At 57.3% G+C, this 68,894-nt stretch overlaps 2 protein-coding genes across 17 annotated transcripts; both read left to right on the top strand.

The window, feature by feature from the left end:
* The first annotated feature begins 18,178 nt into the window (after positions 1-18,178).
* On the top strand, positions 18,179-46,107 carry GRAMD1A (GRAM domain containing 1A). Of its 15 annotated transcripts, XR_006287279.1 has the most exons (21): positions 18,201-18,315; positions 24,391-24,592; positions 26,119-26,139; positions 27,001-27,085; positions 27,716-27,819; positions 32,449-32,544; positions 33,181-33,261; positions 33,893-34,014; positions 34,437-34,590; positions 35,868-36,069; positions 36,323-36,463; positions 37,187-37,305; positions 38,094-38,236; positions 40,620-40,723; positions 42,319-42,504; positions 42,942-43,029; positions 43,597-43,608; positions 44,153-44,260; positions 44,467-44,587; positions 45,120-45,257; positions 45,304-46,107. XR_006287279.1 is itself a non-coding variant. In XM_037883035.2 (20 exons), exons 2-20 carry the CDS (start codon positions 24,494-24,496, stop codon positions 45,204-45,206), a joined length of 2,073 nt encoding a protein of 690 aa, XP_037738963.1. In that variant the 5' UTR covers positions 18,179-18,315; positions 24,396-24,493; the 3' UTR covers positions 45,207-46,107. The 15 variants fall into 15 exon arrangements, 14 of the variants coding, with proteins under 14 accessions (XP_037738963.1, XP_037738960.1, XP_037738958.1 ...); XM_037883035.2 differs by having other exon boundaries at positions 18,179-18,315; positions 24,396-24,592; positions 45,120-46,107; XM_037883032.2 differs by having other exon boundaries at positions 24,396-24,592; positions 26,119-26,132; positions 45,120-46,107.
* Positions 46,108-49,877: 3,770 nt separating this feature from the next.
* On the top strand, positions 49,878-66,616 carry SCN1B (sodium voltage-gated channel beta subunit 1). Of its 2 annotated transcripts, XR_006287278.1 has the most exons (7): positions 49,916-51,021; positions 52,196-52,362; positions 53,288-53,528; positions 54,556-54,697; positions 55,720-55,829; positions 56,305-57,654; positions 66,602-66,616. XR_006287278.1 is itself a non-coding variant. In XM_007069834.4 (6 exons), the coding sequence occupies exons 1-5, from the start codon at positions 50,979-50,981 to the stop codon at positions 55,784-55,786; spliced, it is 660 nt and encodes a 219-aa protein (XP_007069896.1). In that variant the 5' UTR covers positions 49,878-50,978; the 3' UTR covers positions 55,787-55,829; positions 56,305-57,841. The 2 variants fall into 2 exon arrangements, 1 of the variants encoding a protein (XP_007069896.1); XM_007069834.4 differs by lacking the exon at positions 66,602-66,616 and having other exon boundaries at positions 49,878-51,021; positions 56,305-57,841.
* Positions 66,617-68,894: the final 2,278 nt, after the last annotated feature.

Genomic DNA, 68,894 nt, shown 5'->3' with positions numbered 1-68,894 from the left:
GGGCACAAGTGGGGGCATCTGGGGTGGGGGCAGAGCAGGGGCAGGAAGAGGTGGAGCAAAGATGGGGCCTTGGTGGAGGGGTCAGAGTGGGTGTGGGTCCTCGGGACGGAGCGGGAGTGAAGCACCCACCAGGAAAAAAAAATTCTGTGACTGTGCTGAGGGGGATTTCCTGGGCCTGCTGTCAGTTAGGGGGCTCTGGCAGGAAGTGTGCAGTCAGTTACTCTGTGAAGAGCCAGCCTGGAACAAAGTGGGGTGAGCTCGGGCTCTCTGCCTTGGGAGCAGCCTGCTTTGTCTCATTCTGGCTTTGGGCCCGTGTTTTCGGGCTCTGGTGAGTAGCCGCAGGGGCAGGGTAAATCACACTTCCCGGACTATGCTGTACACTGGGCACGCGGCTCTTGGGGAGAGCCAGCACTGTGGGGGGGCCTAATAATCATTCCTGTCCCCACACTTTCCACAGGCGATGATCATTATGGAAGACATCTTGCTGCTGAGGGTGAGCAGGGAATCAAAGGAGGGTCTTCTCCAAGCCTGCGGCTTCTGCCCTGGCCCCTATGCGGTTTGCCTGTGTGCAGCAATGGTTCCCCCTCCACCCCTGTGATGGCAGAGTGGCTCAGGAAAGTTACCATTAATGGGGCAAGAAACAAAGCAGCTCTGCCGTGGAACCTGCGGGAGCGGATTGCCCAGTATCTCCACAAGAGTTTCCTGGAGATCTCTGAGGGAGTTTCCCGTGAAGTGAGGGAGTCTATCAACAGCCTGTTCCACCGCTCAGACTAGGCATGCAGTGGGAGACAAGCCTGCTTTCTGCAACCTTCCTGCCCCCAACAACTCGCTTTAGCAATTCCCCAAATCAGGTCCACTTACCAGGGGCCTCCTCTCCTGTTTGTGCTTCTCCAAGATCCAATTGCTGTGAATGGCTAGGCTCCTCCAGGGTAGAAAAGAGCTCCTGGCTGCATGCATCTCTGCCCTCTGAGTCATCCTCTGCCTCTGAGTCCCCATCCCGCACTTCGTCCAAGATTTCCTCCTCCTGGCTCGGTCCACTCTCGACTGGCATGCGAGCCAACGAAGTATCCACAGGGGTCTTCACAGTGGAGGTGGGGTCACCACCAAGTATCACGTCCAGCTCTTTATAGAACCAGCAGCTCCTGGGTGCAGCACCAGAGCGGCAGTTTGCCTCCTGCGCCTTGTGGTAGGCGTTCCGCACCTCCTTCACTTTTACCCTACACTGCAGTGTGTCCCAGTCATGGCCCTGGCACAGGAAGCTCGACGCCTCTCGTTGGGGTGATTTTCGTAGAGGGCTACAATGGCACAGTTTCTGCGCACTAAGTGGCTTGGCCGTGTGTGCACCTCAGGAGTTACAGCCCAGAAAGCTGCTTTACTGCTCAGAAACTTGCCCGTGTAGACGGGCCTAAGACTAAACGTTGTGTTACAGTTCTGGCTCTGCCGTGCAGCCAAGTGAAGAGTGTGGCACAGTGTATCCTCTTCATCCCTCCACCGCCTCGGAGGGTCCCTGGTGAGCAGAGGGGGCGGGGGAGGGGAACACAGAAGAGGGCTCACACAGCCAGGCTGGAGTCAGTAACCACTTTTGCCTTTGGGGGGCACAGTGAGCTCATATGTTCCTCTTCCTCCTTCACTGGCTCCCAGCCACAGACTTTCCCAAAGGACAGTCTCCTCACAGCCCCAGCCCTGAAGCCCTGGCTCCCAGTGTTGTTATTTATTCACTATGTTCCATCTTCTTTTGCACAAGGGGGTGGGCGAGAGTGGAGCAGCTGGAGAGGCAGCACCAGACGGCAGGGGCTGGAGGCGGACCTGCTGCTGAAGGATGAGCCGTGCACCTGCCAGGAGAACATTCAGCAGCTGGAAGCCAAGATACAGGAGGAGGCTACCAGGATTGGGAGCGAGGCAGCAGGAGCCATGGAGGGGAAGCTGAGAGAGGCAGGAGATGCTGGAGAAGGGCTACAGAGGGAGAGCTGACAGGACTGCAGAAGAGAGCTCCAAGCTGAGGCGGAGATAACCAAACACCCCAAGATCTGTCACAGATCCTAAGGTCTTTGGCATCATTAGCAAAACTCTAAGGCAGAGGTTCCCAAACTGTGGTTTAAGACATATCTATGTGGGGTACTCAGGAGAAATTGTGTAATCGGGGTTTTATTTATTAACTATTTTATTTATTGCATTTTCATAACAGGATACTCAGACAAAGCTTAAAAATTGTGGGAATTTGTTATATAAAATACGATAATTAATTTACTTCAAGATGTACCAGTGAGAACCCAGATACACAGAGCCTTCACCTCCAATCACCATACAGTACGGGCTCAGTTTCCCAGCAACTGTCCAGCCTAACTGAGCCCAGAACTTAGTCAGGGTTTTTTTTGTTTTTTTTTTTGGTTGTACACGTCACATTGTAACTATATCTGTACATAACAGTGAAATATGGACAGATGGCTCAAGACAAGTACTGTGAAGAACATACAAAGTATCAGTGATGAGAAGGGTGGAGTACATGGGCAGCTGGTAGATCTGGTAGGGGGTATGTGGGCAGTTGGTAGATCTGGAAGGGGGTACGCGAGTAGCTGGTAGATCTGGAAGGGGGTTTGCGAGTAGCTGGTAGAGCTGGAAGGGAGTACGCGGGTAGCTGGTAGATCTGGAAGTGGGTACACAGGTAGCTGATAGCTCTGCAAGTGGGTACGCAGGCAGCTGGTAGATCTGGAAGGGAGTCCGTGGGTAGCTGATAGATCTGGAAGGGTGTACATGAGTAGCTGGTAGATCTGAAAGGGGGTCCGTGGGTAGCTGATAGATCTGAAAGGGGGTCCGTGAGTAGCTGGTAGATCTGAAAGGGGGTCCGTGGGTAGCTGATAGATCTGGAAGGGTGTACGTGAGTAGCTGGTAGATCTGGAAGGGGGTACGCAAGTAGCTGGTAGATGTGGAAGGGGTATGCGGACAGCTGGTAGATCTGGAAGGGGGTACGCAGGTAGCTGGTAGCTCTGCAAGTGGGTACACAGGCAGCTGGTAGATCTGGAAGGGGGTACACACCCTGGGCAGCTGATAGATCTGGAAGGGGTATGTTGGCAGCTAGGGGTATGTGGGCAGCTCGTAGATCTGGTAGGGGGTACATGAGCAGCTGGTAGATCTGGAAGGGGTACGTGGGTAGCTGGTAGATCTGGAAGGGGATACGCAGTAAGAAAAGTTTAGGAACCTCTTGTGATGTTATCTGATCAAAATATGACCATGTATATCATTGTTGCTACCACTGTTATAGAATTGAAAGAAATCTTGTACAAAGTATGTCATGTGAGGTGTCGATAGAAAAGTCATGATTTGCTAAATATTATTATCCTATTTGTGTATCCCATTTATGTATCATTTTTGTATCTGAAGTCATGAATATTGACTATGTACCTGTATTTAAAATATGTTTGCTCCTGCGGTAACACCCACAAGGTAGTTTACATCCAGTGTAGCCAGCACATTGTGAATGGACTATTCAAGCTGATGGCCCATCAATGAACACAATGGCCCATGGAAGAAGCTTATCGCCACCTAATGGACTTTCATGTGGACTTACCAGCCAGAATATGGGTAATGGCCCCTACTACATAGGTGCTGGAACTAAGAGTGCAGGGGGTTGTAACGATGCTGGTTCTGGTGGGACCCAACTGAGAGTGCCAACTCAGGACAAACAGCTTAAAGCAGGGCAGTTACAGCCCAAGGCTGGGGGTTTTCCACCTCTAAGGCAAACCAAACCAGACAGACAGAGAAGACTTTGGTTTTACCCCACTGGCTAACCACAAGTCACACAAGCAATTCCCTTAGACACTCCAGTTTCCCAGTACCGCCACCAGTGCCCCTCGTTATGGGGACAAATGGTTATGAAAACCAAAACCCCAGTAAAAGAAAATAGGTTCTCTCAATCCCAAAGGACCAAGCCCCAGACCCAGGTCAATATACAAATCAGATCTGACCCACAAATCACGCTATTGCCAATCCTTTAGAATCTAAAATCTAAAGGTTTATTCATAAAAGGAAAAAGATACAGATGAGAACTAGAATCAGTTAAATGGAATCAATTACATACAGTGATGGCAAAGTTCTTGGTTCAGGCTTGCAGCAGTGATGGAATAAACTGTAGGTTCAAATCAAGTCTCTGGAGAACATCCACAGCTGGGATGGGTTTTCAGTCCTTTGTTCAAAGCTTCAGTGCAGCAAAGTCCCTCCAGAGGTATGAAGCAGGATTGAAGACCTGATGAAGGAGCTGCAGCAGCTTTTTATAGTCTCTTGCCATGTGGTCTCTGCTTTCTTTGTTCCAAAGACAAGCTGTCCATCACATGGCCTGGAAAACCTCAGAGTTCTGTCCACAGGCATGTCCCTGCATACCTTGCTGAGTCACAAGGCATGTCTGCCTTCTCTCAATGGGTCAGTTGTGTAGCTGATGGTCCTTAATGGGCCATCAAGCAGGCTAGGCAGAGCTGACACCAACTTGTCTGGGGTGTCACCCAGAAGCAAAGCATAAATTTGAAATACAGACAGTATAAAGCCAATATTCATAACTTCAACTACAAAAATGATACACATATATAGATAGTGTAATCATAACCAGCAAACCATAACCTTGTTTTAGACACCTTATTTGAGCCCCTTTATACAAGATTTGGTGCCACTACAGGACCTTGGTTGCAACAATGATCTATACGGTCCCAGTCCATGTCAATAACATCACAGGGGTGATGCAGCACCCCATGACTTGAAATGGTTTCCATTATATACAAGGTTTCAGAGTAACAGCCGTGTTAGTCTGTATTCGCAAAAAGAAAAGGAGTTCTTGTGGCACCTTAGAGACTAACCAATTTATTTGAGCATAAGCTTTCGTGAGCTACAGCTGACTTCATCGGATGCATACTGTGGAAAGTGTAGAAGATCTTATTATATACACACAAAGCATGAAAAAATACCTCCTCCCACCCCACTCTCCTGCTGGTAATAGCTTATCTAAAGTGATCACTCTCCTTACAATGTGTATGATAATCAAGTTGGGCCATTTCCAGCACAAATCCAGGTTTTCTCATCCCCCACACACACACAAACTCACTCACCTGCTGGTAATAGCTTATCCAAAGTGACCACTCTCCTTACATTGTGTATTATAATCAAGGTGGGCCATTTCCAGCACAAATCCAGGGTTTAACAAGAACGTCTGGGGGCAGGGTAGGAAAAAACAAGGGGAAATAGGCTACCTTGCATAATGACTAAGCCACTCCCAGTCTCTATTCAAGCCTAAGTTAATTGTATCCAATTTGCAAATGAATTCCAATTCAGCAGTTTCTCGCTGGAGTCTGGATTTGAAGTTTTTTTGTTGTAAAATAGCGACTTTCATGTCTGTAATCGCGTGACCAGAGAGATTGAAGTGTTCTCCAACTGGTTTATGAATGTTATAATTCTTGACATCTGATTTGTGTCCATTTACTCTTTTGCGTAGAGAAAGTATACAAGCTTACAGTACAGTTCAAAGGCTCTTATTACCCCCACTATAGAAATTGTTCCAGCACCGCTGCCCTGCTATGACTCATCGAAGCATGCAAGGGAATGTGACCAGCTCATGTGACACTGGATTCCATCTTGTGCCTGTACTTTTCCACTGACTGTACTGAGAGCAGACCCACCATATGGCAGAAAGTATAAAAGGCCCTGGAAGCATCTTCATTTTGCCTCTTTCCTGCTCTGATCTCCAGACTATGGATTGATACTAATGGGAGCATTCTAACCAATGGACAGAGGACCTTCCAATCTTTTAAAAGCAGCCAGAGATTTAACAAGCCAGTAGTTTATTTCATCCCTGCTTCAGACCTGATCCAAGAACTTTGCAATTATTGTATGTATTTGATTCTTAACCAGTTTTAACTCTCATATCTTTCTTTTCTCTCATAAATAAACCTTTAGGTATTAAATACTAAAGGATTGGCAACAGCATGATTATTGGGTAAGATCTAAGTTGTTTATTGACCTGGGTATGTGGCTGGTCCTTTGGGATCAGAAGAACCCTTTGTTTGATGAAATTGGTTTTAAATAATCATTCATCATTAAGTCTAATGTCTGGGTGTTGAATCCAGGACTGGGATTTCAAAGGGGGCTGCAGTTCTGACTTCTTGTTAGCCAGTGTGGTGGTCATTGAACCAAACTGTAAACCCTGTATATGATGGAAACCACTTCAAGCCAGGGGATGTGGCAGCATCCCTGCTTCCAGCACCTCTGGGCCTGACTGGTGGACAGAATAACAAGGGGTTGATCCACCCCCACTGCATTCGGGGGTCTGTTGAGAGGGATTGGAGGGGAGGGGCAGTTCAGGGGCTGCACAAGGCAGCAGCAGTGACACCCCATGACCACTTTGGGATCCACTGTATTGAATGCAACGCCCTTGTGTTACTGTGGGCCGGACGTCCCCTTGCTGGGAGGGACTGTGAGGGGCTGGGCAGCACACAGGATGAGCCTAGAAATGTGTCCAACAAGACTGGACTTTGGGGACAATGCAGGGGCAGGGCATGGGCGGTGGGTATCCAGGGGCGGCCCTAGACTAGCTGCCAGCAACTGGTGCCCTAGGCGAACCATGCTATCGGTGCCCCCCACCCCCAAACCCCAAGGACAGATCTAGGCTGAGGTTTTTGGTAAACTGGGAAACATTGTGCCTCTTTTTCCCTTTTAATGTTTTTTACACATTTTTTTTTAAACAGAGGCTTAATTATTTGGTTTGTCCATCCGTCCATCTGTCCAACCAATGTTTCTGAAATCAGATAAAATAGAGACACGAAATTTTCAGAATAGATTTGTACACTACAGCCAGACGATATTTCAGTCCGATTTCAAATAAAAATGCATTAAAAATGTTAATTATAATTTTTATTATTACAAATCCCAAATCATCCATTACACTATTCTGCTTTAACTGCCATTTCCACCACATCCAATATAGAAAGAAATAAGAAAACTCTCCAATGAACTTTAACCTGTATTTACAAAACACTCCGAATAAAAAACACTGGCTCAGGTTCAAATTCTGTCGGAAAGTCTATTTCTTCAGCAAGCTCGAGGGACTCTACCAGTGTTCTTTTAAACCCTTCCCCACTTCTGAATTCCTCCAGAATATTTTTAGTTTGCTGCAGTTTTTGAATAGTAGAATGTATGGTCAAGTTCTTTTCCTGAAGTTGCTTACCAGTGAGGTTAATCTCAAAAAGGATATTATACCACAAAATGAGTGAAGTCACAAATTTAAACTTGGAAAGGCCATTTGCAAGAGCTTCTAAATCTGAACATGCCGTATTGCCAGATGATCCAATAAAGGTAGTATCATCAGAAATTTCAATTAGGGCATCATGAATGTTTCCAAGTTCACAGCGAAGAGGCTTCAAAGCATCAATACGGCTCCCCCATCTTGTCTGACTAAGTAGTTTCACAGTCAGAGAATTCATATGGCGAGTCAGAATCTCCCAACAGCATGCTGAGCCTGAGAAAAACACATAAACACATTGCACCAGGTCAAAGAAACTGCTTTCCTCCAAACAGCATCTAGCAGCATCATTGACAACCAAAATCAGATGATGCGCACTGCAAGGAACGAAAAAGGCCGTAGGGTTGATTTCCATCATTCTCCTTTGCACACCTTTGTCTTTACCCTTCACATTACTCCCATTATCATAGCCTTGGCCACATAAGTTTTCAACAGATAATGACATTGTTTCAAGCTCTTGTAGAATAGTTTCAATCATAAATGCTCCAGTCAGTGGTACAAAACCCTAAAAATGTTCCTTTATGAGCACTTCAACATTATCTTCATCTGCAGACTTTTCCATATCCTCAAAACGAATGATCATCATCATTTGTTCAACATGACTCGCATCTGGTCTACAGTCCAGTATTATTGAAAAGTATTTTGCAGCTTCTACAATTTTCTTTTTAATGACATTTGCTAGGATTTGAATCAGTTCATTCTGCATATTTTTTCCTAAATAATGAACCTGTGTTTCATGATCAGTTATTTTACGTAGATGCTCCTTCATGACTGGATTAAACAAAGCTCAGTATTCAACAAATTTTAAAAAGTTTCCATTACCTGGAGTGTATAATTTTTCATTTCTACCGCATCCACGGAATGCTAAATTATGCCCACCGAGAACTCTCACTAAAGCAATCAGATACTCTAATATTTGTTGCCAATATTCTTCTTTTTTCTTGATCACACGTACATTTTCTTCATCGATAGTTTTTCCTTTTTTTCAATCGTAATTCAAGTTCTTTCCAATTTTGAAAACATTCCAAATGTTCTGTACTTCTTTCATGTGAAGAGAGAATTGAAGATATATTTTTCCAGTCCTTCGAACCATTTTCAGTAAGTGATGTACCAATTGCTTGATTTCTAAACAACTTGCAGAAAAAGCAAAACACAGAGTCCTTCAACACTGAATATTATAACCAGTTTTGATTAATTTTTTCCCCATTAATGAGTTTCCTCTTGTAATGCTGAGCAGAGAATTTTCTTTTATTTCCATCCTAAGGGAAGGGAAATTCTTGAACTTGTTCGGGTCCATGTTCCATGAGAATTTGCTGCACACTGTCATCACATCTGGGCCATGAAGCTGGGTCCCCATACTGTAACTTGTTTGTAACTTCCTCATACTTTCTTCCTTCTACTTCATTTATTTCAATTTCTGCATGTGTCTCTGAAAGTGAATAAATTTTCTCCACTTCCATATCAGTCTGATGCTGTGAGCTGCCTTCACCTGGAACAGAGGTAGGCAAACTATGGCCCACGGACCACATCTGGCCTGCGAAACCGTCCTGTCCAGCCCCTGAGCTCCCCGCTGGGGAGGCTAGCCTCCAGCCCCTTCCCCACTGTCCCCCCTCCCCCTCAGTCATGCCACCGCCGGGGCAGCACTCTGGCCCGCCGCTCCTGTAGGGCAGCGTGGCTGCGTGGCTGGCTCCAGCATGGTAAGGGGGCAGGGAGCGGGGCTGTTGGATAAGGGGCAGGGGGTCCTCAGGGGCAGTCAAGGGACAGGGAGCAGGGGGCGCTTGGATGGGGTGGAGGTTCTGGGGGGGCAGTCAGGGAACTGGGAGCAGGGGGAGTTTGATAGGGGGTGGGGTCCTGGGGGGCGGTTAGGGTCCGGGGTCCTGGGAGGGGGTCGTGCCAGTCAGGGGACAAGGAGCGTTGGATGGGTTGGGGGTTCTGAGGGGGGCAGGCAGTGGGAGGGGGTGGATAGGGGGCAGGAGCCAGGCTGTTTGGGGAGGCACAGCCTTCCCTACCCGGCCTTCCATACAGTTGTGCAACCCCGATGTGGCTCTTGGGCCAGAAGTTTGCCCACCCCTGATCTAGAAGTAAATTTCCATCATCTTGAGTTTCCAAACTGCTTTTTTGTGGATGTGAGCTACCCCCATCTCGAAGTAATATACCTGCATCTTGATGTTCCAAGCTGCTTCCATGCGGATGTGAGCTAACTTCCTCTCCGAGTAAAATTCCTTCATCTGGATTCTGTGAACTGCTTCCATCTTTATTTGGATTAAAGAGAAGATATTTCAAGAAGGATCCCTGCTGTTTTGCTTGGTCCTTTTCCTTCTCAGCCTTTTGTTTCGGATACTCAGCTCCTGAGGGTTTTCTTTTTCCTCTTTCTGCCATGGGGCATTTGAATATTGTTATGTACTGTGCTCCCGACTGCAAGCATTGTAGCGTTAAGGGATGGCTAACGATTTAAATCACATTGCAGCCATCCCAACACGTCTTTTCACTGCTTAAAGGGTCACTGATTAGTAACACACACTCACTTACCTATTAAAACACTTAGTTACAGCATTTACACAGAAACAAAATGACCTTTTTTGATGTTATAACCCAACACCAGTTGTTTGGAAAGTAATCCCCTTCCTCATGGTTACCTGCTTGGAGTGTGACGTCATCACTTGCGTAGTCTATTAAGCGTTAACACTTGTTACTTGTCTTTTATGGACCTTATTTGTTACATGTGAACCAGTTATAACAAAGAAAAGTTCATAATTATACAGGCCGATAATAACGCTAAGGTTTAATAATGCTTAAAGAGACTCACATTTTGGATTTATAATGCCGAAAGACATTATTCTTTATTCTTTGGCACCAAGAAACACAAATTTCCAAAGTATTTGCTTGATTCTTAACCATCTACCTGCAACTTGTGTTAAAATGACCATTTGACATGTATCAACTCATGATATCTCCGTTCTACATGAATTTCTGGCTATGCGACCTTGATGTATATTCGAGTTAGGTGTCACTAGCATTGCAGCTCTTGCCAGTGGCGGATGTGTTTCATTGTGGCTGAGTTATTGCTTATCAAAATTGCAGAGTGGGTCATCTTGACCCTACATTGCAAATTGAAAAAAAATTCACTAAAATATTATTTATTTTTGCAGTAAATAAAAGATTTGACATATTAATAAATTCTCAGAAATGTAGAGAAATGAATTATAATTCATATTCCTTCTGTACGTGCATGGGAATTAAAATAATGACATCATTATTTTATTTGTATTTTTTTTTCATCTTTTTCATTTTTTTTATTTGATTTTTTTCCTCGAATTTGGTGCCCCATTTAACTTGGCACCCTAGGTGACCGCCTAGTTCGCCTATATGGATGGGCTGCCCCTGTGGGTATCACAGGCCAGGGAATCCAGACTGCCAAGTGTGACCCTGTCCACACTCCACCCAAGGCCCCCTCCTGCTTCCCGTTCTTCCCCTGTGGCCTGGGCTGGGGCTGGGGCTAGAGTGCTCTGGCCTGCAGCTCACCCCTCATGCCGCCAGGAACTCCAGGGCTGGGAGCGCTTGTGTGGCCCAGGGCTGGGGCAGGGAGCCTGGTGGCCACAGTGGGAAGGCTCTGAGCTCTAGTGGGGGGTGGGAAGAATGGGTGGGGAAAGTCAGGGCCTTGGGCAGAAGGGGCGGGTGCGGGGGCGGGGGCTAACCTACCTGAACATGGTTCATACGCTGCCCATGGGCAGGGGAGTATGGGGGGGTGGGAGTGGGTAATGTAAATTCCCCACCTCTGGTTACACAAACTGCCAGGCTTTTGGCCCACTGCCTGGGGAAGGAGTTCCGATCAGCTGGCCCCTCATTCCCAGAGACTGGCACTGCGCTGCCCAGCCTGGGTCCGGACGCATTGCAGCGACAGGGAAAGCCCAGCGGGGGCTGACGGCCTGACCTGGCATTTCACACAGTGCTGCAGGACAGTTACATTAAAAAACTAGAAAGGTACAAAATTAACATGGCCCCCAGTGATTGGATTAAAAACTGGCTACCTGATAGGTCTCCGCCCCACAGGTTCCCCTACGCCCCCCCCATATGCTGCCCCCCACCAGCCCACCCCACAGGCTCCCCTCTGCCTGCACCGCACTGCACACCCCCCAGGTTCCCCTGCCCCCCCCCCCCATTCTGCCTCCCCCTTCTGGACAAGCTCCTTGTTGTTGAAGTGGTGGCCACCCTCTGACTCGGGGGGCGGGGGGGTGGCGACTGGGCAGAGGGCTGCCCGAGGAGCAGGGGGTCGTGTGCAGAGCAGCAGGTGTGGGCTGGCTCTGGCATGGAGCCGGGCAGGTTGCTACGCTTGTAGCCAAAGTGCTGGCAGGCTGCCAGTGCCCCCAGGAGCAGCGCTGAGCCACTCAGCACCTGAGCCATGGTCAGGGGGGCACATGGGGCAAGTGTGAGGAGCCAAGCGACCCCTGTCAGCCCAGTGGGGAGCTGATTGCTGCTGCTCAGAGGCTGGGAGTGGCAGCTGCTTGGCCTGCTCATAGGTCGACTGGGGTGTCACCACAATGGTGCCTATGGCAAACAGGCCTCTGCAGGTTGGGTCCCCAGACCCACTCGTGCCCTGGTCTGACAGCACCTGGGCAGGGACTGTGGAGGCCAATAACCCTGTGGCAGCCCCGGCTCCTGGGAGGCTCGGTGCCCCTAGCCCCATGCTCGCCTCCCCCATGTGTAAGAGTGTCAGGGCTCCCGGCTCAGGGCTGGATATGCGGCATCTGGTGGAGGCAGCTGATGCCAGGGGGCTTGAGGGGATGCCCCTCCTCCAGAGGTGGCTGCATCTGTGAGCATGGACCGGAGGATGCTTTGAGATCTGACGGGATGGAGGGCATGAGTGAAACATACAGACTCAGCCCTTGGGGGTGCAAGCTCCGATCCAGCCCCATGGCAGGGGACTGGCTGGCTTGAGGGAGGGGGGGACAGGGAAAGGGGTCCAGGGCCTGTCCCCTGTAGGGGGTCCCAGCTCCCATCCGGCCCCATGACAGGGGACTGGCTGGCTCAAGGAATGAGAAATGGGCCATGGGGCCTTTCCCCCGCTAGGCCTGGCTGGGTCTCTCCCTGTGGTGTCTGCAGAGAGCCGGGTGCCTTGGCACTGTGCCCGTGGAGCTGGGTGTGGCTGGGCCGGTGCCAATGCAGTGTGTGCTGCCAGGCTGATAAGGGCTGGGTAATCTCAGGAGGTGTTTGCTGACGGGTGATTGGATTGCAAAGCAAACACAGGCTCTGCTCATTCCCTGCTGGGCCCTGGACAGGCACTTGGGACACAGACAGCTCCTGTTGCCCCTGTGTGCCCTTCCGGAGGGAAAATGGACCTAGAGGCTATTGGCAAGGACACACTGAACCACTGTCTGTTCAGGGCCTGAAGGGTGGGGGACAGTAGACTGAGATGTCCCAACAGCTCCCAGGCAACCCCATCGCTTGGGCCTGGGGAGGGATCGTCCCCTCCCGTCTATTCCCGGGGAGGGAGGAATCGGCCCCTCCCATCCAGTCTATTTCCCGGGGTGGGGGGAGAATTGTCCCCTCCGGTCTATTCTGGGGGTGGGTGAAAGTCGTCCCCTTCGGTCTATTCCTCTGTGTGTGTGTGTGTGTGTGTGTGTGTAGGGAGCGTGGGGGAATCGCGGGGGAATCATCCCCTCCAGTCTATTCCCGAGGGGGGGAATCTTCCCCTCTGGTCTGTTCCTGGTGGAGGAGGGATTGTCCCCTCCAGTCTATTCCCAGGGGGAAGCAGATGGGGTCTCAGGAACATGCAGGGAACGGGGCGGGGGGCTCGTTAGGGGGCGCTGTGCTGCAGGGAACGGGGCCAGGGCTCAGTAGGGGGCGCTGTGCTGCAGAGAACCAGGCGGGAGCTCAGTAGGGGGCACTGTGCTGCAGGGAACAGGGCCAGGGCTCAGTAGGGGGCACTGTGCTGCAGGGAACGGGGCGGGGGCTCAGTAGGGGGTGCTGTGCTGCAGGGAACGGGTCAAGGCTTTCAGTAAGGGGCACTGTCCCCTGGCAGTCAGAGCTGGCTCCAGTGCTGTGCTGTCTGACCTACTTTGAATGAAAGGCTAATTCACTCACTGACACCCACGGGCTCTTTCCCAGATGCAGGTGTTTCCCTGGCACCTCAGACCAGCACTCCCGGGTTGCGGCAGGACCTGCCAGGCTGGCCAGTCCTTAGTGTTGTTTGTATTATGTACGGCATTCTCGTTCCCTCCACACTCTGAGTTACAGGTACCAACTTCTGTTCTCGCTGGTGGGTGCTCCACCCCCCTCTGTCTCCGGCCACACCCTGACTCCACCCCTGTCCCACCCCCATTCCAACCCCTTCTCCAAAGTCCCTGACCCAACTCCGCCCCCTCCCTGCCCCTATTCCGACTTCTTCCCCAAATCCCAGCCCTGGCCCCGCCTCTTCTCCGCCTCCTCCCCTGCGCGCACCACGTTCCCGCTTCTCCCCCCTCCCTCCCAGAGCTTGCTACGCCACCAAACAGCTGTTTGGCAGCAGAAAGCGCTGGAAGGTAGGCAAAGGAGCGGGGACGCAGCGTGCTCAGGGAAGGAGGCAGAGGTGAGGTGGGGGGGGGGTGAGTGGAGCTTGGCTGCCGGTGGGTGCAGAGCACCCACTAATTTTTCCATTCTACTATGGATGTAGAAGCCCTCTACACCAACATTCCACACAAAGATGGACTACAAGCCGTCAGGAACAGTATCCCCGATAATGTCACGGCAAACCTGGTGGCTGAACTTTGTGACTTTGTCCTCACCCATAACTATTTCACATTTGGGGACAATGTATACCTTCAAATCAGCGGCACTGCTATGGGTACCCGCATGGCTCCACAGTATGCCAACACTTTTATGGCTGACTTAGAGCAACGCTTCCTCAGCTCTCGTCCCCTAATGCCCCTTCTCTACTTGTGCTACATTGATGACATCATCATCTGGACCCATGGAAAAGAAGCTCTTGAGGAATTCCACCATGATTTCAACAATTTCCATTCCACCATCAACTTCAGCCTGGACCAGTCCACACAAGAGATCCACTTCCTGGACACTACGGTGCTAATAAGTGATGGTCACATAAACACCACCCTATACCGGAAACCTACTGACCGCTATACTTACCTACATGCCTCCAGCTTTCATCCAGACCACACCACACGATCCATCGTCTACAGCCAAGCTCTACGATTTGCTCCAACCCCTCAGACAGAGACAAACACCTACAAGATCTCTATCAAGCATTCTTACAACTGCAATACCCACCCGCTGAAGTGAAGAAACAGATTGACAGAGCCAGAGGAGTACCCAGAAGTTACCTACTACAGGACAGGCCCAACAAAGAAAATAACAGAACGCCACTAGCCGTCACCTTCAGCCCCCAACTAAAACCTCTCCAACGCATCATCAAGGATCTGATGGACGACCTGAAGGACGACCCATCACTCTCACAGATCTTGGGAGACAGGCCAGTCCTTGCTTACAGATAGCCCCCCAACCTGAAGCAAATACTCACCAGCAACCACACACCACACAACAAAAACACTAACTCAGGAACCTACCCTTGCAACAAAGCCCGTTGCCAGCTGTGCCCACATATCTATTCAAGGGACACCATCATAGGGCCTAATCACATCAGCCACACGATCAGAGGCCCATTCACTTGCACATCTACCAATGTGATACATGCCATCATGTGCCAGCAATGCCCCTCTGCCATGTACATTGGCCAAACTGGACAGTCTCTACGTAAAAGAATAAATGGACACAAATCAGACTCAAGAATAATAACATTCAAAAACCAGTCAGAGAACACTTCAATCTCTTTGGTCACTCGATTACAGACCTAAAAGTGGCAATTCTTCAACAAAAAAACTTCAAAAACAGACTCCAACAAGAGACTGCTGAATTGGAATGAATTTGCAACTGGATACAATTAACTTAGGCTTGAATAAAGACTGGGAGTGGATGGGTCATTACACAAAGTAAAACTATTTCCCCATGTTTATTTCCCCCTCCCCCCTGTTCCTCACACGTTCTTGTCAACTGCTGGAAATGGCCCACCTTGATTATCACTACAAAAGGTTCCCCCTGACCCCGCTCTCCTGCTGGTAATAGCTCACCTTACCTGATCACTCTTGTTACAGTGTGTATGGTAACACCCATTGTTTCATGTTCTCTGTGTATATAAAATCTCCCCACTGTATTTTCCACTACATGCATCCGATGAAGCGAGCTGTAACTCACGAAAGCTTATGCTCAAATAAATTTGTTAGTCTCTAAGGTGCCACAAGTACTCCTGTTCTTTTCCCCTATGTGTTACTCAAGTATCTAGGTGGTGGGACAAATGTGTGTGATCATTGCAGGGACCCCTAGAGGGCAGGTCTGGCTGCTGACTGGCTGCAGAGAACAGCCCACACTCTGGCCTGGCAACTGATGGCTGGGCCCCTTCCTCTGCCAGAATCAGCGGGAGGTGTTGGAGAACAAAGAGACCAGGTAACCTGCTGGCCAGGGAGTGAGACAAAGGAAGAAGGAGGGGCGATGGGCCTGATGGAGGCCAGGTAGCTGGAAGGTCAGTCTCCTGTTTTGGGACTCAGGGGAACGGGCACCAGGGCCCAGGATGCCCTTCCCCAAGATGGACTTTGCTGAAAGTTCCTGCTCTCTGTGCTAACAAGCTGTGTTCTACGCTGTAATAACCTTTTGTGTCAATGCTGGCTGAGTCCCTGTGACTGGGGAACTGAGTGTATGGTCTCTTTGCGGGCGTGTGAGGCTTACCCAGGTGTCCTAGTGGGGTGGACTCAGGTGAACAGGAGGCTGAACGCTCCAAGGTCAGACCCAGGAAGCACCGAAGCCGCAGAAGCTTCTTGCCCTGGTGTATGGGCGCCCTGATGGGGAGATGCTGCACCAGAGTCCGGGCTGGCTTCATTTAAAGCAGTTCCAGAGCACAGAACCTGTGACTCCTGGACACAGGGTGGGTGTGGGCTGTGTGGCAGCATGCATGGCAGCATGTGACTGTGGCAAGCCCCCCTGCCCGTTGGCAGGATGGCTGTTCAGCAGGTGTGTTGCCACCAGCTGAGATGGCCCCATGGGGCCAGGGGCTGCTCAGCCCTAGACCAGGGGTGCTGGTTTCTGACAGTGCCATCCCAGCCAAAGCCCTGCATGGCATGGCTGTGTTCTCCCTTCGAGGTGTGGGTACCAGCTTCACTGGCGGTGGCAGGGCATTGGCTGCTCCCAAGAGCCATCTTACCCAAGAACCCACTCGGGCCAGCCACCAGCCTGCTCCACACTTCCCAGCCCGGAACGGATTGTTTCCACCCCTGCCCGGCAGAGTAGTGCCAGCTGAAGAGCCATGTGGTTGCAGTTCTGCCAGCCCTGGGGGCTTTGCCACTAGAAGCCAGGGCCCCAGGGACATGGCTGAGCTGGGGGCACTGGCGCTGTCCTGTTGGGACACTCTGGGATGGCTCTATGGGAGCTCCGGTCCAGCCATGCCAGCAGATCCTCCCTGGGGCAGACTAGGCCCTGCTGGGTTTGTCCCACTTTAGCTGTGGCCCCTTCCCCTGGCCAGCATCAAGTGCCGCCCATGTGACGCAGCGGGCAGCTGGGATGGTGACAAGGGTCCCCTCTGGCCTGGGAACCACTCGGTACTGACCTCTCTGCCCGCACCGTGGCTGGGGGCAGCAGGAGCTAAGCAAGGCGGGGAACAGAGGGAACTGGGCATGATGGGAGTGAAGGCACAGAGCTGGGGTGGCGGGATTGAGGGTATGGGGCTGTCAGGGAGTGAGGGTGCAAGGCTGGGGGGGGTGAGGGTGCAGGACTGGGGGTGATGGGGTTGAGGGAGCAGGACTGTGGGAGGCGGGGTTGAGGGCGCAGGGCTGGCGGTGGCAGGGAGTGAGGGCGCAGGGCTGGGGGCGGCGGGTTGACGGTGCAGCACTAGGGGTGGCGGGGTTGAGGGCGCAGGGCTGAGGGGTGGCAGGGGATGAGGGCGCAGGACTGGGGATGGCAAGGTTGAGGGCATGGGGCTGAGAGGTAGCAAGGGGTGAGGGTACAGGGCTGATGGTGGCAGGGGGTGAGGACACGGGGCTGGGGACGGCGGGGTTGAGGGCATGGGGCTGACGGTGGCAGGGGAGATGGCACAGGGCTGGTGGTGGCAGAGGATGGGGGTGCAGAAATGAACATGGTGGGCACCAGGGGCTGGGTGTGCTTGTGCTGCTGGAGCCAAGCCCTGCTCTCTGGCCTCCCCGGGGCCGCGGGCATTGCCGCCGTGGGGTTCGGCTGTGCTGGGGCCAAGCTGGAGCCAGTGGCTGAGGGAGCCCCATGGCCCATCCGATCCGGGCCAGGTGCTGCCATCGTCTGCCTTCCCTAGGGTTGTGCACCACACCCGCATCCCAGGGCCTCAGGGTGGTGGGGGGCAGGGCGTGGAGCCCCTGGGCTGTGTGCAGCACCCGGCCCAGAGGGCCCCACTCCCCGCTGGATGCTCTAGACACAGACCCCAAGAGCAGCCCCTCCCTGCCATGGGGCTTGGTGCCTGGCCGAAGGGGCTGCGTGCGGGGGCGGGGGGCGGAGCTGGGTGCATGGCCGGGGGGCTTTAGGGGTGCTGCTTCTCTCCCCAGTGACACCTGTGCTTGTTGTGGGGCCGGGAGGCCTCGGCGCATGGCCGATGTGGCTGGGGGGGCTCAGTGCATGGCCGGGAGGGCTCGATGCATGGCCGGGGGAGGTCGGTGCGTCGCTCGGGGGGCTGCTCTGCCCAGTAACCCTGTGCTTGTTGTGGGGCGTGTGGGGGAGGCTGCCGCCCGGGAGGCGGGGGCAGGTTTGGGGGGTTCTCCTGGAAGCCTCCGCTGCTTTCCAAGGGGTTGGGGGCGCTTCCAGAGCCAGAGAGAGAACCCAGGCGTCCTGGTGCCCAGCCCCCACCCCCATCCTTTGTGCAGCGGGCGGAGCGCGGAGAGGGGGAGGGGAGGAAGCCGCCGGGCCTCTGGCTTCTTCCTCTTCCTCCGCGGGGAGGCAGGGCCGCTGGCCGGCCGGGCCGGGACACGGGCCATGTTCGAGTAAGGGGGCGCCGGGGCGGGGGGTGTGGGGTGGCGTGAGCGGGGATGGAGGTGAAGGAAGTGGGCTCTGGTGTGTTGGAATTGGGGGGAGGGGTGTCTGGGATCCAGGACTCCTGGCTCTGGGAGGGGAGTGGGGTCTAGTGGTTAGAGGGGGGAGGGCCGGGAGCCAGGACTCCTGGGCTGTTATTGCCCTGCCCTCCCTGTTCCGTGCCCCCCAGCGGCCCGAACCCCCTTTTCTGCTCCCCAGCAGGTTCCCAGGCTCTGCCGAGCGAGTCCCCGGCCCTGAGCCCAGCGCTGCCCGGTGCCCTGCGCTGAGCTCCTGGCTGGGGATCTTGGGCCGGGCGCAGGCCTTTGGGATTTGCTCTAGCCCTGGGGGTCTGGGTAGCGATGGGCCTTGTGGAGAGACGGGCACCTGTAGCACCCACCCCTGCACTCAGCTGAGCCGGACGCCTGGGTCCCCCTCCCAGCTTGGTGCCCACTGTCCGAGCTCACAGAGCTGCCTTAGGACAGGGGTTCTCCCTTTTTCTTTCCGAGCCCTGCCCTCCCCCCCAAACATGCTATAAAAACTCCATGGTCCAGCTGTGCCACAACAATTCTGCATATAAAAGCCAGGGCCTCGTTAAGGGATAGCAAGCAGTCTAATGCCAGCTATGCTTGGTGGAGACTCTGAAGCCTGCTCGCGGCCCCCCAGGGGGCCCTGGTTGAGAACCAGTGCTCTAGGAATTGGTTTGCCAAGCAGTGCCCGGGGCCGTGGGTGCCTGCAGCAGGGAGATCCCAGAGAGCCTGGAGCCCACGGGCCAGGGAGGATGCCAGCATCTCATCGAGTCTGTGCCGGCCCAGAGCACTGCAGGAACAGGGCAGGCCAGGCCTCACGAGCCCCCAAATCCCTCTGCAAGCCCGGCAAGGGCTGATGCCCTCCCATGGTGGGTGAGGGACCTGGGTGTCTTGAGTGCCCGCCCTGACTGCTCTGTGCTCCTGGAGATTCCTGGAAGGGCAATGGGCAGGGCAGGGGGCCCTGCGCTCAGGGGCCTCTGTGCCCAGCTGGGAAACAGCCCCTTTAACAGGCTGAGCGTCTGCCCCCTACGGCATTAGAACCCAGGCTCAAGGGGCTCCGAGACAGGAAATGCCCATCTTCCCCGTCCCTCTGTGCCCCCAGGGCAGGGCAGAGTAGAGGGGCATTGGTGGAAGTGTGGGGAGCCCAGGTCTGGGATAGCAGGGGCTGCAGGTCAAGAGTGAGGGGTGGTGACTGTTTAATATGAGTCGATATAACTGTCCAGCTAGGAACAAAGAGCGCTGGCCACACGCGCAGGCCGGGGGACTCTGTCCTGGGGAGCAGGGACACTGAAAAGGACTTGGGGGCGGGTCATGCAGCCCTGGGTGCGCAAATGGGAATCTCGAGGAGGAGCAAGGAGGCTGGGTTTGTCCCTGGTGTGACGTTGCGGGGCCCTTGTGTCCAGTTCTGGTGCCCACAGGTCAAGGAGGATGGTGATGAATTGGGGAGGGGTCTGGGAAGAGCCCCAAGAATGAGGAAAGGGTCAGGAACCCTGCCTGAGAGGGAGAGGCTCCCGTCTGGCCATGCTGCAGGGGTGGGGTGGGGGGTCAGACACCCCAATCATGACCCGACGGCTGGAAGCTGAAGCTGTAGGAATTTAGACGGGAAATGAGGCATTCATTTGAACAGGGAGGGGAATTAATTGTTCCAATAGTTCCGTGTCACTGGCCATTTTTAAACCATGAGGGGCTGTTCTTCTCAAAGCTCTGTGCTAGGGATTATTTTGGGAAATCTCTCTGGCCAGACTAGATGATCGCAATGGTCCCTTCTGGCCCAGGAATCTATGCAGCCCAGAGCTGGACTAGCAGGGGCTGTGGGTTGGAAGTGAGGGGCACCGGCAGAGCTGGGTCAGGGGAGCCCAAAGCTGTGCTGGAAGGGGGCTGCAGGTCAGGAGTGAAGGGCACCAGCAGAGCTAGGTCGGGGGAGCCCAGGGCTGGGCTGGAAGGGGTTGGGAGTGAAGGGCACTGGCAGAGCTGTCCTGCATGGTCTGTCCTACCTGGGCTGAGGGATGCTCTCTGGGCTCCCCCCCAACATCAGACGGGGCCGGAGGTTGCTGGCAGTCACTGGCCAGGCATGCAGCTCCTCGAGCCCAGCCAAGCTAGCAGGATCTGCCCCATATTTACCTCCCTCCTCCGCCAGTTGGCACCAGGTCCTGGGCCAGCCATTCTCCTGCAGCCAGGGGCCCCATGTGCCAGGGCTGGGACCGGCAGCATCTTGCTGCATGTGACAGGCCCCAGCCCCCCCGTCACTTTGGGCCCCCAGGAGCCACCAGAGTCCTACAGCCCAAAGGCTCAGCCCAGCTGACAGCAGTGGCCGGGGGAATCTCGGGTCCTTCTGGACCCTGGTAGGTGGCCAGGGAGCGGGGCCAGGGCTCAGCAAGGAGCACTCTTCCCTGGCAGTTGGTGCCAGCCCCAGTGCCCCTGCTTGGCACTAGGGGGCCTGTGCTGCAGGGGGTGGAGGGGTCAGCAGGGGATGCTCTCCCCACAGCCTGGCACACCCCCCCCGAGCCCCAGCCACATTCCCTGCAGCACAGCGCCCCATAGCACTGTATGGGGGCATTAGGGCCAGTGCTGGCCATGACCCCCTTCCTGCTTGGCCTGAACGCTGCTGGGGGGAGGCGTGGGTGGCTCATACTGCCCCTGCCCCCCAGCCCTGGCTGTGCTGGGTGTTCTAGGCCCCCTCTCCCCCATGCGCTGGCCCACAGCAGCTGTCTCAGGTCACGCTAGCCCTAGTCATCTGTTGGGGGGGAGGGGCGGGTCGACAGTAGCCAGATCTGGAGCTGCCCATGAAATAGCGTGCCCCTCCGTGCTGCCCTTGCCACTATCCTGAGTCCCAGGTGGCCAGTAAGTGTTGGGCATGGGGGGGCATGTGATGGGCAGGGGGAGGGGGAAAGAAGTTTTGGGGGCAGCAACATTGGCCAGTGTCATCCCTGTCCCCAGCTCTGCCAGTGCCCCTCACTCCCGACCTGCAGCCCTCTACTATCCCAGCCGTGGGCTCCCCTCCCCCCAGCTCTGCCGGAGCCCCTAACTCCCGACCTGCAGCCCCTGCCACTGCAGTTCTGTCTCTTTCCGCTGGGCTCTGTGTGTGCTGGGGGGTGTCACTCTCCCAGTCTCCGGGCACCAGTGGGAGGCACCAGGCCCTGGGAGGCTGGGGTCAGGCTGGGGGTGGACGGGGGTGATCGAGCCATTTGGCTGCACTGGGGAGCGGAGTTGGGATGGAGCTCAGAACAAAGAGCCGTTTGTGAGATGGGTGGGTCGGCTCCAGCTCAGTCCCACTGCACTGGGAGTGGGGCTGACTCCTGCCCCCCACACAGCTGGCACTATCCCCGATCAGACCCACGTCCCCCCGGTTGGCACTACCCCCATTAGACCCACAGCTTCCCCCAAGCTGGCACTACCCCCCATTAGACCCACAGTCTGTCCCCCACGTCTGGCATTACCCCCATCAGACCCACAGCCCCCCGCCCCAGTTGACACTCCCCCCCATCAGACCCATGCCCCCCCGGCTGGCACTACCCCCCCATCAGACCCACAGACTCCCCCCCAGCTGGCACAACCCACCATCAGACCCACGAGCTCCCTCACATGTGGCTCTGCCTCCTTGGGGGTCTCTTCTCCTGCTCTGAGCTGTCCCCCAATTTCGGGCATCCCCAGGTGCCCCCTCTGGAATCAGAGTCATGTCACCCCATGGGGGCAGCATTTCCTGTTTCTAGTCCCTGGCCCCAAGAACAGCCCTGTCTTGAGCTGGGGGGAGGGTGGTTTACAGGATCCCCAGTGTACAACCTGAAGCTGGGGTACCGCTGTGCCCCCTTCACTCTCCAGCCTGGGCTTTCTCTCAGTATGCCTTGCTAGTGACAAGCAGCAACCCGCGCCCCTGTATCCCCCCATCTCTCAGCACAACAGCAGGTGGAGCCCCACACCCAGCTAGATTGCATGGAGGCACCCAAAGCCTCTCGTGACTCGCACAGCGAAAGGTACCAGCCAGTTCCCCCCGGCTCCCCGACCTTGCCCCCCTGAGCTGCACCGTCCTGCCCTGGGCAGAGCCTGACCAGTGGAAGTTTATTACCCAGTCCGCCCCGCCCCTCCCCTCAGTGTGGAGAGCACACGCAGCAGCTCTGGTCCGAGCTAAGGTTTCCCAAGCACTTCAAGCAAAACCCACTGTTTGAGGTAAAATATAAACCAGGTTTATTAACTACAGAAAGATGGATTTTAAGTGATTATAAGCGGTAGACATAAAAGGACAGATGGTTACCAATGAAAATAAAAATAAGCGCACAACCTAAATCTTAAACTTATCACACTTGGCAGTATTTAGATCAGGGGTTCTCAAACTGGGGATTGGGACCCCTCAGGGGTTCTCAAGGTTATTACATGGGGGGTCGCGAGCTGTCAGCCTCCACCCCGCTTTGCATCCTGCCACCAAACCCCGCTTTGCATCCAGCATTTATAATGGTGTTAAATATATTTTAAAGTGATTTTAATTTATAAGGGGGGGTCGCACTAGTATGTGAAAGGGGTCACCAGTACAAAAGTTTGAGAACCACTGATTTAGATAAAGCAATTTGCTCACCCCACTGGATGTTACAGTTCATAATTAAGGCTACGATTTAGGCATGGGTATTTTTAGTAGAAGTCACTGACAAAGGTCACGGGCAATATCCAAAAAGTCATGGCCAGTGACTTGTCATGACTTTTACTAAAAATACCCTTATGTAAATCTTAGGTGCTGGGAGTGGGTGGGGTGTCGGGGTGCTCCAATCGATGCTGCTGCTGCTGGGAGGGGGTGCTCCGGCGGTCGCTGCTGCTCCTGGGGGTGGGAGGGGATCCTGTGGCCAGTTAGCTCATCTGGTTAGAACATGGTGCTAATAATGCCAAGGTCGCAGGTTTGAGCCCCATACGGGCTGTAGTTGCTTTGGGGAGAGGGATAGCTCAACGGTTTGAACATTGGCCTGCTAAACCCAGGGTTGTGAGTTCAATCCTTGAGGGGGCCATTTAGGGATCTGGGGCAAAAATTGTGGATTGGTCCTGCTTTGAGCAGGGGGTTGGACTCAATGACCTCATGAGGTCCCTTCCAGCCCTGATAGTCTATGACCACCGCTGCTGTTCCTTCGGGCAGGAGTGGCCTAGGGCGCCACTGCTGCTTGGGGCAGCGCCTGGGACCAGTTGCTTGGGGCTGCCGAAGCAGCGGCCAGTGCAGCTGGCCCCAGGACTGCCCCAGCTGCTCGGGCCACACTGGGCTCAGCCGCATCAGCCACTGCAGCTGTGGAAGTCACAGAGATCCTGGAAAGTCACGGAATCCATGACCTCTGTGAAAGACTTGCAGCCTTATTCACAACACATAGGTTTCTCCCTTAAACCTGGGACCAGTCTCCTCTGCTGAAGTTCTTTGTCTTCTCAGGTCCTTGTTGCTTGTAAGTGGGGGAGGAGAAAGGCCAAAGCATGATGCCATTGTTCCCTATTTTATATCCTCAGTCCACGTGCCTGGAAGACACTTGCCTAGACGGGTCCTGGTGGGCTTTGCTGAGTCACAGGGTTGAGCGATCCCTTGGTGTGGTGCTTGCACAACTGTTGTTGAATTGTAAATCGCTCGATTACAATCCCCCTACTGATTAAAGGTCGATTAACACCCTCCTGGGCTGGGGTCACCACCCGTATAGTACAAACTCTCAAACTTAGAACATATTTCAGTAACAACCGTATAGCACAATCTCATAACTTCATACTCACTGAGAATATACATATTTGGACAGAACAAGGGGTTTCAGCAGATCATGACCTTTCATATGAGATCATACATGGCATGCTTTGTATGAAATATCACAACTATATATGAATGATGAATATGGGGGTTACAGGGTGCTGTTTTGAGGTACAGTGTGCCACAGGCGGAGATGGGGAACAGGGGATGAAAGGAGGCACTGGAGGGCCCAGCAAAGGGGAGCGAGGGGGGAGAAGAGCCCTGGGAGGAATGGGGAGGGGAACTGAAGGAAAATGTGGGGCCCCCCTCACTCTATCTTCCCCCAGCACAGGCAGCCCCTCTCCCCGGAGCAGCCCCAGCAGCTCTCCGTCCTTGCGGAAGCGCATACTGCTGACCCCCCGGACCTCCCCGGACCTCCCTGCAGATGCCATGGTGGAAAAGAGCACAGAAAGCACCCCAGAGCGGGGCCCCTTGTCCACCCCCCTCAACTACCCACTAAGCGCCAGGAGTTTCATCCGCAACAACAAGGTGAGGGGGGCTGGATCCTGGGGGGGCTGTGGGTGTCTGGGGGGGGTGCCAGGATATTGGGGACTTTTTGGGTGCCCCTGCTAGCCCAGCCCTGGGCTCCCTTCCCAGGTCTACCAGTGCCCCTCAAACCTGACCCGCAGCCCCTGCTATCCAGCCCTGGGCTTCCCCCAACTCTGCCAGTTTCCCTCAATCCCAGCCTGCAGCCTGTCAAGGTTCCTTCCCCACTCTGAACTCTGGGGTACAGATGTGGGGACCTGCATGAAAAACCCCCTAAGCTTATTCTTACCAGCTTAGGTTAAAAACTTCCTCAAGGTACAAACTTTGCCTTGTCCTTGAACCCTATGCTGCCACCACCAAGCGTGTTAAACAAAGAACAGGGAAAGAGCCCACTTGGAGACGTCTTCCCCCCAGAATATCCCCCCCCAAGCCCTACACCCCCTTTCCTGGGGAAGGCTTGATAAAAATCCTCACCAATTTGTACAGGTGAACACAGACCCAAACCCTTGGATCTTAAGAACAATGAAAAAGCAATCAGGTTCTTAAAAGAAGAATTTTAATTAAAGAAAAAGTAAAAGAATCACCTCTGTAAAATCAGGATGGTAAATACCTTACAGGGTAATTAGATTCAAAACACAGAGAATCCCTCTAGGCAAAACCTTAAGTTACAAAAAGATACAAAAACAGGAATATACATTCCATTCAGCACAGCTATTTCTCCAGCCATTAAACAAAAGGAAATCTAACGCATTTCTAGCTAGATTACTTACTAATTTAAGGAGTTCTGACCTGCATTCCTGATCTGTTCCCATCAAAAGCATCACACAGACAGACAGACCCTTCCCCCCCCCCCTTTGAAAGTATCTTGTCTCCTCATTGGTCATTTTGGTCAGGTTCTTAGCTTCTTAACCCTTTACAGGTGAAAGGGTTTTGCCTCTGGCCAGGAGGGATTTTATAGTTCTGTATATAGAAAGGTGGTTACCCTTCCTTTTATATTTATGACACAGCCCCTGCTAGCCCAGCCCTGGGCTCCCCACCCCCAGCTCTGCAGGGTATTGAGGGTTGTTTGGGGGACTCCCTGGATTCAGGGCTGTTGGGATCCCTGTGAAGAGGCTCTGCATTGCAGTACTGAGAGCTCTGTGGGGGTCCTGGGCATTCTGGGGAGTTATTCCCTGGGGTCCAGCATCTGGGGCATGTTTGGGGGCCATTCCTGGGGGCCAGCCTCTGGGGAGTTCTGGGAGGTATCCCCTGGGGCATCATGCTCAGGGGAGGGCTCTCGGGGGGGGCAAGTACTCAGGGGCTTGTGGGAGTATCCCTGGGGGAGCAGGCTTTGGGATGCGTCTGGGGGTCCTGCGAGAGCAGGGCTTTGGTGGTACCGCAGGGAACTGGGGGGGTCTTGGTGGGAGCAGGATTTGGGGGTGTATCCCTGTGGGGAGCAGGATTTGGGGGTGTACCTCTGGGGGAGCAGGCTTTGGGTGTGTGCCCCTGTGGGACTCCTGTTCTAACCCATCTCTCTCTTTCCCTTGCAGAAAGCACAAAGCTGGTATAGCGTGAGTCCCCCTGGCTCTGCCTGCAGCCCCAGCACCCCACACACTGCCCAGCTCCCAGGGTTCAGCCCGCACCCCCCACCCCGGTCTCCCCAATCTCTGCCTCTGGCAGCTGTGGGAGGGGGTGGCATGAGGGACTCTGTGGACCTCCCCATCTGAGCACAGCCCAGAGCTGGGCGCATCCCTGGGGTAGGGCAGACAGGCCCTACAACACCCTCCAGCCCCGCCATCGCTGCGCCCCTCACCCCCTCTCTGGGCTTTGTCCTGCCCCCATTTGCTGAGGCTGAGCCTGGCCCCCCTGCTTCCTTCAGAGACCTCCCACCACGCTCAGCTGCAGCCCTACTGGAGATGGGGGGGCAGAGATGGGGGGGCGGTGAGGAGGAGTAAGAAGGGGGGTGGGAAGGGGCTTGGTTCATGTCCCCCTCTCCCCCCATGGTTTCTGATGTGGAGTTGGGTGGGGAGGGGCAGGGGGAGGAGCATGGCTGGAGCAGGAGGGGCAGGGGGTACTCTGAGCTCTCTCCTTTCCCTGCTAGCTCTGCTCAGCCCCAGCCAGGGCCCAAGCCCGCTGTGAGTGGGGGAGCCACAGCCTGACCCTTCCCCCCTTTGTTTCCTGTAAGTGACAGGGGGAGGGGAAGCAGCCAATGGCTGGGCAGGGGGGGCCAACTTGGGCAGAACTTTCCTAGCCCCTCAATGCCGCCCTTCCCGGATCCCCCCACTCCCAGAGTCCCCCCTGCGCCTGGCCTAGGGACCCCCCGGGACCCTCCCCGGTGCCCCTGCATGTTCCAAAACCGTAGCTGAGGGCAGGGCCATGGAGGGGGCAGGGCATGGCCCTCTGCACCCCTGACGGGCCTGATCCCCCCGCAGATGCTGAGCCCCACGTACAAACAGCGCAATGAGGATTTCCGCAGGATCTTCAAGGGGCTGCCGGAGAGCGAGCGACTGCTTGTGGGTGAGGAGGGGCCATGGGGGAGGGGCACCAGGGTGGGGCTGGCATGGAGGGGCAGGGCCAGGGGAGGCGTGCGGGACATGGGAGGGGCAGCAGGGGCCAGCAGGGAGGGGATGCGGGTACAAAGCAGTAGGCTGAGCAGGGAGGGGGGCCGTGGAATGAGGCCCCCGCATCTTCTCACTTGTCCCTCAGCTGTTTTCACAACTATTCCCCACCCTCCTCCAGTCCCTGGTCACTCAGGGGGACTCCCCCAGTGTGTCTGGGGGGGCTGTGCTGGCACTTGGCCCTGTGGCTCCTGCTGTACCCACTCCGTACCACCTATTGCCCCCCTTTCCATAGGCCCCCCACACTGGCAGCTCCCTTCCCCCCATAGACCTGACCTGCTCCCTGCACTGTCAAATGGGAGTGTCTCTCTCCTCTCCCCCCAGCTCAGCCGGTGCCCCTCACTCCCGACCCGCAGCCCCTGCTAGCCCAGCCCTGGGCTTCCCCCCAGCTCAGCCGGTGCCCCTCACTCCCGACCCGCAGCCCCTGCTAGCCCAGCCCTAGGCTTCCCCCCAGCTCAGCCGGTGCCCCTCACTCCCGACCCACAGCCCCCACCCCCCGGGCTGGCTCTGACATCTCCCCTCTCCCCAGATTACTCCTGTGCGCTGCAGCGTGACATCCTGCTCCAGGGGCGGCTCTACCTGTCTGAGAACTGGCTCTGCTTCTACAGCAACATCTTCCGCTGGGAGACGGCAGTGAGTGACCCCCCTCGGGCGCCCTGTGGCCCTGCTCCCGCCCTGCACCTCCCCCACTGTCCTGGTCCCTGCTCCTGCTCCCCGTGCGCCCGTGCCCCCCCCCCACCTCCCCCCAGGTGCCCCCGAGCCCTGCACCTCCCCTCGCTGCCCTGGGCTGCTGCCCCTCCCCCCCGGTGCCCCTGAACTCTGCCTTGCCTCTAATGCCCTGGACTGCCTCCAGCTTCCCATCCCCCAGGGGACTCCAAGCCCGCACCTCCCACCACTGTTCTGGGCCCTGCCGGCTTCCTTTGCCCTTCCCAGCTGCCCCATGGCCCTGCTCCGCCCCCCACCAGGCACCTCAGAATCCTGTACCAACCCCCACTGTCCTGGGGCAGCCAGCTTCCCCTGGCCCCCCAGCACCCCCGAATCCTGCACCTTCACTGCCTCCCTGGGCCGCTGCCCCTCTCCTCCCAGTGCCCCTGAGCTCTACCCTGCCCCATCTGCCCTGAGCTGCCTCCAGCTTCCCATCCCCCCAGGGGACCCCAAGCCCTGCCGTGTCCCTGCTGCCCTGGGCCACCTCCAGCTTCCCCTGCCCCTCCACCTAGGGGCCCAGAACCCTGCCCCTTCTTGTCACAGGTGCACAGTCTGGATGCTCTGGACAGCTCTGTGTGAAGTTCAGCCAGGGCCCTCAAGTAGTGTGACACCCCCAGGCCACCAGGGTCAGTCTCTTCAGCTTCAGCGCCTGCTGGGTCTGACCTCGGGGCATTCAGCTCCTGTTCACCCCATGAGCTCCCTGCAGGGAGTCTGCCCGAACAGGACACCTGGGGAAGCCTCATGCCCCACAGGGCCCTGCACCTAGCTCCGCACTCAGCAGGGACTCAGCCAGCGTGTGACACAGAAGGTTTAATAGCCACCTGAACGCAGCATAGGACAGATCTTATTAGCACAGAGTGCAGCAGAGTCCATCTGGGGGAGACGCAGAGCCTGAGCTCTCCCCCGAGTCCCAAAACCAGGAGACTCCCCAGTTTCAAGCAGCCCAGCCTCAGTCATGCCCAGCTGCCCTCTTCCATCCTTTGTCTCTTTCCTGGGTACACTGGCCACCTGGCCTCCACCTCTCGCTTTTCTTCAACTCCTCGTAGTTGGCTCTTGCAAAGGATGGGCCCCGGCCATCAGTTGCCAGTATACAGAGTGTCGGCCATTGTCTGTGCCCAGGCAGCCAGATGGCAGTCATGCCTGCCCACTAGGGGGCTCTGCAAGGATCACACACCTTTGTCCCACCACCTAGAAACTTGTGCCACACGTAGGGGAAATGAGGCACGCATAGTATTCATACAAACCATGAAGATCATTCCCACTTTGTCACATCTCTACCCCCTTCGAGACCAAATGAGCGGGGTCACTTCAGCCAGTGACCTGGGGAATTTTGAACCCACCGTTCCCATAGATGCCCCAGCACCGCTCCCATTCCTTGGTGGGAGTTACACCAGTCCCTTCCAGTTCCACGCCCTTCCTTAGGTCTGGTCTGCTTGATGACACTCGCAGGCCACATGTGGGGAGGTTTAATGGGGCTCGTGCCCTTTTGCCACCCCAAAGCCTTTGGGATTCAAACTGGAATCGGGATGTCTCCTGGCCCTCCGTCTGGAACGCTGGGATTTGGGCTCTCAGGGTTAATTGCTCCCATCTTTGCCTTGACCCCACCTCTGACCCCCATCTGACCAGCCCTTCCAGTTGCTTCCCCCTTCCCTGGGGCCTCTCACACCTCTGAACAAGGCAACCTGGGTTGGCAGCTGTCCTGCTCTGGCTGTGGTTCCCCATGCTCAGCTGGGGTCTCCGATCCCCCTGTGCTCAGCTTCTCCCCGCTGTCCCAGTGAGGGCAGGCAGCAAGCCCGCTGCTTTGCTCACAGCATCCGAGCTACAGAGCTACGGTGAGTTATCTCTCCCCTGCAGTAGGCTGCTGGACCAATCCTCTGTCCCATCCCACTCAGCTCCAGGGCTCTAGTTACAGACAGGCAGGTATCCCGAGCTTAGCAGCTCCTTCCCTCTGCCAGCCGGGTCATCTGCATTTTCACTGACTGCTTCAGTCTCAGCCACTTGGTTCCCTGGATTCAAATTCAGCTCTTTGGCCCTTACAGGAGAAGGGCCTGGATCCTGTCTCAGAGACACAGTCATTCCCCAAGAGTATGTCAGAGCTGATGTCCTGGAGAACCCTAACTACTAGCCACCCCAGTCCCTCCTGTGTCTGCCCCAGGGTCTGAGCCGTGGCAGGGTGAATGGCTTCATCCCTGGGACCTTCACCCAGGTCACGCAGCCCCTCAGCATCGGGGGGGCTGCACCCCCAGGGCCTGATAACAGTTCTCTCTGTCCCAGAGTCTCACCACCCCAGGAATGTCTCCCCACTGACCACCACCTTCTGCTGCACTGGGGATCGGAGGGGCCTGAGCCCAGTAGAATCCAAGCAGATATACATGCTGGGGTCTGTCAGAGAGACAGCCCGCTCTCTGAGCCTGACTTACAGGCTGTCTTCCCTTCCCCAGGTTAACCCTTTGAGGGGTCTTGTGACCCATGCTTCCTTGACCTTTGGGCACTGCGTAGCCTTATGGCCGTCCTGCCTGCCATAATTAAATCTCAGGTCCCTGCGGCCCCCGAAGGAGGTTCACCTCCTCAGCTTCTCCCACAACACCAGGTTCACACTGGGGATGCCTCCATGGGCTCCCCTTCCTCGGACTTGTCCCTGGGCCAGTCCCCTAGTGGTCCCTTCCCATATCCAGACCTGCTGTCCACAAACTCATCGGCCAACCTGCCTGCCCTCCGCAGGTCTTGGGGCTTCCTGTCCACTAACTGACTGTAAGATCCAGAGAGCAGATCTACAGCTGCTCCAGCCCCACCAGATCCTATACGTTCTCCATGCTGGTGACCCTGGGACCTTTCCCCATTTGCAGAGAGATTTTCCCAGCAGGGTGGTGATTTCCATGGAGGTCACCCCCAGGGTGTCTCTCACCCCCTGGAGCCTTTTCCTGTCCACCTCAGGGCTCAGCCAAACTTAAGCAGTGGAGCTTTCTTGACCAGTTCCTAGTCTCCTGTTTCCACCCCATTCACTGGCTTGAATGCCTCTATGGCCTTGGGACCCAGTAAGGGAGTTAGATACTGGTGCCTTTCTGCAGGGTCAAGCTAGTTCACATTACAAGCCTTCTCGGAGGCAGTGAGATCAGCATCCATAGCCCCCCTCCTTAAACTGGGGCAGCAAGTTAGTATCTAGGTTTCCTAGGGAATTAGCATCCCTGGGTCTATCCCCACTCACCACTGGGGGGTCCCTCTGCCTCAGTTCCAATTCCATCCATTTCAGATCCACCAACGGGGGACCCTGACATGAAGATCCCTTGCTGGACAGGGGAAGTGGGTCTTAGGACCACCCTGCCGCTGCTCCGGCTGCTACCAGTCCCTCTTGTAGCCCAGTTTGTGTCAGGAACTGGCTCCTTAGATCTATCATCCTCCTCCAGCTGCGCAATCAGCTGCGCCTTGGTGAACTTTCCAATGCGTAGCGCTCTCCCTCTGCACAGCTCGACAGTGCCCGTCTTATGGAGATGGTTCTCTGTCATTTTCCGCTCTTCCCTCTAATTCCCTGTGTTTTACTGCACCCAGCCACTTACTGCAGGATGCTCCCAGTGCCTTCAGAAGCCAACCGTCCACGGGGTGCAGCATATCCCACCTCACCCACCAGCTGCCACGGGAGCAGGCTCAGTGCTCTGAAACCGCTCTGAGTGAAGTTCAGACAGGACCTTCTTGTAGTGTGACACCCACCAGGGCACACTAACCAGGGCCAGTCTCCTCGGCTTCAGCGCCTCCTGGGTCTGACCTCAGAGCGCTCAGCACCCCTGTTCCATGCCGTGAGCTCCCCGCAGGGAGTCCACCTGACTAGGACACCTGGCGAAGCCTCACGTGCCCCAAAGGGCCCTGCACCCCAACTCCGCACTCAGCAGTGACTCTCAGCCAGAGAGCAGGAAGTTACAGCAAAGTCCATCTTGGGGGGATCCAGAGCCCTGGGCTCTCCCCCCAAGTCCCCAAACCAAGAGACTGACTAGCTTCCCGCAGCCCAGCCTCAGTCATGCCCAACTGCCCTCTTCTGTGCTTTGTCTCTTTCCCCAGCAAACTAGTCACCTGGCCTCCACCTGTCTAACTCCTTCACTGGCTCCATGCAGAGGATAGGCCCCAGCCTTAGTTGCCAGGATACGGAATGTCTGACCATTGTCTAGGCCAAGGCAGCCAGTTGGCAGTTGCACCCGCCCCCTAGGGGCCTCTGCAACTATCACCACCTAGATACTTATGTGACACATAAGGGAAACTGAGACACACACACAGTATTCATACAAAACATTAAGAAAATTCCCACTTGGTCACTTCCCTGCTACCCTGGGCTGCCTCCAACTTCCCTTTTACCCGCCCCCCCCCCCCCCCCCCAACCCTGTCACTTCTGTCCAGCTTCCCCTCCCCACAGGCACTGCCCTGGGATGCCTCCAGCTTCCCCTCCACCCCCAGGCGCCTCCCTGCCCCTCCCACTGCTGTCCTGGCCACCTCCAGCTTCCCTTTTATCCCCCCAACCCCACATTACCTGCATCTTCTGCTGTGCCACACCCTGACCGCTGCCCCCTGCAGATCTCTGTCCCACTGCGGGAGGTGAAATGTCTGAAGAAGGAGAAGATGGCCAAACTGATTCCCAACGCCATCCAGGTCTGCACTGCGGCCGACAAGGTGAGACAGGGCTGGGGCTCCCCCCCACCCCAGGGCCCCTCTCCTTGGGGGGCAGCCCCATGCCCCTGTCTGGCCTCCGCACAGCCCCTCCCCGCAGGACTATGGCATCCCAGGTGCCCCTGCCCGATGCAGGGTAGACGCAGAGACAGCCGGGTGGGTCCCCTGGGGCCAACCCCACAAGGAGAGGAGACAGGTCCTGCCTGCCACTTTGTGTGGGTGATGGCATCCTCACCTGAGGAGGGGTCAGGTGGGGACCTGATCCCCAAGAGGTGGGGCTGGGGAGTGCCAAGGGGCCAACCCCCATCCCTGCCCCTCACAGAAGTGCTGCCCCAAGGACACTGAGTCTGGCCACTCCCAGGTCACTCTGAGTTGGGACCTGGGGGGAGGGGGCTTTCCTCGCCGCTGGAGGCCACTGTCTGAGCAGCATCAGTGCCCTGCTGGGCCCCCTTCTGGGCAGGAGTGGGACAGGTGTGGGGGAGCCCAGGGCTGGGCTGGCAGGGGCTGCGGGTCAGGAGTGAGAGGCACCAGCAGAGCTGCGGAGTGGGGGAGCCCAGGCTGGGCTAGCAGGGGCTGTGGGTCGGGAGTGAGGGGCACCAGGAGATCCAGGAGTCGGGTCTCACTTCCCCCTCCCCCCAGCATTTCTTCACCTCATTTGGAGCCCGCGATCGCTGCTTCATGCTGATCTTCCGCCTGTGGCAGAACGCGCTGCTGGAGAAGGTACAGACGCGGGGGGGTTGGGGGGGGGCAGTTTGGGGATGAGGAGCTGGGGATGGGATTCTGGGGGGCGCAGACGCTGTCCCTTCCCCCAACACTGTCCCCCCCCCAGATGCTGTCCCCTCCCCCGACGTTGTACCTTCCCCCCGACACTGTCCCCCCCTCCAGATGCTGTCCCTTTCCCCTGACACTGTCCCCTCCGACACTGTCCCCCACTCCAGACGCTGTCCCTTTCCCCCGATGCTGTCCCTTTCCCTCAATGCTTTCTCCCCCTCCAGATGCTGTCCCCCCAATACTGTTCCTTCCCCCACCCAGATGCTGTCACCCGCCCCCAGACGCTGTCTGCCCCCAACGCTGTCTATCTCCCCTGCAGACGCTGTCACCTGCCCCCAGATGCTGTCTGCCCCCGACTCTGTTTTTCTCCCCCCTCAGATGCTGTCTGTCCCCCGATGCTGTCTCTCCCTCCCCACACTGTCCCCCCGACGCAGTCTCTCTCCCCCCCAACGCTGTCCCCACGACGCTGTCTCTTTCCCCCCTGACGCTGTTCCCCCCCCCAACATTGTCTCTCCCCCACCCCAGACGCTGTCCCCCTGACGCAGTTCCCCACTCCAGACACTGTCTCTCTCCCCCCCAGACACTGTCCCCCCAGGAGCTCTGGCATATCGTCCACCAGGGCTATGGTGCTGAGCTCGGCCTCACCAGCGAGGATGATGACTATGTCTGTCCCGTCCCCACTGACGAGCTCAATGGCCTGGGGTGAGTGTGAGCCCCCCCACCCCCGACTTGCGTGAGGCCAGCCACAGGCCTCCGACCTCTGCTGCAGGTCCCTCAGGTCTGGCTGCCCCTCCCTGCACCTTCCCCCATCGCACCATGAGAGTGTCTGGGTCCTCTTGCCCAGGGGGAGCTGGGAGGGAGTTGTCTCCCCAGGAATAGGTTGGCCCCACCCGAGTGTTGGGAGCCCTGGGACCCCTGTCGACTGGGAAGCGCCTGCCCTGCCCCCCCCCGGGATGAGCTGGTGCCTGCCCTTCCCCCACACCCCGGGACAAACTGGCACCCTCCCCCCCCCCACCCGTGTGTCTGACCCCGAGACTTGCCCTGGTGCGATCCCCGACCCTACGGGACCCAGTGACCTCAACACTTGTGCGACCCCTGGCACCCCAGTGACTGCCCCCCTCCAGGCCAGCCAGGGAGCTCAGTGACATCATCGAGCTGAGAGACCTGGCCTTGCCCTGCACTGCTGACCTCAAGGTGGACCCCAGCCCGAAGCTGGCCAGGACAGCTGCCAGTCAGAGCTTCCACTCACTGGCCAGCAGCAGCGATGGGGCCGCCTCGGTGAGTGGGGGGAAGGGTTGGTGGGGGCGGGTTAGGGAGGTGTCAGGACTGGGGTGGTTCGGGGGATGGGGTTGGGGGAGGTGTCAGGTGCCTGGAGTGACTCACAGCTGAGAAAGCCAAACTCAGGACAGACACCCCAGGCTGGGGGTGTATTCTATCATTTGATTTCACCCGGCACTGAAATGTACCCCTGGCTCACTCTACCCATTTTACCATGGAGAACAGACAGCCCCTTGGCATTCCAACCCCTCATTACCCCCAGACAACCTGCACTTTGTGATGAAAGGTGATTAAATCCACATTCCTCACACATTAGGTTCTTCCAGTCCCAAAGGACTCGTCACTTACCTCAGGTCAGATCTCCCCATAGACAGCACAGGTAGCCGCTTGCTTTAGTGTCTAAAGCTAGCTAAGAAAATAACCGAGCATTATTCAAAGTCAGAGCAGATAAAACACATTACAGGTGAATGAGACTGTGAGAGTCCAGTTGTTAGCAGAGATTTAATGTCGGCAAATTCTCCATAAGTCTCTTAGAGTCCTTCCACGAATCTTTCCGGGTGTCCTGTTCTCAGTCCAATGGCTCAGACTCCCTGGTCAGAGTTCAGCAGATCAGAGGTACTGGCTCGGGCCAATGAATGGGGTATTTATGGCTCTCCCGTGCACAGAGCCAGCGGACAGGTGTCCTCACAGAAAACCTGTCACAGCATGTGATGGACACTTGAAGCTGTGAAAAGTCCCAGTAACACTTGCTTTGAAGATCAAATGCTTCAATCTGAGGCTTCAGTCTTGTGAACACCTTATAGCCATAACATGCCCTAGCCAAACAGTTCTCTGGTCAGTGAATTCACCCTCCATGCTAGCTACAGGCCTTTGCATCTACTGATACCTGAGCACAGCTGCATACAGGATGTGCAGGTAATAAAGAGCGACAAGAGGTGAAAAGGATTTTGCAGGTAACAGTTCATTTGGTTACAGCCACCAGGATGTAGGTAAATACAATTACCATCAGTTCTTGGTTTCTGTGAACACAAGTGCATGGGCTTGTCTTAGTTAGCCTAGTTAACGGACCTTTGTTACCCACACACAGTAAATTAACCCCTCTTCCAGGTCCTGCCCTGAGCTGGCCAGCTGCCAGCGCCATAGGAGGTGTGTGGGGGGGTGTTGGGGAGGAAGCAGGCAGGGCTGGGAGACCTTCTGGGGCATTGGGGAAGGGAAGGGGCAGGGCCGGGGGAGGTTTTGGGCCCAGGTTGGGCCCCCTCAATTTCCCTTCTCCCCAGCTGGCAGAGGACCCCGAGGAGAATGTGGACAGCCGGGCGGATGCTGCCTCCAACTGCACAGCAACACTGGGGCTGGAGCCTCCGAAGGCTGCGGCACTGGGGGGGGCCCCCCTGCCTGCCTTGGGGGACCTGCTGCCCCCTGAGGAGCTCCCCACTGACACCAGCAACTCCTCCTCCTCCTCCTCCTCCACACAGGATGAAGGTGACAGCTCAGCATTGCCCAAACATACCAGCCCTCAGCTTTAACCACTAGGCCCCACCCGTCTCCTAGAGCCAAGGAGAGAACCCAGAAGTCCTGGCCCCCAGTCCCCTGATCTAACCACTAGGCCCACTCCCTTCCCAGAGCCAGGAATAGAATCCAGGAGTCCTGGCTTCCAGCCTGCCTGCTCTGATCCCACTGTCCTCCCAGAACTGGGTTAGGACCCAGGCAGCAACTCACCCCTCTCTCCCCACAGCGGAGGTGGATGCCTTCTCGGACCTGCCCGGGCGGCTGCTGCTGAACTGCGTCTATTGCCTGGGGGCTGAGCGGCTGCAGCAGATGCTCTTCACCGACTCGCTGTTCATGCAGAGTTTCCTGGGCCAGCGCAAGTTCACAGGTGGGGTGGAGCAGGGGCTGAGTCTTCCCTGGGGCCGCGAGCTGGCTGCCCCCTGCCACCCGCCAGATGACGGCTGGGCTGGGTCTGGCTCACTGCCTAAGACACCCATGGGGCGCTGCTGGCCTGAGTCGAAGTGTATGGGCCAGGGGACCCGGTAGCTCCAGGCCAGGCAGCCTGGTGGAGATCCCGAAGCTGAGCGGAGGACACACACCCTGCAGTGGCCAGGCCGAGGGTGTTGGGCATGTGTGTGATGGGCACAGGAAGGCAGCGTGGTGGGGGGGTCACCCAACACCTGGGACTCGCTGCCCTCAGAGTGTCTGGGCTTGGTGCTCAAGGGAGCTGCCAACTGCAGCGCGGGGGAGGCCTTGGACTGGGCATGAGGCCCACGCCTGGCACTGCACACAACCCGTGTAGCCTGTGCTGGCTGGAGGACATGGGTCTCCAGCCCTGGCAGCTGCTGCCTATGGCAGCACTAGCCATGCGCTCACTCTGGCCGGAGGGGAGCAAACTTGCTGCAGGGCCCAAGAGGGAAGGGGCCATGGCAGAGCACTGGGTCAGGTGTTTGTGCTGCTGGGCACCCCACTGGGCCACACCAGTTTAATGCCACCAAGGACAGGGCCCTGCAGCTGGGAGTCGGGGACGAGAGGGACGCGTGGGGGGACATAGAGGGAGGCCCCTGAGTGGGGGATCCCCCTGCCCTAACATACCCTCTGCTCTCCCCAGACGTGACTCTGACCTCATGGAGCAGCAAGAGCAAGTGCCGCCAGCGCCGCGTCCTCTCCTATACCATCCCCCTCAGCAACCCGCTGGGCCCCAAGGCAGCTGCTGTGGTGGAGACACAGGTGAGGGAGGGGGCAGCGCAGCCCCAGGAGGGCGTGAAGGAGCAGATACAGGGCAGCTGGATGGGAGGGCTGGACTGCGCGGTAGGGGGCAGCAGGTCAGGGGTGGGGCTGGACTGCATGGTGGGGGGCTGCAGGCGTGGGCGCTGGACTGCGCGGTGGGGGTCGGCAGGTCAGGGGTGGGGCTGGACTGCCTGGTGGGGGGCTGCAGGCATGGGCGCTGGACTGCGCGGTGGGGGTCGGCAGGTCAGGGGTGGGGCTGGACTGCCTGGTGGGGGGCTGCAGGCGTGGGCGCTGGACTGCGCGGTGGGGGGCGGCAGGTCAGGGGTGGGGCTGGACTGCCTGGTGGGGGGCTGCAGGCGTGGGCGCTGGACTGCGCGGTGGGGGGTCGGCAGGTCAGGGGTGGGGCTGGACTGCCTGGTGGGGGGCTGCAGGCGTGGGCGCTGGACTGCGCGGTGGGGGGCGGCAGGTCAGGGGTGGGGCTGGACTGCATGGTGGGGGGCAGCAGGCGTGGCGGCTGGACTGCGCAGTGTGGGGCGGCAGGTCGGGGTGGGGCTGGACTGCATGGTGGAGGGCAGCAGGCATGGGGGCTGGAGTGTGCGGTGGTGGGCAGCAGGTCAGGGGTGGGGCTGGACTGCATGGTGGTGGGAAGCAGGCGTGGCAGCTGGACTGCGTGGTAGGGGGCGGCAGGTGTGGGGGAGCGGCAGGTGCAGGATGGCGGCAGGTGTGGGGGAACAAAGCGGGGCTGTCTCTGGCCTGTGATGGGATGAGTAGAGCTGGCCTCCCCCCAGACCCTGTTCCGTGCCAGCCCCGAGAGCGGTGCCTATGTGGTGGACTCGGAGGTGATCACTCACGGCATCCCCTACCAGGATTACTTCTACACCACTCACCGCTACTGCATCAGCACACTGGCCACAGGCACGGCCCGCCTCAGGTACCGACTAAGCTAAGAGCCCCTTTGCAGTGGGGGTTTGGGGGGTTACCCCCCCCATCCAGAGAGTGGTGCTGGGAATTCCTCTGGTGGCTGGCTCTCTTTGTCTCATGGCTGCTCCACACTATGAAAGTCAGACCCTTTGAAATCAGCAGGTCAAGATAACTTGCATCCAAGAGTTTGAAAAGAGCTGGCTTAGGAACTCGCTGGCCCATTAAGGTTGATTTTCAATGAGTCTTAGAGCACTGGGGAAGTTCCAGAGGCCTGGTAGAAAATTACTATTGTGCTACTCTTTTAAAAAGGGTAAGGGGGATGGTCTAGGTGATTATAGGCCTGACAGCAATCCTGGGAGAGAGAAAGGAGCAGCTGATATGGACTCAGTTAATAACAAATTAAAGGAGGGGGATGGAATTAATGTCAATCGCCATGGGTTTATGGAGAATAGATCCTGTCACTAACTTGGTCTCTTTGGGAGGAGATGCCAAGGCTGGTGGCAGGAGGGAACAGTGTTGATGTAACACACTTGGGTCCTCTACGGCCTTTAACGTGGGACTACATGACATTTAGAGTGACAAACCGAGACTGATACGAAATCGGGACGACTTGGTGAGCTGGCCATGAGCACACAGTGTCTTGTAATATGGTTCCATGTAACTGTCCAGCTAGGCACAAAGAGCGTTGGCCACACACTCAGGCCAGAGGGACTCTGTCCCTTCTCTGTGTGGAGCAGGGATGGTGAAAAGATTTCGTGGAGTCCCCCATCCCAGTGGCTCTGTGCCAGTGACCTGGCCCCTGCATTATTTCCTGCTCCCCCAAAGTCTGTGTCTTCTGCTAACGCTACCAGGAACGAATTGATGTTTTCTTTCAGGTCACTGATAAAGCTGCAAATAGCACAGGCCAAGACCTGATCTGTACAGGACCACCCCAGAGACACCCCCCTCAAGGTCTGGTCCCCCTTTACAGGTTCATTTTGGGCCCTCTCAGTTAGCTGGCTGTGAATGCTTTCAGTGTGGGCCATGCCGATTTCGTATCAGTCTCGGTTTGTCATTCTAAATGTCGTGTGGTCCCAAGTCAAAGGCTGTAGAAGATCTAAGTGTGTTACGTGAACAGTGTTCCCTCCTGCCACCAGCCTTGGCATCTCCCAAAGAGATACCAGCTGAATGCGAGCTTCCCATGCAACACTGGGGCCAGAGGGACTAATGCAGCCCTGGGTGCACAAATGGGAATCTCAAGGAGGAGCAGGGAGGTGATTTCCCTCTGGGTTTGGTCCTGGTGTGATGTAGCTGGGCCCCTGTGTCCAGGTCTGGCGCCCACAGGCCAAGGAGGATGGTGATAAATTGGGGAGGGGTCCAGAAAGAGCCTCGAGAATGAGAAAAGGGTCAAGAACCCTGCCTGAGAGGGAGAGGCTCCCGGAGCTCTAGCTCTTTCACTTAACCCAGAGTAGGGTCAGGGGTGAGGCTTCCGTCTGGCCGTGCTGCGTGGGGTCAGACACCCAGTGCTAGGCTTGTCTCTCTAGCAGACGAAAGTCCAACACGAGCAGCCAGCGGCTGGAAGTTGAAGCTGGACTAAATCAGCCTGGAACTGAACTGTGCCCAGAACTCAGCCCTGGAACAATCTCCAAGGCTGTGCAGATTCCCCCTCACTGCCCATCTGTAAAGCCCACATAGGGCTGGCAGGTCCCCGGCGCAGCAGGCAGTCCCATCTCAGCACCCCTTCAGGGACATCCTGAGCTCTGTCTGCAACAGGACAGGTTCCCCCAGCTCCTGGGGGCTGCCCCAGACTCTCCCACCTCCAGCTGTCAGAAACTGGTTTCTCCCGACACCGCCACAGGCGCCTGCCCAGCTCGGCCCCACTGGGCCTTGTGCCAAATGGGCCTTTATCCCCCTAGTTCTTCCCTGCCCTACTCCCACCCCCTGCTGGATTTATGGGGTGCACATGGAGCCTCTCGAGCCTCTCAGCATGCACTGGGGGCTAACCAAGCCCAGCTCTTCCCGCCCCGCTCAGGAACTAGGCCTGAGTGTAACTGCAGCCACCTGCATCGGCCTGGGTGGAGCTGATCTTTCTTGGCCCTGGGGGGCTAGAGTTGGAGCCAGGACCCCGCTGAGGCCCTGCTGCAGCCATGGGGCGGGGGCAGGCGTTCATTTGTGACAGGCCCATGCTAGGGGTAGCTCAGCTCAGATGAGCACAATGGTGCCTTCTGGCCTTGGGATCTGTGACGGAGGGGCCTGCTGCTGGGAATCTCTGGGAAACAGGCCCCCACCGCATCTGCTCTAGAGAGCTGCTTCCCAGCATCCTGGCCTGGCAGCTCCCGTCCCCCACCAGTGCGCCTCAAGGAGCAGGTCACTGACACGGCTCCCTCCCTGCCCCCTGGCTCTGCCTTCTCCAGAGTCTCCTCTGAGATCCGGTACCGGAAGCAGCCCTGGAACCTGGTGAGAGCCCTGATTGAAAAGAATACATGGAGCGGCGTGGAGGAGTACTTCCAGCACCTGGGTATTGGGCATCCGGCACCTGGGTGGGGGGCGGGACGGAACGGATGGGGCCTGCGAGGGATGGCTGGCACGGGGGTAAGGGGGCGGGTTCAGAAGAGTGCGCCCAGTGCTGGAGTCTGGGAGTGCTCTGGGGCCTCAGAGGTGCCTATGGGGGGAGGGGGGTCTGGAGGGGCAGGGGACTGTCAGAAGGTATCGGGCAGGGATGGAGATACGGGGGAGGCTACTGGGGGAAATGTGGACGGGGCTGCGTGGGTGGCCGAGGCAAGGGGGGTGACGTGGGCGGGTGGCGGGCAATGTGAGGGGGGCTGGATGGGTGGGGCCGTGTCACAGTCTCGGTGCTCTTGAACAGCTCTGAATCAAACCCAGGCAGGACCCTCTTCAGTGTGACAGCCCCAGACACTCTCAGGGGGGCAAGAAGCCTCCTTGGCTTCAGCGCCTCCTGGGTCTGAGCTCAGAGCGTTCAGCCCCTACTCCACCCTGAGCTCCCCGCAGGGAGTCTGCCTGGATGGAACACCTGGAGAAGGGCCCTGCACCCCCACTCCACAGTCAGAGTGACTCAGCCAGCGTGTGACACAGAAGGTTTATCAGCCATCCCGTAGGCAAGATCTTTGTTAGCACTGAACCCAGGAAGTTCCAGCCACGTCCATCTTGGTCAGACCCAGAGCTCCAAGCCCTGCTCTCCACCCGGGACCCCAACAGGAGGCTGAGACCCACTTCCAGCAGCCCACCCTCGGTCATGCCCAGTTGCCCCTCCTCCATCCTTTGTTCCCCTTCAGGGCAAAGAGGGTCACCTGGTCTCCACCTCAGCTTTGTTCTCCCAGGTCCTAGCCCCCGGGTCATCAGTTGCTGAGTTATAAAATGTCTAGCCATCGTCTGGGTCCAGGCAGCCATACAACAGTCCCACCTGGTTCTCTGGGTCTTTGCAAAATTAAACTCCCTTTCCCTCCAGCTAGGTAAACATGCAGCACATTGCAGAAACTGAGGCACACACAGCACTCGTACTAAATACTAAGAAAATTCCCACTGTGTCATATCCCATGTGTGGTGGGAGGAGGGGGGCAGGCAAAACGAGGGGACTGGGGAGGTGACGTGAAGGGGTCCGGGTGGGGCAGGCTACCAATCAGAGGGGGTTTCCCAATAAATCCATTGGTTGGGTGGGGGTGACACAGCTGGAGGGACAGAGTTGGGACGGGCCCTGGGCTCCGGGCTCCAAGTGACTCCCTCCCCTTGGGCCTTATGGGGTGTGTGTGCCCTCCCCCCATGGGTATCTCACCCCCCTGGCATGGTGGGGCTGGCGTAGCGGACATGGGCATCACCCCCCAGCATGGTGGGGATGGCGTGGGTGTCTCACCCCCCTGGCATGGCAGGGCTGGCGTAGCGGGCATCACCCCCCAGCATGGTGGGGCTGGCGCAAGCGACTCATCCCCCTGGCATGGTGGGGCTGGCGTAGCGGACGTGGGCATCTCACCCCCGGTGTGGTGGGGCTGGTGTGGGCGTCTCACCCACCCTGGCATGGCAGGGCGTAACGGGCATCGGCATCTCACCCCCCAGTGTGGCGGGGCTGGCGTGGGTGTCTCACTCCTCTCGGTGTTGCAGGGCTGGCACTGGCACGGGCGGAGAAGACGCTGCTGGAGGAGAGTGGCCGCGGGACGGAGCCGCGGGGGCTGCTGGCTGGGCTGCACCGCAGGAAGCGCACGCTGAGCTGGAGGGCCCCCCATGCTGAGCCTACCCTGGCCACGCTGCCCCCCAGAGAGATGGGGCCCCGCCCCCTGCACCCCTCCAGTAAGGAAAAACCCACCCAATCCCTGCCCATGTCCAGAAGGAACCTGTTCCCCCCCCGTCGGGTAAAGGGGAACCTGCCCCCAACCCTCTACCCACAACCCACCCCCCGTCCAAAGGAAATATGCCCCCTCCTGTAACCTGCCCCCCAGAACCCACCCCAGCCCCATCTCCAGCACAAAGGGAACCCGCCCACCCAAATGCAGCCCCATCCCTGTCCCTCCACTCCCAGGTAAAGGGGAACGCACCCCCATCACCGCCCCCCCGGTAAGGGGGAACATGCCTTGTCCGCGACGATCCCCCATGAGGGAGCCAGCGAGGGCAGCTATTCCTCCCCGCCAGAGGATGGGAGATGGGCTGCTGCAGTCCCCTATGGGGAGCGACTCATGGGCGCATGGGGCTGGCTCGGCCCCCACCTAACCTGCCCCTTCTCCCCACAGGCAGCTTGGCAACCCGGCTCTCCCAGCAGCTGGTGGAGCGAAGCCGGGGCCCTACCGTGTCCACCCTCATCCTCATCGTTAGCCTGGTGTAAGGGGCCTGTGGGGCGGGGCTATGGGGAGGCGGAGGGGTGGGCGGTTGAGCTATGGGGGGATGGGACTAAAGGGGACTGGGGCTCTTTGGAGGAGTGATATAGGGGGCCAGGCAGGGCTCTGGGGGGCATAATGCGGGAGGCTGAGCAGGGCTCTGTGGGGAGGGTTGATGTGGGGGGCAGGGTGGGGCAGGGCAGGGCTCTGAGGGGAGTAATGGGGGGGTGGAGCTCTGGGCGGGGGTGGAGAGTCCAGGATTTGGGACACACAGCCAGGCTCAGGCTGGGCTCTGGGGGTGATGTGAGGGGGTATGGTCTGGGGAGCAGAGCAGGGGCACCCCCTGGGGGCAGAGTCACAGACCCTTTCCCGAGTTGGGATGTGGGAGTTGGACTGGACTGGGCTGTGGGGGGGATGGGAGCTGCTCTGTGCGTGGCCAGGCAGGGGCTATTGATGGGGGGAGCTGTGTGTGGGGAGAGGGGGGCTGCACGTGGAGGGAGCTATGGGGTGATTTTCTGGGGTGAGGCTTCACGTGTCTCTTTCTTTCCTTCCTTCTGTCTCTGCCTCACAGGATCTGTGTGAGGTACGGTGTGACCCCCCATCCCCCTCAGGCTGCCATGGACCCCCTGACCCCGCCCCCTTGTGCCCCCAGACACCCCCCCATGGACCACTGGCTCTGCCCCGCCTGCCCCCAGCACCACCCCTGCCCTGCCCCTAGTGTTCTGAGCTTTGGAGTGCTGACTGAGGTGGCATGATTTGCATACTGCGCTCTGTTTGGCCAGCATACCACGGACATGATGGGTAATGGCAGGCCTCAGCTCTGGGCCCCACCAATCAGAGTGCAGTATGCAAATCTGACAGCCTGCCTTGAGTGTGTTCTGGGCAGGGAGATGGGGTCTGAGACAGCCACACATGTAGCTGGGGGGCAGGGACAGGACTCCTGGGTTCTCTCCCCAGCTCTGGAAGGGAGTGGGGTGTAGTAGTTTGAGCAGGGAGGCTGGGAGCCAGGATCCCTGGGTTCTGCCCCATGTAACACAGGGCTGTGTCCTAGGGTCACCCAGTGTCCCTAACCAGCATCCGGCCTGGGGCGGGGCTTTGTCCGCCCCTCACTCTCCCTCTCCCCCCAGCCTGCTGATCCTGGTGGTTCTCAACGTGATGCTGTTATACCGGCTGTGGGCGCTGGAGCACACAGCCCGCGCCTTCCAGGCTTGGCAGGCCTCCGCACTGGCCCGAGGGTGAGTGATCCCGCAGGGGCAGGGTGGGTGGGTGGGGGAATGGGGAGATTTCTGGCAGTGGGGGAGGGGTAGTGTGGGGAGCACAAGAGGCGAGGGGGGTTGGGTATTCTTGGAGCAGGGTTGAGGTGCCAGGGGAGGGGTCCCAGCAGCTGGCGTTGGGGGTCATGACCCCCACCTCAGCTGGCCATGACCCCCTGCCCCCCCAGGAAGCTGCCCCAGACAGCAGGCGAGTGGGCCGAGGTCCTGGAGCTGCAGCGCCGTTTCCATGGCGCCGAGGTGCGGAAGTGGAGGCAGATCCTGGAGGCCTCTGTGGAACTGCTGGACGAGGTGATGCTGCAGGGCTGGGCCAGGCTCACTCTGCTCTTTGGGTCCCTGCCCAGTGGGGGCTTGCAGCTCTGCTTGCACGGCCCCCTGGCCTGGCTCTCCCCTGGGCCTGGCTCCCCCTGCCTGCTTTGCAGCCCTGGGGCCAGCAGCACTAATGCACAGTCACCCAGCCCCAGATCCCTGTACCCAGAGCTGCTTGGGGCGCCGCCTGCCTGGCAGCAGGACCCAGCCCAGCTGGTGATCCGGGAGCCCGAGGAAGAGGAGGCACTGGGGAAAGTGTCATCTACTGGTTAGAGCAGAGGTGCTGGGCACCAGGACTCATGGGTTCTCTCCTCAGCTCTAGGAGGGGAGTGGGGTTAGTGTGTGTGGGGGTCTGGGCACCAGGACTCCTGGATTCTCTCCCTGCTCTGATGAGAGTGCAGTCTAGATGGGGGGAGGGGTGGGCTGGGAGCCAGGACTACAAGGCTGAAGCCCTCTTCATGGACTGTCGGCCATTCGGGAATAACTGGTACCTCCTCCCCCCGCCGCCCCCCAGATGAAGGTCTCCCTGGAGAAGCTGCACCAGGGCATCGTGATGGCAGAGCCGCCCCCGGAGCCGGGCCAGGCTGATGCTGTCTCCTGAGGCTGCGCTGGCCACCAGGGGCCACGGGAGACTGACCTGGATCTGAGAGTGCAGCCGGGTCAGCGCCGCCCGGACGCCCCTCGTCGGCCGGCTCCCTCGGCCGGGTCAGCGCCGCCCGGACGCCCCTCGTCGGCCGGCTCAGTGTTGCCCCGTCCTTGGCTGGTGGACACCTCCCAGGGTCTGCTTCTCCTGCTGGGTCAGCAGCACCCAGCCATTGGCTGGCGTCGGCCCTGGCTTGGGCTGCTCCGCTCTCCTGCCACCCCCTGGCTGAGCAGGTCTCTGTGGGGACAGCTAGGTGGAGGCTGCACCGTGGGACACATGGAGGATCCGCTGGGGGCCGGCTCTGCCCCCCGTGATCCGCCCGCTGGCTGCAGCCCAGGACAACGGTGGCTGGACTGTGGCTGCCAGCTGGGTCCAGCCCCCCATGTCTGCTGGCTGGGAGCCTGTTGTGACCTGGGGGGAACCCAGCCAGTCTGGGCTGGGAATTGACTTTCTAGGTGGTCTAGCTGCATGGTGTTACTGTGAGGAGTGGCCAGGGCCGTTCCCCCATCCCCTTACCTTGGAGCCAGGACTCCTGGGTCCTCTCTGCGCTGGAGCAGGGGCACTTTTGGGGCAGGCTCCGTGCGCTGCAGGGGGCACTGCCCATGTCTCTGCCCCCTTCCCAAACACTCGATTCCTGGAGGGCTCGGTGCCCACCAGGCATTGGGTTGTTGTCTCCCGGCCTGGGCCTCTTGCCCTTCGCCGTTGCTGGGGGGGAAGGGACTGTGTGTGTGCGTGAGTACCCCCACCAGCCTGCACGCTGTCTGCTCCCTCCTATCCTCAGTGTTATGGGGCTCTGGCCCCACCCCACTATTTATTAGCTGATTAAAGAGAGTGGCTGGGACAGTGCCACCCAAGACGAGTCTCTGTGTCTGGGGGTGAGGGGACCACAAGGGAGAGAGGCCCCCTCAGCATCCTTGCCCAACTCTGCCCAGCGCCTCCCCACAGCCAGAGCCTGCTCCCATCCCTCCCCCCAATGCCCCCCAGGTAGTGCTCCTCCCCCTCCTCCTGCTGGCCCCCAGCCAGCACTCCTGCCACTGCCCCCATCACCCCCCCACATCCCTGCCCCACTCTGCCCAGTGCCCCCCCACAGCCAGAACCTGCCAAGGCTTCCATCCCTCCCCCCCACTGCCCCCCAGGTAGTGCTCCTGCCCCTCCCCCTGCTGCCCCCCAGCCAGCTCTTCCCCAGCCAGTACTACTGCCCCTGTCCCATCAACCCCCTGCATCCCCACCCCACTCCGCCCAGTGCCCCGCAGCCAGCGCTCCCCCCTGCTCCGCAGCCACTTCTTCCGCCCCTATCTACCCCCTGCATCCCTGCTCTGCCCAGGGCCCCCCCAGCCAGCGCTCCCCATACTCCACCCCACAATCAGTGCTCCCCTCCGCCCCCCGAGCCAGTGCTTCTGACCCTGCATCCATGCCCTGCTCTGCCCAGCACCGCCCCCCCACTGCCCCCTACGCAGTGTTTCCACCTCAGCTGCCAGGAGGGGCACGTGCAGATGAGCCAATTACTGTCCCGATGTCCTGTCCCATTCCCCTCTGCAGTGGAGCTCAGTTCCAATACTGCTCAGGATCCTTCCCAGGCCAATGTACACCTTCCTCGCCCCCCTGCTCTGCCACTGCCTGGCCCCATTGACCACATCTCACTGCTCTGCCCTGCCAGGCCCCCTCCCTGGGGACAGAGATGGGCCCAGCAGCTTCCTGCAGCCCACCCAAGGACACATCACCTGGCGTGACCCAGCTGCAAGCGGAGACCCCCTTGCAGTCCTTAGACATTGGCCATAGGCCCAATCCTGACCCACACCCCTGCTAGTGCCCCACACTCCTGACTCATATCCCCCTGCCAACCCAGCCCTGTGATGCCACCTCACTCCCAACCCGCAGCCCCCTGCGAACCCAGCCCTGAGCTCCCCACCCAGCCCTGCAATGCCCCTCACTCCTGTCCCACGGCCTCCTGCTAGTCCCATCCTGGACTCCCCTCACCCAAGATCTGCTGAGGCCCCTCACTCCTGACTAACAGCCCACTGCTCGCTCAGCCCTGGGCTCCACACCCAGCCCCACTGGTGCCCCTCACTCCTGACCCACAGCCCTTGCTCTCCCAGCCTTGGACTACCCCCCAAGATCTGCCAGGGCCCCTCACGCCTGACCCACAGCCCTGGGCTACCCCCAGAAGATCTGCCTGGGCCCTTCACTTCTGACTCACAGCCCACTGCTCGCCCAGCCCTGGGCTCCCCACCCAACCCTGCAGTGCCCTTTGCTGCTGACCCACAGCCTCCTGCTAGCCCAGCCCTGGGCTTCCCCCCCTCCCCATGGCTCGAGATGGCTGGAGCCTGCGGCTGGAATCCCACCCATCTGCTTCCGTAACCGGCACTTCCTTGGCCAAGGCTGCCTTCAGCTGTCGAGAGTGTGCTGTGTTGGCCAGGCGGCACCTGCATGGGGCAGCACAGCATGATCCTCAGGGTGCTGGGCAAATATTGTACAGGGCTGAGTGCAGGGGTAGTGCTGGGGGCAGTATGGGGCGGAGCAGTGCAGTGTTGGGGGTAGTATGGGGCGGGGCAGTGCAGTGTTGGGGGTAGTATGGGGCAGTGCTTAGGGGCAGTATGGTGAAGAGTTAGGGCAGTGGTGACAGTGACCCAGATTCTTCTGTGACAGGGCCCCTCCCCCATACTCCAGACTTGTCTCCCAGCCCCACTGCTGGGTTGCAGCCCCACGGAGCCCCTGTGAGGGGCCGAGTGAGGTGCGCTGAGCCTGCTTCACACACCCAGCCTCCCAGACTCAGCCCACAGCTGGGACTGTCACTCCCTGAGCCCAGAGGCAGCTGGGCAGAGATGAGCGGTGCCCTTAGAATTCCAGAGCCATCAGGTTTGAAGGGACCACAGGGGTCTGGTCCAACCCGCGCCAAGGTGCAGGATTTGTTGTGTCTAAATCATCACAGACAGATGGCTCCAGCCTCCTTTTGAAAACCTCCAGTGAAGGAGCTTCCACAACCTCCCTACGCGTCTGCTCCATTGTCCTTCTGTTCTTACCGTTAGGAAGTTTCTCCTGAGATTTAATCTAAATTGCTCTGCTGTAGTTTGAACCCGCTGCCTCTTGTCCTGCCCTCCGTGGCAAGAGAGAGCAACTTTTCTCCATCTTTTTAATGGCAGCCTTTCAAATATCTGAAGACCGCTATCATGTCCCCCCTTAATCTCCTCTTTTCCAAACTAAACCTACCCATTCTTTCAGCCTGTGGTCAGATGGCCTGCATTCCCTCCCTCTGCTCATCTTTGTCACTCACCTCTGGATCATTTCCAGTTTCTCTACACCCTTTCTATACATTGGTGACCAAAACCGGACCCAGTACTGCAGCTGAGGCCTCGCCCCACTTGAGACCTTGCTTTTAGCGACCCAGCTGTGCAACTAAAAGTCACACAGTGTAGCTGCTGTTTGACAGCTCTCCTGCCGACATAAAACTTTGTGGGCAAAACTTTTGTCTTTTGTGTGTGTGTGTGGGAGGGGGGGGTTAACACCTCTTAATGACAAAAGTTTTGTTTTTCACTTGCCAGCGTAGACATAGCCCTCCTTCCATCCCTTATGGGGTGTTCCCTCCAAACCCTGCTCAGTCAACCCCCTGCCCTGGGCCAGACAAGGGATAGCGCCATGTCCCATCCCCCTGAGGCACTGCTACACTTGGGAGGCAGGAGGGAGCTGAGTGCACAGGGAGCCGGCCCCTCTGGGCAGGCGGACAGGGAGGGAGAAACGGGAGCGGTTGGATCCCTGCACACCTGACATTAGCTCTACAAATGAAGGCAGGTGCACTGAGGAAGGGAAAGGTGGGGGGAGCCAGGCAGCACCAGCACCACAGCAGCCTCCACCTGCTCTGGCTCACCCACTCCACAGAGCAAAGCGGCCATCCGCAGGGGAGCCCAGGGCTGGGCTAGCAGGGGCTCTGGATTGGCACTGAGGGACACTGGCAAAGCTGGGGGGTAGGGAGCCCAGGGCTGGGCTAGCAGGGGCTCTGGATTGGCACTGAGGGACACTGGCAAAGCTGGGGGGTAGGGAGCCCAGGGCTGGGCTAGCAGGGGCTCTGGGTCGGCAGTGAGGGACACTGGCAAAGCTGGAGGGTAGGGAGCCCAGGGCTGGGCTAGCAGGGGGCTGTGGGTCAGGAGCGAGGGGCACCGGCAGAGCTGGGGGAAGCCCTGGACTCGCTAGCAGGGGGCTGCGGATCAGGAGTGAAGGGCACCAGCCGAGTTGGCAGGAGCCCAGGGCTGAGCTAGCCAGGGGCTGCAGGTTGGGAGTGAGGGGCACTAGCAGAGCTTGGGTGTTGGGGAGCCCAGGGCTGGGCGAGCAGTGAGTTTCGAGTCAGGAGTGAGGGGCACTGCCAGAGCTGCGGGGGTGGGGAGCCCAGGGCTGGGCTAGCTAGGCTAGCAGGGGGCTGCAGGTCAGGAGTGAGGGGCACAGGCAGAGTGGGGGGGCTGGGCTAGCAGGGGGCTGCGGGTTGGGAGTGAGGGCACCAGCAGAGCTGGGTCTTTGGATCCGTCCTCATGACTCTCTCCTCCGTCCGTGGATGTGGCCGCTGCCCCCAGTGCTGTCGGTCCCGTCCCCACGTGTGTCCCGGGTGGGCGGGGACCGGCCGCTGCGTCCCGCCCCCAGACCCACGCTCCCCGGCCTGCCGTCGGCGCATGCTGCAATGCATCAATCCCCGCCCGCCCTCTGCGCTTGGCGCTTCCATTCATTCGCAGCTGCTCGCCGCAGCCGGCTCCCCTGCAGTGCGCCGGACAGGGGCTGAGCCGCAGGGTCCCCGCGCGCCTTCCGCACCGGGCCCCGGCTGCATCGCCCCCTCCCGACCTGACTGGGCCCCGGCTTCATCGCCCCCTCCCGGCCTGACTGGGCCCCGGCTTCATCGCCCCCTCCAGAGTGGGCACTGGCTCCATTGCATCCTCCCTACTGGACACAGGCTTCATCACTACCTCCCTATTCCAGCCTAGTGGGCAGTGTCGAGGTCGCCCTGGGCATCCCCAAAGTGGGCGTGATTCCAGCAGGGCACCATGCCCTGATCACCGTCGGAGGTGGGTCAGGGCAGCTGGCTGGGTGTGGGCACCACCCAGGGATTTGCTGAGTGGCCAGTTTGCAGCTCTGCAGTGACTCTGAGACAGCGGCTGGACCAGACCGAGCTGGGACCGCAGTGACCCCCCCACTCCCCAGGACTCCAGGCACCCAGTCCTGACAGCACCAGTCCCAGGCAGAGCAAGTGCATCCCTCGTGAGCCTGAGTCATTTCATGGGCTGCCAGGATCCAGGTGGCAGCAGCTGAGCTGTGGACTCTGCTCTGTGGACCAGGAGAGCTGCGTCTGGACGGGGTCGCTGTGGAGGGCAAGGGACCCAGGCCTGCTGACGGCTCCCCGTGCTCCCCTGTTTATGGCTCCTCCGGCCAGCCCTGTTGTCTGCCCTGGGCTGTGGGGGTGCCCCTTTCCCAGCAGTGCTGGGCCCTGGGCCCATCTGGGGTGTCGCATGGCAGCGGGGGCTGCCAGGCTGTGCTAGCCTCTGCCTTGGGGAACGGGCCGGCCAGGACCAGCTGGGAGCTTCCGGCCAGGACATTCCAAGGCGCAGGCCGGGCAGTGCAGGGCGCCGAGCCCTTAGCTATAAATACCCTCCTGGAAGATTCCTGTCGGAGATCGTCTGTCCGCTGAGCACGGAGCCGGCGGGCAGGGGCAGAGGGGGCCCACAGCACCAGCCCCACTGATCCCAGGGACCCACCATGGCCCTGCTGGGCCCATCACTCCTGCTCTGCCTCAGCCTTGGTGAGTGCACACCTGGGGCAAAAGATTGGGCTGAGGGCTCCCCAGAGAGGGGGGTCCTGGGCCATGGGGGGAGGGGCCGCAGGGCCTGTCCCAGTGGGGACTCCCTGAGCCCTCTCCACACCGTCCTTCCTCCCCTCCCCCCCATCCCGTTCTGGGGCAGATTCCCTCCCCTCAGGGAAAGCCTGGAGCAGGACGTAGCCACTGACCGGGGCAGGGGTGGGACTAGCCCTGAGGCATGGAGAGATGGGGATGGGGAGACAGATAGACAGAGACAGACAGGGGGACGTCGAGTGCCCAGAGCCATGATTCAGAGAAACGGGGCCACCTGCCCTCGCAGGGGCTGATCCCTCACAGGCCCTGGGGTGACACCAAGCGACCAGGGCAGGAACCACCCAGGAAAGTTTAGGTATCAGAATCCAACTGCAGTGACAAAATGAATAGCTCAGCCCTGGGCCCCCCAGCTCTGCCGGCACCCCTCAGTCCCAGCCCGCAACCCCCTGCTAGCCCAGCCGTGAGCTCTGTCCTCAGCTCTGCTGGGGCCTCTCACTCCCAACCCGCAGCCCCCTGCTAGCCCAGCCCTGGGCTTCCCTGCATCTCTGCTGGGGCTTCTCACTCCCGACCCGCAGCCCTCTGCTAGCCCAGCCCTGGCCTCCACCCCCCCCCACCCTCTGTTCTGCCAGCACCCCTCAGTCCCGACCCGCAGTCCCCTGCCAGCCCAGCCCTGGGCTCCCCCCACCCAGCACTGCCCCAAGGTAATCTGGTGCATGCTGGGGGCAGCACAGACACAGACAGACACCCACAGAGCAGGTGTCATCCTGTCCAGCCAACAGTGGCCTTCCCAGGCCCTTGCCGTGATCCCTACCTCTCCGGCAAGCGACCTGCAGCTCCCCCAGGGGGCAGGGCCAGTGCAGGCCCTCGAGAGCTGATTGGAGGGAAGGGAGGGGAAGGGAGAGCATATGGGGGAGCCTGGGGGCTGGGGGTGGTTCTGGGGGTACTGAAGTGCAGATCTGGGGGTGCTGGTGGAAGGGGTGTAGATCAGAGGATGATGGGATGCAGATGTGGGGTGCTGAGGTGGTTCTGGGGGTGCAGATTGGGGACTGGGGCTGGAGCTCAGGGGTGGTGTTGGGGGCCTGGAGGGGGCTCTGTGTGACCCTTTCACACCCTCCCTCCTCAGTGGCGTTGTGCTGGGCCGGCTGCGTGGAGGTGGAGTCCCACACCGAGGCCGTTTTCGGGATGACCTTCAAGATCCTCTGCATTTCCTGCAAGAAGCGGAGCGAGACCGCAGCCGAGGCCTACACGGAGTGGTACTTCAAGGAGAAGGGCACTGAGACCTTCACCAGGGTGCGTGAGGGCTGGCTGGGGGGGCTGGACCGCACTGGGGGAAGCACAGGGTACGGGAGAAGGAATCAGGTCTCTGTCTAGGGCTTTCTGCTCTCCTCCCTGGGGCTTCCCCTGCACGCAGCCTCCTCCTTCACCCCATGTTTTGTTAGACAGCAGCTGGGCCCCACCCCAGAGGTGGCTGCATCTCAGGACTGGCCTGTTCCAGGCAGGCCCTGGTCACTAACCAGCTGCCCTGAGCTGGGTGAAGGCAGACAAGGTTCGTTCTCTGCTGGGTGCTCACTACTCTCCGCCACCTCCCCCGCCCCCCCTCCCCCCCCCCCCCGCAACCTCTAGACTTCACACCCCATCCAGGGCTGGGGATAGAACCCAGGATACCAGGTTCCCAGCCCCCTGGCTCTAACCAGTATACCCCATCCCCTTCCCAGGAGGTTAGAACCTCCTATGAAAAACAGATACCAGATCCATACTGCCCTTCACTGAATATGGGGGGGTCACTCTGTGTGATGCTGTGGGCCCAGGCGGGGTCACTCTCTGTGGGGCCAGAGGGGTCACTCTCTGTGGGGCCGTGGGGGGGAGTGTCACTCACGAGGGGGCTGGCCCCACTAGTTGCCCACGGACATGAGGGTCTCAGCCTGGCTTCCACTCTCCTAGCTCCCCCGGCGGGATAACCCCAGCCTCACCCACAGTGCTGAGGCTGCTGTCCCATCCCCAGCACACCACCACTGCTCCCTGTGGGGCTATGGTCCGGGGCAGGTGTCCCCCGCGGGGCTGTGGTCTGTGGTAGGCATCCCCTGTGGGGGTCTGGTCTGTGACAGGCATCCCTCATGGGAGTCTGGTCCAGGACAGACATCTTCCATGGGGCTGTGGTCTGGGACAGGCGTCCCCCGCACTGCATGGCCGTCCCTCTGACTCCCTTCCCCCCCAGATCCTGCGCTATGACCCTGATGCGCTGCTGGAGGTGGTGGATGAGCGGTTCCAGGATCTGGTGGTGTGGAACGGCAGCAAGAACACGCGGGACCTGCAGGATCTGTCCATCTTCCTGACCAACGTGACCTATGCGCAGGCGGGCGAGTACCTGTGCCGTGTCGACCGCAACCTCACCTTCAACAGCTACGTCTACAACATCGTCATCAACAAGACCATCCACGTCGCAGTGGTGGACAAGGGTGAGTGGGCGGGTTCACGGGCAGGGGGTGGGACCATGGGCAGGAGCGGAACTATGTACACAGGGTGGTGCCACTAGGGTGTCCAGAGAGTGGGGGGTAAGAGGTTCCTGTATAAGACAAAGCACTGAATATTGGGACTGTCCCTATAAAATCAGGACCTCTGGTCGCCCTAGTGCCACGTACATGGGGCAGAGCCACAGGTACAGGGAAGTCACAGTAATGGGGTCAGGTCCACACACAGGGGTGGGGCTACCTACAGAGGGCAGAGCCAGAGACATCAGGGCAGGGCCACACATGTGGGCTGTGGCCACATGGAGGGAGGGGTCTTATTCACTGGGGTGGGGCTACACACATGGGGCATGGTCCCACATGCTGAAAGTAAGGCAGCCCAGGTGTGAGGGTAGCACCATGCACTCAGGAGTGGAGGCACATACATGGGGAGAGGGCCATACCCACGGGGAGTGAGGGCACAAAGGGGTAGAGCCACACACATGGGGGTGGAGGTACTCACCAGGGGCGGAGCCACACAGAGGAGTGGGGGTGTACACCCATCCCCACTTCAGTCCAACCTGGTCTGGTGCAGGGGGCTGCAGGACAATCAGGCTGAGCTCCCAAGAGGGGCAGGAAGAGCTGGGGTTGGTTACCTCCCATGCATGCTGGGAGGCTCCGTGTGCACCCCATAAATTCAGCGGGGGAGGGGGACAGGGCGGGGAAGAGCTAAGGGGCTAAAGGCCCCCGTGGCACAAGGCCCATTGGGGCTGAACCGGGCAGGTGGCCATGGCAGTGTCGGGAGAAGCCAGTTTCTGACGGCCGGAGGTGGGAGGGTCTGGGGCAGCCCCCAGGAGCTGGGGGAACCTGTCCCATTGCCAACAGAGCTCGGGTTCCTGGAGGGGGTGCTGAGACAGGGCTGCCTGCCAGGCCTGCGTGGTGCTGGGTACTGAGCTGGCTTCTCCAGCAAGGAGCAGTGCTGGGGCAGAGGAGAAGGCTGTGGACAGTGAGGGGGGTCTCACCCTCTCCTCCCCCGCAGCGAATCGGGACATGGCGTCCATCGTGTCGGAGATCATGATGTATGTGCTCATTGTGGTGCTCACCATCTGGCTGGTGGCTGAGATGATTTATTGCTACAAGAAGATCGCGGCGGCCACTGAGGCGGCTGCACAGGAGAATGCGTGAGTGCAGAGAGCTGGGAGCACTCAGAGGGGCAGGTGGAGGCTGGGAGGGGGGCAGGACCCAGGTGGAAGGTGCCTTGGGGAAAGCCAGGTGTGGTAGGGTGACTAGGTGTCCAGTTTTCAACCAGAACACCTTGTTGAAAAGGGACCCTGGTGGCTTCGGTCAGCACTGCTGACCGGGCTGTTAAAAGTCCAGTGCTGCAGGAGTAATGAAGGCTAGTCCCTTCCTGTCCTGGCTCCACGCTGCACTCCGGAAGTGGCCAGCAGTTCCAGCTCTTAGGCCGGGGGGCCACAGGACTCTGCGCGCTGCCCCAGACCCGAGCACTGGCTCTGCACTCCCATTGGCCAGGAACTGTGGCCAATGGGAGCTGTGGGGCGGTGCCTACAGGTGAGAGCAGCGCACAGAGCCTCCTGCCCCACCCTCTCCCACCTGGAAACTGGACCTGCTGGCCACTTCTGGGGCGCCGAGCCAGGACAGGCAGGAAGCCTGCCTTAGACTCCCCGCTGTGCCGCTGACCGGGAGCCGCAGGAGGTAAGCCCGCACCCCAACCCCCTCCTGCATCCCAAAACCCTCATCCCTGGCCCCACCCCAGAGTCTGCACACCCAGATGGAGCCCTCACCCCCTCCTGCACCCAATCCACCTGCCCCAACCCAGAGCCACCTCCAATACCCTGAACCCCTCTGCCCCACCTCCCATCCTGGAGCCCCCCCTACACCCCAAACTCCTCAACCCTGGTCCCACCCCAGAGCCCAAACCCCCAAATGGAGCCCTCACCCACCCTGCACCCCACCCCCTGGTGCAACCCGCAGCCCCCTCCTGCACCCCAACCCCCTGCCCCAGCCTACTGAATGTGAGTGAGGGTGCGGGACAGCGAGCCACCGAGGGAGGGGGAATGTAGTGAGTGGGGCGCAGGACCTCGGGAAGGGTGGTCTAGGGTGTTCGGTTTTGTTCAATTAGAAAGTTGGCAACCCTGGGGATGGCAGTGGGTGGCGGGCTGTCCTCACCCCCGTCTCTCCACAGCTCCGAGTACCTGGCCATCACGTCGGAGAGCAAGGAGAACTGTGCCGGGGTGCAGGTGGCGGAATAGCTCTTGGGGGCCGTCCGTGAGCCTGGGGGACCTCTTGAGGCGGGTAAGCCCAGACGGGCGGGAGCCCTGGGGGGTCGGCCTGGCCCACAGGATTTGGCGCTACCCTGCATCCTCCCATCAGATTCTGCCTCGCTGCACCCCCAGCACCGACTGCCTCTGCCAGCCCCATGGCCCCTCCCCTCCTTGGTAGGGGCACAAGAGTTCCCTGCACCCACCATAGCGCTGTGCCTTGTGCCCCTGCCCTGCGGCCCAGAGCCAGGAGAGAACCCAGCCCGCCCTGCTCTAGCCACTAGACCCCACTCCTCTCCCAGAGCCAGGAGAGAACCCAGGTGTCCTGGCTCCCAGTCTAACCACTAGGCCTCACTCCTTTCCCTATCTCAACTACAATTTGTTGTAACACAGCGTCACGTCCCACTCCCATGGTGGACCCCAGAGAGGATAACAGCAGCGAGGTTCTCCTTTGGCTGCAGGGGCTGTGGTCAGGGTGGCCTGGTTTTGAGTGACATTGTTTGTTGCAGGCCTGAGGCGACGGTGAGGAACGAATGAAGGACGAGGGGAGTGATTCGAGATGGGGTGCCCCCCAGAGAGTACCCCGCAACTGGCTCCCCCACACACCCTGCACGCCTGGTGCCGCCCCAAACAAAGCATGTTGTTATGAATCCTAGTGCTCGCTCTCCCAGACCCACGGGGGGCGGACAGTGGGCACCTCGCTCTTTTAGATACATCCCTTCACCTCACAGTGAGCGAGGCTGCCCCCGCCACAATGCATGATGAGGGAAGCAACATGGCCGCTGCTCACGCAATGCAAAGCTTGGCCTCGGCCTGCTCCAGCCCCCCTGCCCCCACCTCTGGGCACTGCACTCGCGCTTTCTGGTTTGCACATTTCTCGCGATTCAGGTTGTTTTGGTGACTTCACTGCCAGCATGTTCTGGGTCTGAGGAGCGGGGGCCTGACGTGGGACATCCTGGACGGGGAGGGAAGGGCATCAGAGCCCCAAACAGCTTCCAGCCTGGTCCCAGGTTACCAACGCAAAGCATCAGCCTCTCAGGGACTTGGGTGAGGCCTCCAAGCTGGCCGCCCAGTGGGTTCCTAGGCCTCAGCCAGACTCGAAGCAGTGTCCAGGATTCCTGCGTCCTGAGATCCCATGGTCCCAGCCACATAAGAGGATGGGGGATGCCTCCAACATGGCTGTCCAATGGGTTCCAACTTGGCCACACCCACGGCACCGTGGGGATGGGAGAAATGTCCAAGATGGCTGCCAAGGGGTCCTGAGGCCCCACCCAGAGGCTGAGACAGGCATACAAGATGGCTGCCTTCAGGACCCCAGGCACGTTCCCTGAAGGAGCCAGTGTTTCCATTCGCAAATGGGATGTTCCTCATTGCCCCAGGGGGCTGCTTTGCGGACTCCCAGAGCAGACTCCCCTGGGTCCCCCACCCTCCATCCCCTCCCAACGGTCAAGGCATGGCAGGCAGGGCAGGGCTGGGTTAGGACTCCTCCAGGTCCATGGCACTCAGATAGCTCCTCCTGTCTGGGGGAGGGGGGGGTGGGGCGGGGCTGAGATCTGGGGGAGCAGCCCCCACAGAGGGTACCTGAGGGGTTTGCTAGTGAGTGCCCTCCTCAGCCTTCCAAGGGGTGCTGCAGACTCTACCCCCTCCCCTCCATGCACTGACACCTGAGATACCAGCTGCCCCCATGCCATCTAGCCCCCCATGCAATATCCCCCCAGTGCCATATCCTTCCATGCCATCCAGCCCCCCAGTGCCCATAGCCCCCATGCCATCCAGCCATGTTTCCCATGCCAGCCAGCCCCTTCAATGCCATCTTTCCAAAGCCATATTCCCTGTGGCAGCCAGCACCCCCATGCCATGTCCCTCTCAGTCCCCCTGGCCCAGGGGACCCATCACCCCAACCCAGCCACTCTGGGCTCTTCAGGGAATACAGCTGAGTGGCTTCTGGCCCCTCCTCCTCCGACCCTTGGACAGGTCCTGGGGACCCGCCCGTCACGGTGCCGTAGGGGCTGTTCATGGAATAAAGAGACTGGATTTCATCCTGCACTTACAGTGTGATTCCTGGGGTGGAGGGGACATGGGGCGGGGGATAGAGGTGGGGTATGGGTGTAATGGGTTGTCAACCCCCAGGGTGCAGCCTGGGAGCTGTGGGAACTGCTGTGCCCCCTAACCCACCAGCTGGGCAGGCTGCTCTCACACTGCTTTGTAGAGATTCAGCCAGCCTCTCCAGGCCCTGTTATCACCCAGCATGACATCAGGTGGTGCCACATACCCAACTGAGCTACCTGAGTGCTTTACCTAAGCCACTCAAGGACAGAGAGAAGACAACAGCCAATTTCCCATCTCCCCAGCCTTTCACCCTCGCTGGAGTATAAACCCAGTATTATACCATCTTGCACTGTACAATGCAAGCTCATTAATATAGTTTGCTTTCCCCTTGATATGGGAAAGATATGCAAAAGCCTTTGTTTACAGAGATGAGATTTTCCCACCCGCTTCATTTAAAACATGCTGGTAAAAATAAGAACATAAAACATGTTTATTAACTACAGAAAGATAGATTTTAAGTGACAGCAAACAGATCAAAGCAGATTACCTAGTAAATAAACAAAACCACAAACAGCCTAAAATACTAGAGGGATAAGATTTGAAGTGGCAATTTCTCCATCTTACTGATGATACAAGCAGTTCATTGAGTTTTCATATACTGGTTAAAAATCTCTTTAGCCTGGGACCAGCATTTTCCCCCAATTCAGTCTTTGTTCCCAGGTGTTGCCAGGAGTGTCCTTGTGTGAGGACACCAGATGATGTCACTCCCTGCCTTGTATAGCTTTAACATATAGTGGGAACCCTGTCTTCCAAACTCAGTTCCCAGTCCAGTTTGTGCACAAATACAGGTACCAAAATGGAGTTCAATGTCATGTGGTCTGGTCACATGCCCTTACATGCCTTGTTGAGTCATAGCAGCCATTACTCATAGGCTGGCTGAAATGTTCACACAGGAAGGCTAAACTCTTCCATGGTCCATTGTCTTTGTTGGTGAGCCATTAGCACTGTCTAGCTTCTTCATTGTTGTACCTGAAAGGCTAGCTGTGGGGGTTACCCACAGTAAGCACATTTGAAATACAGGTACATAGTCAATATTCATAACTTCAGATACAAAAATGATACATGCCCACAAATAGGATAATCATATTTGGCAAATCATAACTTTTCCAAAGACACCTCACATGACCCATTTTGTACAAAATGCATCATAATTATGCAATAATCACACCATAATCATCACTATGATGAGTATGGGGTGCTGTGTCACAGGGGGGTCAGGGAGCTGATAGGGGGCTATGTGGGTGATAGATGTGGGGGGTGATGAGAAATATGGGGTTAGGTAGAGGGGGATCTTGGGAAGTGGGAGGCATGGGGAGTGCAGGCCGGAATGGGGAGAGGGATCCTGGCAGCAGGGAGGGGGTGGTGTGAGTAGTGCAGGCTGCGGGGGAGGGGGCTGGGAGATAGGAAGGGAGACTGGCAGTAGAGGAGGGGACAGCATGGGGAGTTCAGGCTGACAGGGGGAGAAGGGGGTGGCATGGGGGAAGTGAAGGAAGGGGGCTGGAAGGGAGCCCATCAGCATGGGAGGGGGTGGCGTGGGGAGTGCAGGCCATGCGAGCAGAGAGGTTGTAGCTGATGTGGGGCATGGTCTGTCACAGACCCACAGATTGTGCCCACTCTTGGCCCATACAGTCCCTGGAGGGGAACCTCCTTCATTGTGACAGCCCTTCTTGGGGGTCCACTCTCAGGGGTTAAGCCCCTCCACCTCCTGGAACCGCACTTCTCTGAGCCTAAGCCCTGGTCTACACTAGGAGTTTAGGTCGAATTTAGCAGCATTAAATTGATGTAAACCTGCACCCGTCCACACGATGAAGCCCTTTTTTTTTGACTTAAAGGGCTCTTAAAATCGATTTCCTTAATCCACCTCTGACAAGTGGATTAGTGCTTAAATCGGCCTTGCCGGGTCAAATTTGGGGTACTGTGGGTGCAATTAGACAGTATTGGCCTCCGGGAGCTATCCCAGAGTGCTCTATTGTGACCGCTCTGGACAGCACTCTCAACTCAGATGCACTGGCCAGATAGACAGGAAAAGGGCTGCAAACTTTTGAATTTCAATTTCCTGTTTGCATGGTCACCTGCAGCTTGTCAAGCTGGCCAGAGCTCATCAGCAGAGGTGACCATGAGGGAGTCCCAGAATCACAAAAGAGCTCCAGCATGGACCGAATGGGAGGTACAGGATCTGATCGCTGTATGGGGAGAGGAATCTATGCTATCAGAACTCCATTCCAGTTTTCGAAATGCCAAAACATTTGTCAAAATCTCCCAGGGCATGAAGGACAGAGGCCATAACAGGGATCCGAAGCAATGCCGCGTGAAACTTAAGGAGCTGAGGCAAGCCTACCAGAAAACCAGAGAGGCAAACGGCCGCTCCAGGTCAGAGCCCCAAACATGCCGCTTCTATGATGAGCTGCATGCCATTTTAGGGGGTTCAGCCACCAGTACCTCAGCCGTGGTGTTTGACTCCTTCAATGGAGATGGAGGCAACACAGAGGCAGGTTTTGGGGACGAGGAAGATGATGATGAAACTGTAGATAGCTCACAGCAAGCAGGTGGAGAAACCGGTTTTCCTGACAGCCAGGAACTGTTTCTCACCCTGGACCTGGAGGCAGTCCACCCCGGACCCACCCAAGGCTGCCTCCCGGACCCGTCAGGCGGAGAAGGGACCTCTGGTGAGTGTACCTTTTAAAATACTATACATGGTTTAAAAGCAAGCATGTTTAATGATTAATTTGCCCTGGCATTTGCGGCTCTCCTGGATGTACTCCCAAAGCCTTTGCAAAAGGTTTCTGGGGAGGGCAGCCTTATTCCACCCACCATGGTAGGACACTTTACCACACCAGGCCAGTAGCACGTACTTGGGAATCATTGTACAACAAAGCATTGCAGCGTATGTTTGCTGGCATTCAAACAACATCCGTTCTTTATCTCTCTGTGTTATCCTCAGGAGCGTGATATCATTCATGGTCACCTGGTTGAAATAGGGTGCTTTTCTTAAGAGGACATGCAGAGGTGCCCGTTCCTGCTGGGCTGTTTGCCTGTGGCTGAACAGAAATGTTCCCCGCTGTTAGCCGGGGGTGGGGGTGAGGGGCTAGCCACGTGGTGGGGGGAGGCAAAATGCGACCTTGGAACGAAAGCACATGTGCCGTGTATGTAATGTTAACAGCAAGGTTTACCGTGAAAGAGTGTAGCCATTGTTCTAGAAAATGTGTCTTTTTAAATACCACTGCCTCTTTTTTTTCCCACCAGCTGCATGTGTTTCAATGATCACAGGATCTTCTCCTTCCCAGAGGCTAGTGAAGATTAGAAGGCGAAAAAAACGCACTCGTGATGAAATGTTCTCTGAGCTCATGGTGTCCTCCCACACTGACAGAGCACAGACGACTGCATGAAGGCAGACAATGTCAGAGTGCAGGAAAGCACAATATGACCGGGAGGAGAGGTGGCGGGCTGAAGAGAATAAGTGGCGGGCTGAAGAGAGGGCTGAAGCTCAAATGTGGCGGCAACGTGATGAGAGGAGGCAGGATTCAATGCTGAGGCTGCTGGAGGATCAAACCAATATGCTCCAGTGTATGGTTGAGCTGCAGGAAAGGCAGCAGGAGCACAGACCGCCACTACAGCCCCTGTGTAACCAACCACCCTCCTCCCCAAGTTCCATAGCCTCCTCGCCCAGACGCCCAAGAACACGGTGGGGGGGCCTCCGGCCACCCGGCCACTCCACCCCAGAGGATTGCCCAAGCAACAGAAGGCTGGCATTCAATAAGTTTTAAAGTTTTAAACTTTTAAAGTGCTGTGTGGCCTTGTCCTTCCCTCCTCTACCACCCCTCCTGGTGCTTCTCTCCTCCACCACCCTTCCTGGGCTACCTTGGTAGTTATCCCCCTGTTTGTGTGATGAATGAATAAAGAATGCATGAATGTGAAGCAACAATGACTTTATTGCCTCTGCAAGTGGTGATCGAAGGGAGGAGGGGAGGGTGGTTAGCTTACAGGGAAGTAGAGTGAACCAAGGGGCGGTGGGTTTCATCATGGAGAAACAAACAGAACTTTCACACCGTAGCCTGTCCAGTCATGAAACTGGTTTTCAAAGCTTCTCTGATGCGCACCGCGCCATCCTGTGCTCTTCTAACCGCCCTGGTGTCTGGCTGTGTGAAACCAGCAGCCAGGCAATTTGCCTCAACCTCCCACCCCGCCATAAATGTCTCCCCCTTACTCTCACAGATATTATGGAGCGCACAGCAAGCAGTAATAACAGTGGGAATATTGGTTTCACTGAAGTCTAACCAAGTCAGTAAACTGCGCCAGCGTGCTTTTAAACGTCCAAATACATTCTACCACCATTCTGCACTTGCTCAGCCTGTAGTTGAACAGCTCCTGACAACTGTCCAGGCTGCCTGTGTATGGCTTCATGAGCCATGGCATTAAGGCGTAGGCTGGGTCCCCAAGGATACATATAGGCATTTCAACAGCCCAATGGTTATTTTCTGGTCTGGGAATAAAGTCCCTTCTTGCAGCTTTTGAAAAAGACCAGAGTTCCTGAAGATGCGAGCGTCATGTACCTTTCCCAGCCATCCCACGTTGATTTTGGTGAAACGTCCCTTGTGATCCACCAGTGCTTGAAGCACTATTGAAAAGTACCCCTTGCGGTTTATGTACTCGCCGGCTTGGTGCTCTGGTGCCAAGATAGGGATATGGGTTCCGTCTATGGCCCCACCACAGTTAGGGAATCCCATTGCAGCAAAGCCATCCACTATGACCTGCACATTTCCCAGGGTCACTACCCTTGATATCAGCAGATCTTTGATTGCTTTGGCTACTTGCATCACAGCAGCCCCCACAGTAGATTTGCCCACTCCAAATTGATTCCCAACGGACTGGTAGCTTTCTGGCATTGCAAGCTTCCACAGGGCTATTGCCACTCGCTTCTCAACTGTGAGGGCTGCTTGGTATTCTTGCGCCTCAGGGCAGGGGAAAGCAAGTCACAAAGTTCCATGAAAGTGCCCTTATGCATGCGAAAGTTTCGCAACCACTGGGAATCGTCCCAGATCTGCAACACTATGCGGTCCCATCAGTCTGTGCTTGTTTCCCGAGCCCAGAATCGGCGTTCCACCACATGAACCTGGCCCATTAGCACCATGCTGCCCACATTGCCAGGGCCCCTGCTTTGAGAGAAGTCTGTGTCCATGTCCTCATCACTCACGTCACCGTGCTGACGTCGCCTACTCGCCTGGTATCGCTTTGCCAGGTTCCAGTGCTGCATATACTGCTGGATAATGCGTGTGGTGTTTAATGTGCTCCTAATTGCCAAAGTGATCTGAGCAGGCTCCATGCTTGCCGTGGTATGGCATCTGCACAGAAAAAAGGCACTGAACAATTTTCTGCCCTTGCCCTGATGGAGGGAGGGGCAATTGATGACATGGCTTACAGGGTTGGCTTACAGGGAATTAAAATCAACAATGGGGGTGGCTTTGCGAGAAACTGAATGGCCCCCTCAAGGATAGAACTCAAAACCTCAAGGATAGAAATCAAAACTGGGTTTGGCAGGCCATTGATTTGACAGAGGGAAGGAGGGAGGGAGGAGAAAATGAATACAAAACAAATCTGGTCTATTTCTTGTTTTGAGCCACTTCATCTATCTTTATACATCTTGCTGGCAGCAGACGGTGCAGTACGACCGCTAGCCGTCATCATCTCCTCGGTGCTCGGCAGATGACGGTGCAGTATGACGACTAGCCATCATCTTCTGCTGGCTGGAGGTTAAAAGACAGTGCACTGCCGGTAGGACTCAATCGCCACGAGACGAAACTTAAAAGGGAAATGACCTGCCTGAGTCACTCCCATGTTTGCCCAGGCGCCCGATTACAAGAGCACCCAGGACTACGTCGATGACGGTTACCAGTCATACTGCACTGTCTGCTGCCAAAAGGCAATTAACTGCTTCTGTGTAGCAATGCAGTACCACGTCTCCCAGCACCCAGGAGACATACGGTGACGGTTAGCTGAGCGGGCTCCATGCTCGCCGTGGTATGGCGTCTGCACAGGTACCTCAAGAAAAAAGGCGCAAAACGATTGTCTGCCCTTGCTTTCACAGAGGGAGGGAGGAAGGGAACGGGGGCCTGAAGCTATGTACCCAGAACCACCCCGACAATGTTTTAGCCCCATCAGGCACTGGGATTTCTACCCAGAATTCAGATGGGCGGCGGAGACTGCGGGAATTGTGGGATAGCTACCCACAGTGCAACGCTCCAGAAGTCAACAGTTGCCTCGGTACTGTGGACACACTCCGCCGACTACATGCACTGAGAGCACTTGTTTGGGGACACACACAATCAACTGTATAAATCCGCTTTCTACAAAACCGACTTCTATAAATTCGACCTAATTTCGTAGTGTAGATATATGCCTGTCTCTCTCTGTGGGCCCCCACAGGGAGTCCACTTGCTCTGGACCCCCAGGGGCCTCCACTCCCAGAGGGAATAATGCAACTCTGTTCTCTAGACTGGAGTGACTCTCAGCCAACATAAAACAGGAGGGTTTACTGAGCATCTGAACACAGCACAGGAAACTCTCAGGACCCTCAGGCCTGGCCTCCCTGAGCACCATACATCTAAGTCTCCCCTGCATCCAGGTGGGCTCTATCTGCTCTCTCTGTCCAGTCCAGAGACCCTGCACTTTCCAGCTGGGCATCCAATATCACTGGCCCCAACAGCTCCTCCCTTGTCCTTTGTCTTCCATCCCAGGTAAACAGGTCGCTGGGACCCTCTCTCTTCAGTCCTTTGTTCCCCTCTGGCTGGAACTGGTTGGTCAGGTCACCAGGGTCCTCACTCCTCAGCCCTTTGTCCTCCCACTGGCCAGAAACCAGCTGACAGGCAAGCTGGGGTGGTCCTCTTTGTCACCAGGTCACCAGTTGTTAGGGTTCCCCATCTCCAGGCCATTGTCCGGGGGCCCCACCTGCTAGGCGAGATCACCCCTGGTCCTTTGCAACAAAAAACCCTCTCCCACCACCTTGTCAAACATGCAGCACACAGGGAAACTGAGGCGCGCACACACTATTCATGGAAAACACTACAAAAATCCCAAACTTCGTCACATGGTCTCTCAGGACCTTGACCAAGGCATCAAAACTGGTGTTCTGAAGTTGAGGGCTGGGATGTCGAGGACTGAGGGGCTGATGTGGACCAGAAGGTGTGGGGAGTGCAGTCTGTCTACCCCAGGAACCATCTGCCCCAGGCCACCATGCCGGTTTAGTGGGCCACAAAGTTGGAGGAATGGGAGATGGGGCCTTTCCCCCTGAAGGGCACTGAATCTGGTTCATACTTAGGTGGCTGTGAGGAAGCTGGCTCTGGCTTGGTTACGCACGTGGATGCAGTGAAGGGTCCCTGGGCTCCATCGGGGACTCGAGATTCCTGGCACTGTGCTCCATTCACCAAGCGCTACTCACTGAATTAGGGTCAGCGGCTGCTGCTGCATGTCACCGGCAACTGCATGTGGCATGTGGGGCGCAGTAACCCCATGGAGACAGGCTGTGAGCCAGGGAGCCACCCTGAAAGGGATGGACAACAGAACCCAAGAGTCCTGGCTCCAAACCCCACCCCACTTCCAAACCACGCTCCCCTCCCAGAGCCAGGATAGATCCCAGGAGTCCTGGTTCCCAGACACTCGACCCCTGGCTCTAACCCACCAGAACCCACTCTCCTCCATCAGCCAGGATAGAACCCAGGTTTCTTCTTTGAGATGTGTCCCTATGGGTGTCTCTGTGTCCCTGATGAGAGATCTTTGGTGGCACTGTCCATTCAGCCCGCACATGCGCTCTCCCTCCCACGTGCTCTGCCTTGAGGCTAACTTGTGCTGAGTGGACAAACCACCCTCTGGCCTAAGAAGGGGTGGAGAGCAGTCCATTTTCTCTTACCTCAGAGTTTTAGAGTTCGGTTTTTAGAGCTACTGTGACGTTATTGACATAAATTGTGACCGTATAGATCATTGTTGCAACCAGGTCCTGTAATGGCACCAAATCTTGTACAAAGGGGGTCAAATAAGGTGTCTAAGACAAGGTTGTGGTTTGCTGGTTATGATTATGCTATCTGTATGTGTGTATCATTTTTGTAGTTGAAGTTATGAATATTAGCTATGTACTAGTATCTCAATGTGTTTGATTCTAAGTAGCCTCAGTGAAGCATTTGGTCAGCTTCTTGAGAATGGGCACTTACTGAGAATAGTCCTATCAAGAAACACTTAACTCACAATGAACTTTGGGAGATGCCAATCCACATCTGAGCTTTCCTGGGAATGTTCAAACTAACATGTAAACAATGGCGTCGGCCTGTTATGCTTTTGCTGCTGTGCCAAGCTTACAGCCTGTTTACAGCTATAAACTGAAAAGCAACATGCTTGTGGGACTGTTTTGTCACCATCCCTAGCATGTATAAAAGTTTTCCCCACAAATCAGGTATTCCACGATATGCTATGCATCCGATGAGGTGAGCTGTAGCTCACGAAAGCTCATGCTCAAATAAACTGGTTAGTCTCTAAGGTGCCACAAGTACTCCTTTTCTTTTTACGAATACAGACTAACACGGCTGTTACTCTGAAACACATCTTTAAAGGGTTTACCATTAGTATTAACTCCTTTGTCTTGACCCCTTCATGAAGTAGCAGAAGACACAGGATCAACAGCCAACTTATGACAGACAGATTCTGTTCACACAGCCTGGCTCCCCAGTGTTTAGTACATTTCCCAATCCCTTTGTGTACCTTTGTGTACCATGGTAGGTGCTCAGATACAGATTCTTCTGCCTCTCTGGAGAAGGATCTTAATTCTGGCATGTGTTTGAGGCTTTGGCAAGGAAAGAGTGCACTGCAACCTTGCCAGCCCTCGGCCCCTCCCTCTGTGTTATCTTTGACAAGGGTAGCAGGAATAACATTCTTTTCTGTACAAGACCTGGTGCAACCATAGGACCCTGGTTGCAACAATGATCATGTCACAGTTCATGTCAATAATGTCACACCCAGTACCAAGGAGCGAGAACTCTGGAGTCTCAGCCACTATGAGATCTCTGAAAAAACAAAACTCCTGCAGCACCACAGTGATCAGTACCATCAGGGCTTGTTGGTGCTGACTCGCTGGCCCTGAGGAAATCATCAGAGATCTTGCCCTAGATGGTCAGCCCAAGGAGGATTGCTTGGACATAGTTGGTACTGAAGGTTTCCATACCGGTACCACCTGGGCAGAGACAGTACGGTCTGTGCTCTTGCCTTTGAGAGGTGATGGTGCCACTTCAGAGCCTGCACCCTTCGGGTCCTTAGGCTTATAGGTGGTCTGCACTGGAGGACCCAGGTGTCCAATGGGAATGGTGCTTCGGAGCCATCGGTGACATCAGTGCCATAGTGATCGATCCAGCCAGGGATCTTCTCTGGCTGGTCCAGGGCTCAGTTTGATGTCTGCAAAAAGAGGGCTGCAAGCCTTGTGAGGTAAGTCCAGAGTTCCTCCTTTGCTCGCCCTCCTTAGAAGTAGAAGGGTCCAGGGATGCTCTGTGCCACAGAGGGGATTTGGGACGAGGGTTGGACACTGGCTTAAGAGCACCCTCCATAAGCACCCTCATCTTTAACTTCTGTTGTTTTTTGTTTTTTTTCAGAAGCCAGCCTTCAGCTGCTGGCAGAAAGTACACCTCTGCAGAAGGGAGCTTCTCCAAGGCACCAGATGCAGCGGCATGTCCATCCGTAACCAGTATTTTTCCCTGCAGGACAGGCACTGTTTAAACCCAGATGACCCAGGCATGCCCCCTACTGGTGATCCCCAGAGGGGCGATAAAGGGGGGAACAACAGGGGTAAGAAAATTTGGTTTGTTTTTTAACAGGGGAAAAACTAACAGAACCCCTATAAGACTAAGAAAATCTAACAAACTCTAATAGCAGCTGTAACAATGTTGCCCTTTGGTGGGACACTTCTGAGAGTATCAATTCAGGACAAATTGCTTAGAGCAGGGCAGTTACAGCCCAAGGCTGGGGTTTCTCCACCTCTAAGGCAAACCAAACCAGCCAGACAGAGAGGACTTTGGTTTTACCCCACTGGCTAACCATAAGTCACACAAGCAATTCCCTTAGACACTCCTGTTTCCCAGTATCACCACCAGTGCCCCTCGTTATGGGGACGAATGGTTATGAAAACCAGCACCCCAGTAAAAGAAGAAAGGTTCTCCCGATCCCAAAGGAACAAGCCCCAGAACCAGGTCAATATACAAGTCAGATCTTACCCACAAATCACGCTGTTGCCAATCCCTTCGAATCTAAAATCTAAAGGTTTATTCATAAAAGGAAAAAGATACAGATGAGAGCTAAAATTGGTTAAATTGAATCAATTACACACAGTATTGGCAAAGTTCTTGGTTCAGGCTTGTAGCAGTGGTGGAATGAACTGCAGGTTCAAATCAAGTCTCTGGAGAACATCCACAGCTGGGATGTGTTGTAGGAGCAGCAGTGATCTGTATGCTCTGCATGACTATGTGCTGTATAACCTGTATGCTCAAAAGGTCTGTTGCACTCCCCGCTCCTTTTGTCTCCTCTCTCTCTTTGAATACCTGTGAAGTGGCTTTCCCCCTCCCCCTCCCTCCTGGAAGGCTTGTGGGATGAATAGGCTGGTTGAACAGCCGGAAGATCAGAAGAGCTCCCAGGTGGACAAGGTGTCTGGGACTCTAATTAGGCAGCGATCACGTGCCCAATGCATGGACACTGTCCGAGGTGGAGTGTGACCAACCAGACGTGGCCAAGTCATCTCTAGTCACAGGCCATGAGGAGCAGGTCCTTAAAAGGGGAAGGGGCCATGTGCTCAGGAGTGCACTCACAAGCTTATACCTCCCATGAAGGCCCTTCGCCCAGACCACCTGGCCAGTGGTTCACCGCGTTGCATTCCACCGTGCCTTGGGAAGACTTACCTTCACCATACCGTCCATCGCTGTGCTGTGAGACACTTACCTTGAAGGATCCCAACATCTCCAGTGCTGTG

Source organism: Chelonia mydas, chromosome 24 (genome assembly GCF_015237465.2).
Source record: "Chelonia mydas isolate rCheMyd1 chromosome 24, rCheMyd1.pri.v2, whole genome shotgun sequence".
NCBI classification, from domain to species: domain Eukaryota; kingdom Metazoa; phylum Chordata; order Testudines; family Cheloniidae; genus Chelonia; species Chelonia mydas.
This window is presented reverse-complemented; position numbering and strand designations above follow the sequence as displayed.

Bases quoted from the DNA above. Each gene is read 5' to 3' on its own strand.
- GRAMD1A (XM_037883030.2), top strand. The intron at 37,306-38,093 runs GTGAGGGAGGGG...GCCTCCCCCCAG, and splicing joins CTGCTGTGGTGGAGACACAG to ACCCTGTTCCGTGCCAGCCC. The intron at 38,237-40,619 runs GTACCGACTAAG...TGCCTTCTCCAG, and splicing joins ACAGGCACGGCCCGCCTCAG to AGTCTCCTCTGAGATCCGGT.
- SCN1B (XM_007069834.4), top strand. From the start codon at position 50,979: ATGGCCCTGCTGGGCCCATCACTCCTGCTCTGCCTCAGCCTTG. The intron at 52,363-53,287 runs GTGCGTGAGGGC...CTTCCCCCCCAG, and splicing joins GCACTGAGACCTTCACCAGG to ATCCTGCGCTATGACCCTGA. The intron at 54,698-55,719 runs GTGAGTGCAGAG...GTCTCTCCACAG, and splicing joins GCGGCTGCACAGGAGAATGC to CTCCGAGTACCTGGCCATCA.